Consider the following 71,685-nt stretch of genomic DNA (forward strand, 5'->3'; position numbering starts at 1 on the left):
AAAGTGGTATATAAACAGAGAGTGACTGAGGCTGTGAATTATATATTTATAGGCCAAAAACAAACAAACAAACAAACAAACATCAGCAACACTACTTTTTCTAAATTAAAATGACAGGTGCATGCTGGAAACACACAACGAGGTGACAGGTGCTGAAGCATGATATTTAAGCTATTATGCTTGAATATTCAACAGACCAACACCAAAAAAATCACACACACACACACACACACACACACACACACACACACACACACACACACACACACACACACACACACACACACACACACACTATTATATCTATTGTATCTGTATCTATTTATGCTTAGAAATAGATAAATTATTGCTGATGTGAGCCTGAGGCTATCAACAAGGGTCAATTATAGACATTTTTATATGTCACGTGAGGCAAGACAACCTCTCACTTAACATCTGCAAAACACCTTCCCACACACATCTTTGACACTAATGTTGAAAGGATCAGCAGCTCCGTGCTCCCGGTCACATCACACAAACACTGTGGTCAGGACACCTCAGCAGGCACGCGAGTGAAGGTGCACCATCAAAGTACCTGCTGAACCACTCTGATCCGCTCTGCACAAAGCGCTATAGAGTGGGTAGACTGCTATAGACTGCATGCGCAGCACATCACTGTAATGGATTTTTAAAGAGTTGACCTCTGTATTTGGTGAGGCTTCACTCTTGTGGGGAAGGCTGAGAACAGTCAAGCCTGATGGAGCCTTTTAGATCACAGTGATCTGTCTTCTTTTTGGAGCTGTTTGTTTGGGCTTTACGACAGGTCTCAAGGGCTGCCCAGCGACTTAGTGCTGGTAGAAATACTAAAATACTGCGCTGCCTTATCTGGACAGTAGGTCTTCTCTTGAATATCGAGCTGATGTTTCATAATGAATCCATATCTTAAACTAGTCATCCGAATTTTTGGAACAGCTATTTCTGAATGAGGGCAACTGTCTCGTCACAGTTTCCATGTTAAAGATCGGCACCAGACTCCCAGCACGTACACGGCTGTCCTTGCTACTGTCTGATGCATGTGGCTCACTCGTGTCACTATACTTAAGGACAATTTTTAGCACCAGGCTGTCAGGCTGCTCAATTCGCATATCCATTGCAGATACGGACTCTTACTGCATTGTTTATTGCACTCCTCATGCAACTGCTGCATATGCTTTCATACATAAAATCCCGTTTCATACATGTGCACATTTATATTGCATCCTACCTACATTTAATATTTAGCTTTTTAAAAAAAGCTAAATTGTTTTTTTATTCGATGAGTGCTTTTATTACTGAGCTGTGCTACCTTTCTGGTCCAGCACTTTTCATTGTACTGTTAACTCTGTTTGGAGCTAATAAATCAGAATCTGAAGAGATTTGACTCTGTGCTGCTCGCATGTGAAGTCTCTGAGAATCGTTACTACTGAAAACACACACTCTGTAACCGAGGAGGCGGAGTAATGAGCGGAGCAAGCTGCAGTAGAGGGATTGTAATGATAAAAGACTTTCACCATGACACAGAATCCACATCAAATGTTTTAGACATGTTTTTATCCTCAGTCCACAGATCCATATGTGAAATGTATAATGTGTTAAGCCATATGTAGCCAATGCCAGTGTAAAGTAGGGAAGAGAGAGGAAAAAAGGGTGGCGGGACGGTGGGGGAATAGAGATGAAGAGGGGGTGGATGGTGTGTGTGTATATGTGTGTCCATCCAAGTTAGGAAAAGATTGAAGAGATAAGCAGCCAGATCAAGCTGGCAGGAGAGATAAATGGCTACAAGACAAGTGTATGTGTGTCTATGCGTGTGCAAGTAAGCGTGTCAGGCAGGCACACGAGGGGCTGCCAGAAGTGAGACTTTGATGAAACAGCTGTAGGCAATGGCAGGAGAGCGATGAGACAGTGGGTCACTCATCACTTTGTTCTACCTTGCACCCCAGGGTGTGCATATGTACTTGTGTGTGTGTGTCTTGCACTGGCCTTGCTATCTTCAACTCAAATGAAAATCACCTGGTGCACCTGAAAAATCTCTGGCAAACACATGTATCTCGCCTCTCTCAAAACTCCCTCTGCAGATTTGGTTCCCACTACAAAGTTTGGCATTCCCTTCCACATCAGTCATCTCTTCTCTCTCTCTCTCCTGGTACTCGGGATGCTGCTCTGGTTTTCCATAAGGCCCCCGATTTTGACATCTGGTGGCCTAGATAAGCAGGAAACGCACTGAGCACATCAGCTGATCGGACAGACTAAAGGCCGATTAAAGCCCATAATCTACCTGATATATAATGAGGTGAACCAGTCAGATCACAAAGGCAGGCGCCAACGTAACCACTCAGAAAGGAGGACTACTCAGTGCGGTGCACATCTGTCATGGTCTGAAAAAGGCACCTTAAAAGTGTCATGCACGTTCTGTAGTTGGTGAAAACACTGAAGATTATTCTGTGCAAGTATGCATATAATATATGCATATAATTAACACAGATTTGCAGTAGATGTAGGAGTGTAAGTACGTGTGTGTTGCCTGGCCTATCTAGTGTGTGTGTGTGTGTGTGTGTATTGTTTTTCCCCCACCCCTTTTTGTTCCAGATGCAAAGATGATGTGTATGAGTCATAGCCTTGTGGTGTAGAATATCAGTGATCTGAGTGTCCCTGATGAAGAGCAAATGTGGAGAGACAGACAGACAAGAACCCCACGGAAACAGTCTGTGACAAAGCTGCTTGGTTTCCATGACAACCTTGGTGCGCTAGTGTACCCGGGAACATAATGTTTTTTCTCTAATGAGGCAAACTGGATCATTTTGTCCATTTACCTGTGTACCTAGCAGTCTCTGTTTCCTCCCTGTGCGTTTTATCACTCGTGCACGCCGAGCGGGGCGAAGGCGGGAGAAGGAGGAGGCGAGGTTATGACTGCAGCTCGTGTATTTACTTTGTGCAGTGCTGAGAAGGTAAATTGCTTCTTTGTGCTTCGATGTGAGACTCGCTAGACAAATGTGAAAAAGATTGCCTTCTCTAACTTACTGATTTGCTCTGCAGTGGCAAAGTCAAGGTGACCTCCACACACTCCTCCTGCCACTGCTCTACAAACACACACACACACACACTTGTATGCACAATGGCATGATAGCACCGTATCAACTAATGAAGTGTAACTGTTGGCTACGTCAACAGTCTCCAACTTTATCATCTCGGCGAAAGACATTTTTTTGCAAAACGAGGCAAAGGACAGAGATGAAGGCAAATGTCACATGATCCACAAAATATCAACAAGCAGTAAAAGCAGTTATTATCTAAGTGTGGGCAGCTAATCTATGAATCTCAGAAAGTACCAGTGCTGTGCTGTTAACATTCAGGACAGCCTGTACTGAACTGTGCTGTGAGCACACTATACAGATGGCTTCTTAAGGGAGGTCAAGCACCCTCTCTTACTTTCTATCTCTCACAAAGGACCTTGCCAACACCTCTCTGCACTCGCTTTGCTAAAAATGGTTTGCCTGCACCCTCACTGTCACGCAGGATAGCTTTATACCGGTTTCATATTTGATCAAAATGGAACCAAAATAACCCCACGGTCAAATTTCGAATGTGCGCTATTACTTGTCAAAAAGACAAAAAAGGAATAACTATGCATATGTTACATTGTAATTAAACTATGTTGAAGTAAAGTGCAGATGAGATTAGCGACACAACTGCTTCATTTGTATGGGTGAACTTGGCTAATTTAGTGATGAATTTGTCAATAAATGGAATAAAAAGCACGTCCTTTTTCCTTGAAGCATAGAAAATTAAAGTTTACCCTACTTAACTATTCTGGAAAATAACAATAAAATATCTCATCCTAATCATATTGGAAAAACAGCTCCATATTTTCTTCAGTCCTGTCCACTCTAACAAATGAGACTGGTGAGATCGCAAAGACTGTTGTGGTTTAACACTTCCTAACCCTAACCCCTAATCCTAAGGTGTTAGGGTTAGAAAGGGTTCCTAACCCTTCCTTATTAAATTATTACAATTAATGTGTAGTCTTAATGTGAGTTAATACTACAAATTAATAAGATTGAACCTGCATTGGAAACAAGGGTCTGTTTGGTTGAAAATACAGCGTCTTTGCAGCGGGATTCATACTTTCCCTCATAAAATTCCCTAAACTTTGCAAGTACCTCTTTAGATATGTAATGTGTATGATTTCAAATCTCTTTCAAAGGGGTTCATTTTTGGACAGCTGATGTGCACAGTCAAGGTGTGGAGACTTCTATTTTGGTTACAAACCAAACCGAGATGCTAGACGAATATTTCCAAAAAGGCTAATCCTAAATGTCTGCATGTCCCTGAATGCAACATGGATTCAAGATGGGAAACATTTCACTGGTATGCTTAAATAGCTTCTTAATGGCTTTTGCACTGTAGTGAAATAAATGAAGGCCTAACGCAACAAAGAAGAGCATTAACAGTTTGCACTTTGTAGGAAAGACAGGCAGAACCAGCAGAACAGTCCTTTCTGTTCTCAAAGCTGCTGTCCTGCAGTTCTGCACCGAATCCTGCACGTCTAATAGTGAGGGATGATCTCACCATCATGCCCACGATGAATGCTGGATCACTCAATTATAGAGCAACACAATGAATCATTCTCCTCTCCTCTGACAAGCTCCTCCACACTCAACTCATCTGACACCCTCAAACCACAGAAGATGGCCCCGTTATCTTCATAATGTGGATAAACAGTGACAGTTGTCTCAGACGGAAGGCCATTTTGATGGCAGGAGATCAAATGAGATCTTATTTTGGAAAGAAAGTGACAAATCTGTGTCTGTAGTGAGGATTTAAAGGAAACAGAAAAAAGGTCCTGCTGAGATGTCTCTGCAGAATTCCTACCCAGCCAGGAGGGAATGAAATTAGTGAAGTGGAGCTTTGGTCCTGTGACCACACTCAGCTGACAAAAAGAGATACTATCTGCTAACATTTCAGTTTCTGTGCATGTGTGTCTCTCTCTGTCTCGCTCACACATTCACATACTTGTCCTGTTCCACAGTAAATGTGTCAGTCATGGGTCTTGTTGCTGGAACAGCCTGTCAGATCCCTTCCCTCCCCCCTCGTGCCTCTTTTTCCTCTCTCCTCTCCATTTTTGGACATTTTCAAAAGGATGTAGAGGGATAAAAGGGTTCATACTGAAAGAAAATGGCGGCTCTTAAAGCAAAGCTGTGTTCCTTGGGATTATCGGGATTTCGTGGTGATCCGCAAAGAGTCAAAAGGGAATAGGTCAGCATTCGAAATCTCACTTTAACAGCCTGGGTGTTTGGGAATTTTTCAGTAAATATTCAGTATAAGATACTGTTTCACTTTAATGAAACCATCCTCTCACTAAAGCCTGATTCATGTAGAAAACAACCAAGAGCATGTGGTAAAAGTATACTTATAACAAGAGGTTATGAGGAACTAACAAGCTACAAAGGAAATGATTTTTAAATCAGCCTTGCCACAGTAGTGTACGTCTGCATGCACACTATAGCCGTATGGTTGGGCGTCATCTCACATAGGTTTTCATGTCTGTGGTCTCGCCTGCTTCTGGGAAGCCACCCAAAGAAAATGGACAAATTTAATATAGTGAACAGAGATCTTTCGGAGGTTACCCTGAAATTAATTTGACACTGTATATTTGACGACCGGTTGCATATTTGAAAAACAATCTGCCCCGAGCAGTTGTGTCAACAAGCTGAAACTGAGCAGCAGGGTGCAGCGTTTCTCGAAAAGTATTTGTGGTTTATTTTACTGGGAGAGTCTCCCCTCTTCACTGTTAAAGCATCAGTCTGAAACAACAATGCCTTTCAAAGCTCCTGTCCCGGCAAGTACTGTAGTAGACTCAGCTCAGGGACAGACACAGGTTGTCCGGCACGCAAGGAGGCACAAGTATGCGCAAAGTGGTCATGATGAGTCAGAATGTGGATGCTGAAGGAGTCCAAAACAATATCCGTTTCCCAAGGCCTCACAAACTGTCCCTTTAGCTGGAGAACACAAGGTGTCCTTGTGTTGAGAACATTTTCAGTGTGCAGGATTCAAGTTTTGAAATCTTTATCTACAACATAACCAAGCAGGTTTTGCTGCCCTATCCTAACCTGTAGTGCCTAAATACAAAAGCAGAAACAGAAGAGAAAACAAAGAAAAGCCAAGTAAAAAATAACAAAGTTCCCACATGGACAATCATAGCCTGTGGACTGAAAAACTATCACCCTCACCGCTTTTTAACCCTATTTAACAGTGATTTAGGAAGTCTGACGTGAATCGTCTTCAGGTTACTTCAACAAACTGACAGCAAGCCAAAGATCTGCAAGGGCTGTTATCATTTTGCACAAAGTACACAATTGTTTTAATAATTTTAAATTTTCCACTATCTTTTAACTATATGTCATGTTGACTTTGAAAATCATTGGATGAATACAAGTTCCATAAAAATGTAGGTGATCTACGTCACTCTTAAGTGAAAACTGTTGGCGGGTGGGTTCAGCATTTAACTTCAAATCAAGTTGGAGGACTGTTTTTGAATTTAAAAAATAACTTTAACAAAGAAGAGGAAGGATTTATGGACATGATCTCATCCTTTTCTGGTAGAAAACCGTTAGCTGAACATTTGTGGAACTACGACTGAGGCGTACACACGAGAGACTTGGGATCAGGTTAATTGGGCAAGACTGTTTTCCTCCATTAACTGGCGGATACGATGACTGTTTGAACTGCCGTTCTTTCAGTAAGCCAAGGCCCTTGTTATTTCACAAGTGCTGGACTTTTGCCATGTTGCACAACTCAGAGAATAGGTGAACCCAGAAGAACAGGGTTAACCTGGCTGGGGCTGGAGCAGTACACTGACCGTGGCGTCATGTGAGGAAGTTGAGGATTACTCATTATTTCACTGTCAATGAATCAACAGATTTAATATGGATAAGGTCTTCGGTGGCAAATACTTCAGCCCAGAGCAATAGGAGACTACGACATTGTTTCCTTCCTGAATGTTACATGCCGGATAGCCTGCTGACCCCTGATGAGATGGACTGTGTGTGTTGCAAGGCACACAGAACTGCCAGTGCTTATCCCAACATGTGTTTCCTGTATGGGAATGCTTAGAGTAATGCAGTATGCTTACAGTAAGTGTGCGTGTGTGCATGTGTGAGAGTGCGCACAAGCAAGACAAAAAAGAAGGAAAAGGCAGAGAGAGGGAGAGAGCAAAAGCATATCCAAGGGGATCAAACCGAAACCACAGGATATTTCTGACCTTGAGGGCGAGTGGGTAAAGCTGGGAGGGTGGGGAGAGGAAAGAGGGGAGGAAAAGAAAAAGAGAGGAAAGCTGAAGGAAAGGAACAAAGAGATGGAGGGAGCGAAAGCGGGGAGAGGAGACTTTGCAGGGCAGCTGGAAAACCTCCAGAATCCTCTGCTCAAACCAACCATAAAATTCCAACTGAAGCCTCAAAACCAGTATGAGGACTGACGAGGGTTCCTTCTGCCCACAGTTTGTGTGTTCACATTTGTGTGTGTGTGTCTGTGCCACGCACACATTTACTTGTGTGCGTGCCATATGTGATTAAAGGGTCTGAGCAGAGGAGGCCAGGAGGCAGACGAGTGATGCAATCCATGGAAGCAAAGTAGAAGACACCAGGGCGGCAGGAAGGAAGGGAGGGAAGAGAGGAAGGAGGAATTGTTGCTTCTGGGGATCCAGCTCTCCAGGAATGTGCTGACGGTTGTGGCCCACACAGTCGGGGAGTGTTGCATTCTGGAAAAAATTCTGCGGAGGTGATAGCACCTGTTTTGAGGCGCCGCAGATCGCAAACGGATAATAAAATCGCACATTATAAAAGGGATAGACTGTGTGAGTCATTATTGTTAATTTTCAACGACACAACAAAGCTTTTTTTCTGTGCAAACTGGTCTCTCACACTGCAAGCTGAAGGCCTGATTGCACCCTCACGCAGCAGCGGAGGTCTATTTCGGTACAAGCTACACAATGTCCACAAGCACCCACACAGGCTCTGTGGGTAACGTGATTGGTAAGCCTGGGCAAATAGTCTATTTATGAACATCGTAAGAGTGGGCAGTTGTCCTTGAGCTGGTTTGTCTGCCGTCTGAAGTGCTAAGTGCTGTATACAGTTACAATAGATAGAACATTCACAAGGACAAGTAAGGTGGAGAGTGGGTGAGGAGGGGGGAGCTGAGAGAGTACTGGGAATAGAGATGGTGAGTCAGAGGCCATTTGGAAAGTAATTTCATCTCTGAATGCTGTATATCTTTTCATCAATGAAAGGAAAGTATTTTCCAAACCAGGCAGGCGCAAGAAGAAAAACATCTCTGTTTGGTGAAATGGAGCCTATTTGAATGTGAGAGGACAGGCACGATTCCTTTTGCGCTGTATTTCAGAAACTTAACATGGTTTGTTACAGTACACCGCATTGAGGATCTTGGAACAAGCCTACAACAGCCCACAGCTACGGTTGTTGCTTATTGAGGGATTGGATATGGCTAAACGCTGGCATGGTAATGTGCCCCTAATGATGAGCGGGGTTTAATTTTTTTTCATGTAGTACACTATGTACAAGAGCATACTTACTTGATTAGTTTGTAAATTTTGACAGGTAACTTTTGTAGTACTGCGCTTATCAGACAATTGCAACAGGACTACTGTTATTTTGCTGGCTGATGTTAACTTGTCAAGCATCTGGCAACAAATGCTAAATAGACTTAAATACCTTAACACACATAAACCCCAGAACACGTGCAATACTTAATTGTAATACAATGTAGCAAATGACTGAAGCCACTGTCTGCGCAGTGATGGTGATGTAGTTACTGCAGTCAGCATGTTACAGCATAGGGTTTCAAAAGGGTTATTATGCAGATTAACACAGAATTATAAATCCCCTGTAATGTGTATAGGTAGCTAGCACTAACAGTCTGGCAGTATATTATTCTCCTATTGGCTAAAAATCTACTATTAAACCTACCTAAGTTTGGATGGTATTAAGAGTGGATTCATCGGATGGGCACAATGGATATCTGTGCCAATTTTACTGAAAGCCATCAAACACATTTGAGATACTCATACTATAGACAATGCCATGCCTGGAGCCACGGTACGAGTATGACTAAGGAATGCGCATTGTTTTTGCTATCGTATGAGCCTGTCTGGCCTTCTACATAAACCTTAAGTCTCAGCACTCATGACCAAAAAAACAAAAACAAAAAGTATCACATTTCCTCATTATGGCATGGACAGTCTTCTGCAATTTTTGTGAATCATTGGTCTCATATGTCTTGATGTTACATTGTGGTTTTAGAGGTTCCAGTGATATTCTGGACTAGCTAAATGTGGTCTGGCATCCAGCCAGTCAAAAAAAGGAAAAGAAAAGGGAAAAAGGAGAAGGGTGTTGGGTTGAAGTGTTAGACGAGAGTACCATAGACAGGCCTGGACTGCTGTGTGTATCCTGGCAAAGCAACCTTGGCCTTGACACAACTGCACAAACATGTACAGTATTTGAATCCTGACCAGATTCTTACTTACATAACTACCGGTGGAAGAGTTGCGCTCATTTACTAAAACAAGTGAAACAGCTCTGCAAATTTGCATAAAATCAAGAAAGTGCACAAAGTAGAAACAAGCCATTGACAAAAAAGCATTGGTATCTTAATTAAAGAAGTATGTTTTTAGTTTGCAGAGTTCACTGACTGGAGGGGAAGGGAAAGACACCACAGAATACTGAGTTGGACCGGTTTGTGTTGGTCTGGCATCAGCTTTGTGGTAAATATGGGCAAGCACAAAGAGAATTCTGCGGTTATTCTTGGACCACCACTGTCCGCACTTCCATGTAATGTTCGGCTGTTTACCATCACTGGTTCAATTCATGTGCTGGGATTCTGAGTCAACAAACCCCACTAAAGATCTGCAGAGAGGTCCTGCAAGGACACAAACTGCCTTACCCTTCACAGCATCCAAATTAAAGTGTTTGTACAGTCCAGCACACAAGCCTAGCCCAAACATAACCATCACAATCCAACTCCCTGAATTCTACTGTTGTGTTTTTTCTTTTTTTTTTTTTTACAGTGTGTGCGCACTCTGTAGCCTCAAATTAAATCTGCCTTGGCTCTCACTTTTGCTTTTTCACTCACACAGTGCACATTTTGTCGTGTTGTTTGTGCGCTGTGGAATGTCAGCACTGGTATTTTCAGTCGTGTGGAGGAGTCTGCCCATAGCAGAACAAACACAGCCCAAAAGTCGGCGCAGTGTTTTGTTTGCTGAGCCCATCACCTTTCAGCAGGCTTTTGCACGTCACCTTCTTCTCTGGCAACCTAATGTGGGAATTTAATTTGTTACTGGAAGAACCGCTGGCTACTAGGCATGCCATAGTCTAGCAACATCTGACACCTTGACTGAATAACACAAACTGCACTGGAGTAAAAAGTCAACCAGTATCAGCTGAAAGTAGATCAGATAGTCTTGTTTCTGCAATGACTGTTTGACCTTTTGTTATTTCAGCGATGCAGCATGTGTTCATCCTCTTGATTACAGATGTCAACCACTGATGACATGTAGAAACAGTTCATCTATTTTTCTACCCAGTCTTCATTCTGACAAAGCCTCCTGTCACATCATAAACCACAAATACTGAAGTGCCCTTAGTATTTACCCTTGACTATACCACAAACCAGAATCTGCTTAACTCTTTACTGTGCTACACAGGAACAATGATAGTGCGACTTAGACATAACCACCACGATTGCTTAAGCTATTCTTTTATCATTTTTGTAAAGCGGCCTCTATAAACAGAAAACATTTATATAGGTCTTCTAGGCTGACTGAAACCTTCATTTAGATAAGCCTTAAACAACAAATGTGCTTGCAAGCTCAAAGTGTAAAATGCGGTCTGCATATACCGTATGTCTTCTCATTATTTTCCACAAAGTAATCAGTTTCTCATTAAACTCCACCCATGCTAATACTTTATACAATATTAATATCTATGCAAATACCTTTAATTCCCATCAGCCTGCAGTTGCAGATTATCACAAATGCAGATGTTTTGTGTATTGTAAGGACCTGTTGTATGAAAACGGCGATCTGTAGAATATAGTATATATGGTAGGAAAGCAACCAGAACCAGGTGAACACAGTGTTCCAGGTCAGAGCTAAAGCCTCCACAGCGCTGCACACAGAGAGCAGCATGAGTCACCGGAACAGAGAGATTGCTAGCTTGCAGAATTCATTAAGACAAATGTAATGGATTTCCTCTGGAAGGAAAAAAAAAACCTTGGCAGCTGCAGAACAGCACCCCAGTGAATCCTCAAGTAGGTTTCCATACACCTTTGGAATGGCAGCATTTTGCAACCCTGCAGATGATATATGTTTGGTCTGACTGTAAATGAATTAGCTTAAGTCCTTCAGCATGCTGGCCTGTTTTACCTCGGTACTGGTATTCCCTCTGCAGCACTAAACTATTACACTATATACAGTCCATGATATTATACAGGGAAATTATTTGACATCATAGAAGGCTGCCACGTGATACTAGCGACCAGAAAGCGAGCTACATTATAAATTACAGGCACTCCTGAAAACTGTCCAGCCCTAAAAGACTGCAGACTGTACATAATGCATAAACACAAAGTGCTTTTTAACCCATCACAAGCGGCGTATAGCGCGTTGCTGTCCTACTGTGCCATGCTGCCACCATGTGGGTGCTAGGAGTAATGTTTTCATAAGCATTATCTTCTATCGCGATTAAGAGTTACGGTAACACGGGGACTTGGCTGTCATTGTTCTGTAAGCAGTTTATTTCACACAAAATAAAGGCAGTTGCAGTAACATGAAGACTGCAGCATCCTATTGACTAAGCAAATGGACAGTATTTTGGCGCAAAGGTAAACCGATATAAAGTGCTATCTAGCTAAATTAGCACAACAGTAGTCACGGCTGAACAAACGTTCGAACACCGTCTAGTTTTAGATAAGGTCCTGCGCTTATAGTCAATAACCCGACACAAAACGACCCAGAAACAGCAGCTGTACTCAGCAAATCACGATTTTAAACGCGACTGCAAAATAAAGACTGACCCCAAATCAGTCTAAACGGCACCGGATGTCGGCAAAGTAATGAGACAAGTGCCGTTTTCGTGAGTGACTTGTTCCAGGAAGTGCTCTCCGCCGAGTAGAGCATTTCTGAAGGGCTGCCATTTTACCGAGTTTACGGTAAGAAAACTTGCTTCGTTTCGCTGTGTATATTGCTGGCTGCTACACTGCGTGCAGCGTGTCGTGCTACGATGTTGTGTTACCAAAGAAACACACATTAGTTACATACGAAGTGCTAATTTTTTTGTAGCTAACCTAGCTTGTTTGCCACAGTGCATGTGACGCTGCTGTTAGCATTTGCTGTCAGTGAGTGGTATCGAGACAAAACCACAAACGTGTTACATTTAACCCACTTTAAGTAATTAGATGTAAGTTTTTCTGACATCGGGGTCATTTTAAGGAACTCGCTGAGCATTTACTGCCCTCTAGTTAATTATTAACTGCCATTTCCCTATTATTGTGTTCATCTCATTTCCCAATAGACTAAATGTCACTGCTGTAAAGTTAGCCTCTTCTAACGATGGCTCAAGCTAATGTAGATTTAAGCCGGTATAGTCTTTTCATAGCACATACACAAATGTCAGTACTGAGTAACAAACCCAGCCAATTACAGCTCATGTTTTTCTCAGGCGCCCGAGTGAATGATGGGGAGCAAAGCGGTCCAGCTTACCTCAGGCTCGCATCATGAGCACATTCTGGCTTCTCTGCATGACCTGAGGCTGCAAGGTCAGCTGAGTGACGTCACCGTGCAGGTGGACTATGAGGGAGATGTGGAGGAGTTTCATGCCCACCAGGTGATGCTTGCTGCATCCAGTGGCTACTTCAAGAAAATTCTGCTGTCTCCGGACGCATCTCGTGATAAACTGTCTCTCTCAAATATGCACTCGGAGGATTTCTCTGCATTTCTGGAATTTGTGTACACCGGTAAAGTTGAAGTTGCCAGAGACAGGATAGGTAATGTTCAAGCAGCGGCAGAGTTTTTGGACTGTGATGATCTGCTGAAGGTTTGCGGGGAAGCCATAAGCGCAGAAATAATACAAAAGCCCACAAAGAAAAGCTCAAAAGTTGTGGCTCCAGATGATGTGCATGGTGCTCAAAAAGAAGAAAAGGCAAACGGGAAGAGGCATTGTAGAAGCTTGCTGGTTAAGCGGCAGCTGTCTCCACATAGGCCGGTGACAGAAGTCACTTCAAAAAGATTCAAGGCAAAGAAAACAGTGAGGGATGAAAAAAGGCGGGGAAGAAAGCTACAGGTGAAACCGTCTGGCAGTAAGGTGCAACAGAGAGGCGTTTGTACTAAAATAGTGCCTTTAAACATCAAAAATCAAACTATTGATAAAGATGGAGAGGAGGATGAGAGCAGGACTGAAGATAACGCTGAGTCAGAGAAAGAAAAAGCCAAAGAAGATGAGTGTTTACTGGGAGACCCTGCCTCTGATGGGGATGATTGGGAATGTGAGGACGATGCGCAGAGTAAGGATTCTGGAGACCCGTTGTTTTTACCACCCGGAGAGGAGCAGGAGGAGGAGGATGAGGAGGAACAATCCAAGCAGACTTTAAAACAATCATCCAAGGCCCAGTTCCAGTGCAACAAGTGCCAGCGGACTTTCCACTATGAGAAGAGCTACTTAAAGCATATCAGGTAACATGATAATAATGCTTTAGCTCTAATATAGCTGGAATTATGTACTGCAACGTACAGTATGTGCATTATATCATAATGTACATGGTATATATTTTTAAATAATGCTGCAACTTGTTGGTGTCTTGGTGAGTACGTACCATGGCGTGAAAGCAGATGTGGTTTATCGCTGTGAGACCTGCTCGCAGACCTTTGCAAACCGCAGCAATCTGAAGATCCACGAAAAGCACGTTCACAGTAACGAGAGGCTCTTTGTCTGCGAATCCTGCAACAAGACCTTTAAGCGAAAGAAGGATGTCGTCCGCCATCAAAGACAGGTGAGGACCGGTAGAATTTCTAACAGCCATATTAATGTTATTTTAATAATAAAAAGTATTAAATGTGTAATAATCCAATTTCTGTGAGATTCACATTTTTTATGTGGAGTTTCTGTCGCGGCTGCTTAGGTGCATGAACGCAATCTGCGACACATCTGTCCTGACTGCGGGAAATCACTCAGCTCCAAAACTGCCCTGTTGTTGCACGAGAGGACACACACAGGCACAAAACCCTATGAGTGTACTGACTGCAGGGCCAGATTTACCCAGAACTCTGCCCTCAAGATGCACCGCAGGTACGGAGATGGTTAAATAAAGCCTCGGGGTAGGGGTGGGCCTGCAAAAGCAAGAAATTGACCGAAAGCTTTTAATCTTGGGAGAGTATTAAGGGGGTCATTTGAGTTATTCTCTTTATAGTGAATCCTTTGATATTAGCATCCCGCTACTTAGTCATGAAATGCATCACCTTCAGCATTCCTGGAGAACAGTATGCTAAATTAATAGCTCAGACCAGGCATCTTTATATATAGACTACTTTCACCAGAAACAGCTGGAATATCAGGCTGAAGGTGCTGCCATCAATTGGAGATCAGGCACGAGAGCCTCCTATGTTTACTTTACCGTCAAAGAACAACTGGACTGTTTTTTTTTAATGGCCGTTCTGTGTGTTTGGTGCATCCTACATGTTTATGTAGTGTATGTGTAAGTAGATGATGAGGTTTAAACCTGTGTGTTTACACATGTGTAGGACTCACACAGGAGAGAAGCCATTTGCATGTGATGAGTGTGATGCACGGTTCACTCAGAAGCACATGCTGGCCTACCATAAGAGATCGCACACAGGTAAAACCATAATTGAACATTAATAACTAATCAGATTTGAGCATTGTCATCAAGAGCATGTTTCATCTTGTCATTTCTTTACGTTTCTGTGCTTTGGTCATTTTTGGCATTACAGACCTGTGTGAAGAAAAGAAAAAGAAAGTTTTCACATGACTTTATGCAGTATGTTAAAAACTAAATACACCGCATGATTGAGTAGCTTGTAAACCATCTTTAGCGGCAATAACTTGAAGGAATTGAGCTCTGCGTGACTTTATCTGTCTTTCATTGTGTTGTGGAGGAATTTTGGCCCTCTATTCTTTGCAGTGTTGTTTCAGTTCATTGAAATTTGCTGGCATTTATTTATGCACAGCTCTCGTACACTCCTACCACAGCATTTGCGTCAGGTTGAGGTCTGGACTTGGGGCCATTGCAGCAACTTGATTCTTTTAATTTAAAGTAATTCTGTTGGAGATTTGCTGCTGTGCCTGGGATCGTTATCCTGTCCTGCATGACCCACTTTCAGCCAGCTGTTATCTGTCAGACAGATGGCCTCACATTTGACTCTAGAATACTTTGGCATACAGAGGAGGTCAACTCAATGACTGCAAGTTGTCAAGGTCCTGTGACTGCAAAACATCACTCCTCCACCATCGTGCTGGAAAGTCAGTATTGTTTGTTTGTTTTTTGCCAAATGTGCCACTGTGCATTATGGCCAAATATCTCAATTTGTCACCTGGTCTGTCCAAAGGAAATTGTCCCAAAAGTCTCGTGGTTTGGTAAGATCCAACTTTCCAAACCTAAGTTGTGCTGTCCTGTTCTTTTTTTCCCTCGTAACGCCCAATAAACTTTAGAATTTAACATGCTAACTGAGCACTGTAGAGTCCTGGGTTTTTTGCATTGCATCTGAGCATTGCACGATTTGAGTTTCAGTTCAGTTTGTTTGCAAATCCAGACCAGCAAACTACCAAAACATCTGCTTTTATAGAGGTGCTCACGCTTGCGGGTGATCAGCGAATTAAGTACATTTGATTAGCAGCACCTGGCATTAGCATTAATGGCTGTTTTCTGATTCATGAAGTGTTAGGAGGTTTTTAAAAAATACCCTCATTAAAATATCTTAAAGCAGCTAATCACCTGAGGATGCTTCGTGGGGATGTGTTACAGTTTCTATCCTCTGCGCCTATAGTTTCTCCCTTAAAGCTCATTGGAGATTATTTTTTTGGTCTATCTCCACAAACTATTTCTTAAAGAAAAAGTCCTGAAGTGTGAGCACACTAAAAACAAAACTATCTACACATACAAGACCATAACTTTTTGTTCTCGTGTTAGGAGAGAAGCCATTCATGTGCGAAGCCTGTGGGAAAAGCTTTGCATCTAAAGAATACCTGAGACACCACTCAAACATCCACACAGGCTCCAGACCATATAAGTGTGAAACTTGCGGTAGAGGCTTCGCTCAGAGGAACTCTCTCCACCAGCATTTAAAAATACATACAGGTAAAATGTAGATGTCGTTTTTAATTTAATAGTTATATTACATTGAATTTATAAGTGATTTTTCATTAATCTCTTCCTCACTACTTTTTGATATTTTCTTGTTTCTTTGGTGGTTGTCAGGCGAGCGTCCGTACAGCTGTAAAGACTGTGACAAACAGTTCACTCAGCTCAACGCACTGCAGAGGCATCAGCGTATTCACACAGGAGAGAAGCCCTACATGTGCGGCCTCTGCAAACGCACATTTACAGACAAGTCCACCCTACGCAGGCACACTACGGTGAGCAATACTTCTCTTAGAAAAAGTAGTTTCACCTACACGGGTACAGAGGTTGTTTAACTTGTATTGTGGCAGGAGCTGAAGTTCCCGTATTTAGAAAAAAAGACACATAAGCTGATGATTTTTGGATTTTTTTGTACAGTGATTGTAGATCTTAAAAAACAGAAAAAAGAAAGAAACCTGCACTGACTGCTGCAGAAATAACATCGGATTCTTTGACCTTCAGATTCATGACTCAGATGCTCCGTGGAAGACATACCTGGTGGTGCTGGAGGGAAACGTGGAGGAAAAGAAGCCCAGATCTCCCACTAAGATAAAGACAGAAGAAGCAGGACCAGGAGAGCATAAGAGCACGCCTAGGAAAAGTGCTACAACTGCTGCTGGCGATGCTCCTGATGCTGCTGGTAAAACCCACACCGACTCCATTGTGATTCCATCTGAGCCAGTCAGTGTTCCTGCTGAGTGGCTGACCAGTCACGGAGCCATCGCTCTGGTCAGCCACAGCACTATCGGCGGGATCACCGTTATCCACACGGATGTCACACCAGGGACTCAGATCCAGCCCATCGTAGCCACTGACAATACAGGGACCAGTGTCATTTCTTTAGATGGGTCAGCCATCCCTGTTCCCTTCCCTTTACCAGTGTCCATGGCTCACTCTGTCCCCTTGTCCTCTGAAGCGCCCTCTACTTCTCTGTCTGTACCCACTCTCTCAGTTCCTGTTTCTGAGGGGTTTTTAGCATCAGTCTCACAGATCCCTGGAGTTTTGACATCATCTGTGTTGGAAGCTGCAGCTTCGCAAACTATTTTGGCTCCAGTTTCAGACTCTAAAGCCGCTTCAGATACTGAACCTCTGGATTCCAAACTTCAGACTGTGGTTATTGGTGAGAATGATTGTGGGAGAAAACAGCCAGTATCCAAAGTGAAGAACAAGAAAGGACTAAACTAAGACCTCAAAATAAGATGTGTGTAGGGGGTGAATGTAAATAGCTTATTTTACTGGCTTTGGGGAGTTTTTAGCTGTCTCAAATCAAATCATGCTACCTTATGTGTATTCTTTGGGTTTTTCACGATTATAATTATCTGAGTTCTGGTGTTTCAGGAATAGCGTTAGCACTTTTTGTTTGGCATTTCAATATCACACTGTTACAGAGGTGAAGCTAAAGTTTAATCTGACACAAATCCCAGTGAATACAAATAAACTGAAGATTGTAATCAATTACACATGTTCAAAAACATGGTTTAGAATATTTTACAACACTTTTGTATTAATTACAGAGAAACGCTCTGCATATAAAATACTGCTGAGCTGTTCTGGACATTTTCAGAAATCCTTTGCAGCTGTGAAACAGCAGCAACAAACTTTTGATCATTTAATTTAATCTGTGAACAAAATTGCTTAAATCCTTCAAAATCCTGGCACTTGTCTCTGTTTGAAATTGTCCCTCAGCCTCCTAGTACGCACAGCTAAGGCATCAATTTAAAAAAATATGTCACCTTCTTGTTATCGTATTCACAAAATATTCAGAAAACCTAACCTCTGACCTTGAGGTCACTGAGAATAAAACCAGTCTGAGATTTTATTAGATACACTTTTGTGTTATTTTGAAAATCCTACGTTGCCTTGATCTCGAGTTATCGCATTCACAAAGTTCGGTGTCCACTTGCCTGCCTGACGACATCAGCCTTTTACAACAGAGGGGTAAAAAACAATTTAACAGAAAACCTTGGATAAGAAAAACTACAGTTTAAGCTTTTTTTAAATAGAAAACAAAATGCTATCATTTACATGTAAAACTTTGTCATGATGACACACACGACAGATGAGGCCAGAGTACAAATAGTATTCAAGATAAGCTAACCTGCTTGAGGTAACACCAAAGGCAACAACAGTATGGGATATAATGCCTTTATTAATTTCCATTTGCACAAGCATACTGATCAAATCCACAGCCCACTGTTATCCCACCTGGAAGAAGCTGGGTACACGGGGCAACTGACCCTTTAGTAAACACTTTGGTCTGGCTAACAATAGTGAAAGTGCACAACACTGAACTATACACAATGACATGCTTAGCGACTGGCCATTTGCAAGGTTTACAGTGCAGTAGTAAACCTTCAATGATACGTTTACAGCACATTATGAGTGACTAATGATGCTCATCAGCACAGGATTACAGCCCTGGGTATAAGAAGTAAGGAGATCTGTGTCGGTGCTTTTCATTCAACAGTACAAACTCTAAATCGCAGCTTCAAACATTCAAAGTATCATTAAGTTGACAAATCCTAACGTAATCATAAACAGCAGTAATAAAATTACCTATAAATGTATAACAGTCTACACTTAGTGCATATCATTACCCTCCCTGTGGTGATAAAATGGAAGCTAAATAAGAGTTTGTGGATGTAATAAATGAATTTTGTTTTAAGATCTTTCTGTTTCCATCTCAACAACACAAGCTAAGATAATGGTACATTCTTTAAATTCATACAAAGCATGAGAAACATTACATAATCTGTTTAAATATACAATAAACTAGATTTAAAAAAAGAGAGAAAGAAGCTGCACCTGACTAGTAAACAATAACTGTACAAAACATGCAATATTTCTTATCAGTACTAACTTCAAAACAATATACACTGCTCTGAAATCCCCCAGGACAGATTTCAAGAGAAAAATGTATGCAGCAATCCTCTAGACAGAGGTGAGGGCGAGAGGATTTACATTCTGGCCAGATTCAGACACGCTGAAACAAAGACAGTGCTCTGAAAGAACAGCAAGTGAGCAGTGAAATATTGAAAAATCATCAGTGAACACTCCTCTCCGGACGCTATATACAGTGAGGGGAGTGTAAGGGTGTGTGTTGGTTTGTGTGTTTGAAAGCATGCGTGATAAACTTTCCCTCCGTGCTGCGTTTCTACCCCGAGGTGTCTTTCATTTCAGATCCCCTTCATCGCCCTGGATGGTCTTTTTGATGCGCAGCAGGAGGGTTGTGTGCCACTGGTCCAGACGTGAGATTGAGTCAAACTCCTTTACCTGCATCAGGCAGACAAGGGCACACACAATTAGGGCTGCCACAAACGATTATTTTGATAGTCGACTAGTCACCGATTATTTTTGCGATTAGTCGACTAATCAGATCATGCATTCACTGGACGTAAAACGTACAGCTTATTGCACCAGCAGCATCTGCTCTTATATAACTATCATTAGCTTACAGCTTTAAGTGTTTAAGGTATGCGCTAACTAAAAATAAAGACAAGATGATAGTTTATTAAATTTTAATGAAATTTGCAGATTGTTTCAGTGAAGTTTAATAAACTCCTTGTTATCTAAAATATAACGGGACACCGGAGTATATTCTCAAGCATCTCACACTTCTGATAATCAGCTGTCTGCTTGATGTTTATTCAGCTGTGTAAAAACTATAACTTTAATCTCAGCCAGACCGATTTACTCAGGAACAAATAAAATACTAAAAAAAGCCAAACAATAACATGTTTAAGTTATCTAGGTGACTTATATATGTTTAACCTGAGTAGTGAAAGAGGCGGTGGGTCTGAAAACGATTTGCCGGGAGTCCGGTGTTCTCACGGGCTCTAGTGAGCCTTGCCCCCGGCTAGCTATCGAGCTAGTGGGTAACAGACGTCTCCGAAAACGTCGGAGCGCTTTTGAAAATATGTGGTGTCTTGATGAACCTGGCAGATATTTGAGGTTTATACAGTAACATTCTCGCCTGAAAATACGTTAAACGTTTATTTTGTGACCCAGAAAGAATAATAAGAGTAATATTAAAACTAACTAGCTGCCGCCATTGTTGGAAACTGAGCTGGGCTGCGCTATGAATTCTGGGACAGAGCTACTTCTTCTTCGGGGTTTAACGGCAGCTGGCATCCTTGTACATGCAGTGCTGCCATCTTCTGTTTCAGTCCGTTATTACACTCTTAAATCCTACTACTTATTCCTGCGTCTTTTGGGATCTTACAAAGCTTCAAACGACGCGTCGACTATTAAATCAGTCGTCGACGATTTTGATAGCTTTGCATTACCAGCACTCTATCAAAAGTGGTGCATTTTCACAGACAAGATCCTTTTTAGATGGTCCTTTATGTAAAAGGCTGTAACCATAGTGCCTACCTATTGGTTTGTGGATGCCTGTTTTGAAGCCTTGACTGACCATATTTGTACAACTACAAGAGCGCCAGGTTATCATTTAACTTTAACAAGCTTAGAGTTACGTAGTTAATTCAGTTAAATTCAATTTAATTTATTTATATAACACCAAAACACAACAACTGTCGCCTCAAGGCGCTTTATATTCTAAGGTGAAGACTAGGGATGGACCGATCCAATATTACACATCGGTCCGATACTGACCTAAATTACTGGATCGGCTATCGGAGAGAAATAAAAAATGTAATCCGATCCATTAACTATCACAAAAGCACCTCACAAAACTTGCGACATGGCGTAACCCAGCTCATGACCATAGCACGTCAGAGCTGTATGCGTCATTTGGAGCATTTGGAGCCTCGCTACCAAACCGGCATTTCATCTCCAAGAAAACTATCCCAGAGAAGTAAAGCAAGTGTGTAAGTTCATCTCTAAATGTTTTAAAGCATTCCCACGTTAAGCTTAACAACCGATATATGGAGCGACTGCCTCTTCTTCTCCCCCCCCTCCCTCTCCTGTTGCTACTTCAATCATGAAACTGATCAATGATCAGCCGATCGGCTTTTCTGTCGCGAGTCCCGTCTCTCTTGTTTATCGCCCACTTTGCTCCAGAAAAAGGAAACCAGCGGATAAACAACAGCAGCACGTTTAAGCTTGATAAGCTGTCGTTAGAATGTATTTAATATTACTTTCTACACCAGGATCCTTTTCTACGTAGCTGACGGCTGGTAACTGTGTAGGGGCGCGTCTAGCAAAGTTTTGCCAGGGGGGCAGGTAGGGCATTAACAGGGAAAATTCTGTTGAAGAAAAATGTTGAATCTTTTTAATTATTGTAGAAAAATAATTGATTTCTGTGCATTTGTTTCACACATACATTAAATTAAAGTTGATTACATCGATTAAGCATCATGAGGCGGAGGGTGGGGGGTGGTTCCCCATATTTTTTTGTTGGCAATCCCATTAGTTCGGTTGTTTAATATTTAAAATACACTATATCGGATTCATATCGGTATCGGCAGATATCCAAATTTATGATATCGGTATCGGACATTAAAAAGTGGTATCGTTCCATCTCTAGTAAAGACCCTACAATAAAACAGAGAAACCCCCAACAACCAAATGACCCCACTTGAGCAAGCACGTGGCGACAGCGGGAAGGAAAAACTCCCTTTAAACAGGAAGAAGTTAGCAAACTATAACCACAGAATGTATGGATATGCTACACAAACACAGCTACATGCTAAGTAGCGCTTAGTAACTAACTACTAGGATATCGCTTACATAAACTGCACAACAAACTGTACATTGGTCAGACAGCTGCATGGTTGAAAAGTCAGCTCAGTGAGTTGAAGCCTGAAGACTTATGGCCTAGTTGGAACCCAGGTCACATAAAGCGAAGCAGCCCTTATAATGTAATATATAAGCCTTAATATTAATTTACAGGGAAGGTTAAAAAAGATTCCTCTATACAGTTGTAAAAAGCGTTAAAATTAACCCAGGGACCAAAACAATTTTTATACCAGGCTGTAATTATGGTTATTCCTCCAGTACAGTCATGCGTTTTAATATGGTAGTCCGTGGGGACCGACTCATTTTTGGAACCAACCTCAAGAGTCTATTTCAGGATTGGCTTAATTTTTCAGCCCCAAAGGTTTACACTTGGTTTATTCAAACTTCTGGCACGAGGACGCTTTTCGCTCTGTGACTCTGAGTTAATTTTAAACTGTCTTTTATGAGTTTAGCTGTTATGATTACCGGGCTGCACTATACACTACACTTTGCAACACATTCACATACAAAGTCCATGGAGAATTGCCGAGTTCCAGCCTTCAGCTTCCTTGAATAAAAATGTAACTAAACTACAAGTTGAAACAGTCACAAGCTGACGCCTACACTCTCCAAACGCCTTATTAAAAAAGAAGAAGAAGAGAGTTTTCAGTGTATACAAGACTTACTGCCTCTGTGAAAGCATCGCTGTTCTGCTCCTCGTGAGCCTCAAGGAGTTTCTGTTAAAACAAAGAGATGTAGGTCACTCATAGAAACTGAATAGATTAAGGGAAGAAAGTAAGCCGCCATCCAGCTACCTTCAACAACTTGCATTCTCTGGAGTCGGAAAAAGCCGGGAACATCTCCTCATACTTCTCAACAGCGATCTACGGAGAGGCAAAGTTAAAATTCTTCCAGACTTCATCATCCCAGATCCTGAGAGTCACTCACGAAGGTGTAAACTCACCTTAGCGTTGAGCTCGTCAACGATGAAATGACAAAGAGCGGCTTTGAAGAAATACTCCTTGGCGCTGTATTTCAGCAGCGGGTTGTCCATCGTGTTGGCTCCAACCTGGATATAAATCCATATCATTCAACATTTATCAGAAATGTCAAAACTGAGTTACGAGCCTCATGCACAAATACAAAGCAGAGCACTGTAGACACACCTGCTCGTAGATCTCGATAGCCTTCTGGTACTGCTCCAACTGAGCGCAGTAAGCTCCCACTTTCAGCAGACACTTGTTGGCGGAACTAAGGACAGTGTGTAAACAGCACACAGTGAATCTAATGCAACCTGTATAACCATGAGGGCTGTTTGAAACCAGTGTTGCACAGTTTTCAAAAAGCGCTATGCTAAATTAGTTTCGAATGCTGATTTATTAATAACGAGCGCGTCCATGAAGTGAAGCCAATGCCACAGTTTTGTGCAGTTCAGCCCACCTGGATAAGATTTGTTATTGGTTAGAGATTATTTAACAGCTGCTGATATTTTTAAACTAATACTGTTCCTGCTTTAATGACTATCCTCTTTCTACTTGTGTAATGGATTGGACTATTGAACAAAGACTTCAGTAAACAGCTATGTGAGTGATCAATGCTTAACGCCAGTCAGCCACAACATTACAATCACAGACCGATGGAGGTGAATAACACTTGATCTTGTTTTGCTTGAATGTTCATGCAAAAAACAAGTATCTTAACAATCTTACAGCACCAGCTGGCAATGTCAGCTAAAGGGGAAGATAAAACTGCAGTTCCTCTAGTTCTCTATTTTTTAGTATGTTGCTTTGCACTTATCAGAAGATATCTGTCTGTGTGTTGCACCTGCACAATGTTTAAATGGAGCTTGCTAACAAAGCTTGCTAGGACTAGCTGGTAACTTAGCACACCACCCTTTTTGTCCATAAAACTAACATAGCAGCGGCAAAAATGTAACAAACCCATAACCGATGGTCGAAGTCTCACAGCTATGTCTTATATAGAGTCGATGCTGCAATACCTTCTGCAGCAACCAACATCCCTTTAGTGGCTCACGATAAAACAACTGACCCATCTTCTAAACCAGCGGTGTGACACATGAAGCCCACGAGCCAGAATTGGTCTTGCAAAGACTCAAAAACTGGACATCTTTGGAAAATGTGAAGGAGGGCATAGATTTTAAACTTTTATCTGTACTTTCATAAATTTTACAGTGTTTCCTAATAATAAAGACCTCCCCCATACCCATTCATACTATAGTAATAAAGTAACAGATAAGCAATTAAAAGACAAAAAGTTTCCTTTTTTATAAGTTGAAAGAAAAGAAAAACACAAATAAATAAAATATATCTTTTTCTATTATTTTATACATTCATTTCTCACAATTAAAGCTCAAAGAGTCATGCTGACTGATTTCTTTCAATTACTACAGACACACTTCCTTATTGTGAAGAAAAACTGGGACATATTAGAGAGATTGCACTTCTTTTTCTTGCATTAAGATATTTCAAGGATTAAATGTGCAGTTAATGTACATACGATGTAAGATGAGTTTGAAATCCCTGTTCTAAACTCAGCTAGTTCTCAATCCAGCTGGACATCAATCCAGGAAGGATTTAACCCTCAACCTGTCAGCATCCCAGCACCAGACACTAGAGAACATCTCCAGAAGCCTGTGTCCATGCCCTGATGGGTTAGAGCTGTGCTGAAGTTGTGAGGTTACTTATTTAATATTGGGCTGGTGGTTTAATGTTGTGGCCGACTATTGTAGACCTTTACAGCTTCGATGAGGATGCACACATATATCTGAAACCTGAAATTACTTTTTGCTTTAATTTCTGAACTCAGAGCTGAAAAAAGAAAAGAAAAAACGACTGACAAAATCCAATATTTTACACTAGTAAAGGGAACAGTACCTGTTCGATTCTTCTCCTTTGTAGTAGTCTGCTGCTTGTTCATAATGTGCAATCGCCTTTACAGAAGACAAAGCAACAAAAAGCCCTTATATTTATATTTTCAATGTCCCTTGAAGAAAATTTGCACCATAATTAGTTTTAACAGTAGTTGGTAGTATAATCTGATTACATGACACCATTACCTTTTCAATATCAACTAGTTCAGACTCGTAGATCTCTGCAATACTGATGTGGTGTTTGGCTGCGATGGTAAATCTTCCCTGAAGGACAAAGAAAGGGGGAAAAAAATCATTACACACTGGATCTATCCAGACAGATGCCTCTCAAGTCAATGAAAGGTTCCACTCTGAGTGCTGAGAGGGGAGGTTAAGTAGCAGCCTGTGGAGCTCCACCTACAAGACATTTAAAAATCACCCTCTTTAAAGGAACATGAAGAAAAACAACAAGAAAAAGGCAAATTGGAGAACAACATTCAATAAACACAACATGGGCAGTGGATATGTTGATACTGGCAGAGGTAGTCTGCTACAGCACAGATGTGTATGAGGGCCTTCGGTTATCCAGGTGATGGGACTTCTAGTACAGTCTTGGAAAAAATAAAATTACAAGTCACAATCAGACACTATAAAAATCTTACCATGTCTGTGTATATATCGATGGCAGCATTTAAACACTTGATTGCCTCTTTTAGCAGCATTAAGGGAAGAGGAGGGAACAGTTAGACATCATGTAAGCTTTCTCACACTTTCTCTTGCACAGCATCGTGTTTCACATCGGTATACACGGGATGTTCTTTCAGCGGGGTGAAATGGAGTGAGTCATACAATTATCTAACACGCTTTTCATAAAAGAGATTTCTTACCTCTTACTTATAAAGGTAAAATATAAAAATACTGGTAAGCACACCTGTGGTATCAGTTTTAAAATCCTATGTAACCTTGTTCTCGGGTTATCACATTCACAAGATTTTCAGAAAACTTGATCTCTGAACTTGACCTCGAGCTCAAGGTCACCGGGATTCAAACTTGTCCAGGGTTTTTAGGAGATGCAGCTATGGTATGAATTTGAAGCTCAAGGTGACGACAGTACCCCACATCAACAAAGAGAGTGACATCAGTCACAGGTAAATACCATGCAGCTCAAAGAAACAATCTTACACAACACGGTGAACAAGCTGCTTAACATGCCAACATCAAAGTCACAGCAGACTGACAGTGAAACCTATGGAAGCTTTTGTTTCCACTACTGACAGAAGAAATTGCAGGCTATTTTCTCAAACCTTTGAGTTAGTAAGATTAAATTTCAAGTTAGCGCTGCCAATCAAGAAGCTCAGTGAATGACACCTTTTCCTTGTTACCTGGAAACAGATGGCAGATGGTACAGACACATGCACACGCAAAATTGGACAGTGATAGCATCATTGAGCTACCAGTGTACATTAAACATGAACATATTGCAGTTGTGCTGAAAACAATGCCAGGCGATTCAGCTAGCAACACAAAAACTTCATTTGGCTTTCATGTAGCACCTTCACAGAGCTTCCTTAATGACAGCGCCAACTTAAATATTTAAGTTATTTTCTCAAAAATTTGACTTCTAACTCAAACGTTTGTGATACGTAACCTGAAATTATTTATTTTTTTGTGGAACGAAGCTTCCATAGAAACCTTGTAGCCTAAAGCTCAGTCTAATGCATGATCAATAATCCATTCAAGAAAAAGATGATTTTGCTCATGTGAATGCAGCATTCTCAGTGAGAGAAATAGTTTGTCACCCACTAAAAAAGCCATTGGGATGAGTGATTACTGAAAACGCTGCATCCAGATTAACAGAATCTGCTTTCTTGGCTCCACAATCAACACTTCATTCATTTATACAGTTGGAATATAAAGAGAATTACATGTGATTAGCAGCCTGGTCTTACCATTAGGGTCAGACTTCTTGTAAGCATTTCCAGCATCGATGAAACTGGTGGCACAGTCGTGTTTGTTCTGCAGCTGCATATGGAGACGTGCAGCCTTGCAAAATGCATTTCCAGCACCTGGAGACGAGGGAGATGCCAAACTGTTACACACACACACACACACACTGCACACTTTGGATTTAGCTGACACTCTTAATTATGCGCATAACTTGAACCCAATTTAAGTGTGGCACTTTCACAAACTTTGCAGTTACAGTGCCAGAAAAAACAAAAAAACAAAAACTTGTTCAAGAGAGCAGCAAAAGTGAGTGGAAATTTTTAAGGTGTGGATGTCATAAGCAATAATCAGTTCATCGCACCGCTCCAGTTCTTGGCCATCTTGAACATGTTGGCTGCTCTGCAGTACATCTCACATGCCTCTTCCACTTTGTGATGTCCCCTAAAAAATATATTCATATGATGAGAAAAACAAGAACACAGTTTTGAATTTAGTGCAAATGTTCATTGCATTTAGTTTATGAAAAGGACGATCATGCTGAGCTATATGCAAAGACACATTATTGTTAGATTTTCCACTAAGATGCAATGGTTGGCTTGGCTAAATAAATCTTCTACACAGGCACTATAGAGCTCAATTCCTTTTGACAGCCAGCAGACCCCTGGGAGCTCCCTGTAGTCGTAATCATACTCTGGCCATTCAATCATGGCAGAAGATTACATCATTGCCTGGCCGGCAACAGAATTAGCAATATGAAGCCTGGCAATGGTTATCCTGGATAAGAACTGCAGAGTAGTAACATCGGGGGCTCACCTGTGCAGAGGTTCAGAGAAAAAAAACCCCACTGAGTCACACTAGGCTATCGTCGAAGGCTTTTTGCATTAAGAGTCTAAACAAACAATATTTTTATTCATTATCGGATAGAATATACACACGTTTGCAAGATTTAAATAAGGTAATGCTGATCTCTTCTGGGGTCACTGACAGTGGCAAAAGATTTGGATAGAGCTTCTGTAATGACGACCATTGGGAAAGCAAGACGCATGAATACAGGTACAGATATAAAAGAGGAACGTTTATTTGGTTAGAACTGGTCAGATAAACCAGAGGGTGTGAGTTAGGAGCTTCCTAATCAAAATACACTTCACCCCTCCTCCAAGCGTCCTCCATAGTTTATGTATAGCATGAATCTAATGACAGCATCTGCCATTGCTATAGTTATGGGGATTAACGAGGGTGTTGGTCACAGCTGAAGGCAACCATTAACTGTAGTTAATGCAATAAATTCACTCCTCTGCGGATTACATCAGGATTAGATGATGTGCTGCTGCTGGTGATTTAACTCTGATTACGTTGTTTTCTATTTTTTTTAAGCCCTTTTTATTTTGGGGGGTATTTAATTAAGAAACATGATCCAGGACTTGCCATTAAACTGATTTAATAGAAATAAACAGTTCAATGACATTAATGAACTTACCAGTACACTGTATGTGTAAGCTGACATAACAGGCAGTATTAAACAAAGGAAAGACTTACAGCTATAGTAAATAAAGAAGATATTTAAGCTTGCTAAAACAGTCTGCTGCGTAGCCTCAAGGCCAGCGCTAAGTCTGGCAGGAGGTCGTGATCTGCTGGCTTGTTTACAAACCTAAAAACAGCTAAGTTAGCTAACTGCCTCGCAGGGACGATTGCGCTGCATGTCATCTTCCTCTACGTTAACAATCAGCTAAACTTCTATAACATTTAGCCTGTTCACATACGGACACCTCAGCTAGCTAACTGAAAGCAAGTGTGAATGGAAACAGGCCAACTTTGACGCTGACACTAAACGCTTGCTAGCTGTTGTTCTTTGGTGCAGTGCTGTCTTACCCTCCAAACATCCCTCCCAAAAAAGAACCAGACGACTTGACTTTTTTGTCAGCGTCGGCCATAAGCTGAATAGCTTCCTTCTCTTTTCCAGAGTTGTCCATTTCTTGTCTGTAGTTGGGGGAGGAAAAAAAAGCTAACAGTTAAGCAGAAAACACCCGCAGAGGATTCAAGTGTGTACAGTAAGGATTACAGTCGATGGGGTTTATTTAGCGTAGGCGTGCACAGCTAGTGGCTTAGGTGAGTGCCGTGGCATCACGGGAGTTAGAGTGCTTTACGCCCCAAACTCAGCAAGAGCCAAGGCAAAAAAGAACTACAACTCCCAGCCAGATATGAGCAAATTTTCTTATGTCCGTGTTACGTAATATCTTGTGCCAAATTACAAAATAAATGTTCAACATTCGGCTTATTTTTTTCTTAATTCGTGTTTTCTGCAGCATTTAATTAAAAAAAAATAGTTTAATAATAAATAAAATATTTTTGTCTGAATTTAGAAACACAACAATTAGTGTCCTTTGTGTTTCTGTACAGCAGAGGGCGCAAAAGCAGTGCAACTGACTAATTATACTGTAAACATTTTGACTTTCCTAATTATTCATTTTGCTAAATGAAGCTCAAACAACTTTTTGTTGCTGTTGTTCTTGTGAAAATTGAAGGAATTATGAACAGAGAAAAGTACACCAGCCTTTGATTGGCCGGGGCTTCAGTTTCCAGCATGAAATTCCAAACTCACTACCAATGCAGTAAAATATCTGGATAGAAAAACACATACTGGACCTTAACATTACTGAAGCAGTGTGGGATCATTTTGACAGAGATCATCCAAAGAAGCCTGGGGAAATATTCCTGCAGACTACTTAAAGAAATGACCAGAAAGCTTCCCTAAGAGATCTGATGAAGAATAAAGGTGGTCAAACCAAATACAGACTTTCAACTTTGTTGGAACTCTGCAAACTCCTTTGCCTTATGTACTCTATTTTCAAGGATATTTGTACATTTTCATAAATTGCTGGCCCCATTTCCTGTTTCCTTAGCAAAATATAAAGAAACTAGGCTCTATCAAGGCTTAAGCACAGTGTTGTAGGCTATATATGTGGATCAAAGTCTGCATACAGCAGCAACTTGTATGTCAAGCAAGAGTGGGAAAACAGCTGGTGCCCTCATATTTCAAATGCTTACAAGAGCAGAAGTCAGTGTGGTAAGCACTGTTTGCTGTCCCTATATTATCTGGATATGTCTGACTCTCATTAAGTATAAAATTTGTATATTAGATATATTATTAGTTAAATTGTTAATATTTTGTCTTTATATTTTATATTACAGAAAAACACTTTAAGCTGTAATCTGATGTAAGGGAATTTCTATTTCTAGAGCCTGAAAAATGCTGACATACCACAGACATACAGCATATCATCTGCAAAGTGTTTTGTCCCGGGTATGATGAAAAAGAAGTCCCTTTTATTCCTGAAAGATTATGGTGTCATTGCATAGTTTGTCCAGCAGAGTGCGCTCCAGCTCTGTTGTTTACAATTCTGCACCATTTGCAACATAATGATGATATGGAAGGACTTTAAGGACATGGGTGGTGTCCTTAAAGCACAAGAGAATAGAAACAACTTTACTGTTTGTCACAAAGCAGCGGAGAGAAAAGTCATCTGTGACACCGCTCTAAATAGAAACAAGTAACACAAACATAAAAAATGATAAAGGGCATCAGAGTTAAACATCAGTCTGTAATAATACAAGGATATAACATCATTAAAAAAAACTTTTATTTAAAATATTTACAGCTGAGGGATAAATGATCCTCTGTTGACCTTTCTCTTAGCCAAGGGGACTCGATTATGCCAGCCTGATGGTAACAGCACTGATGGAGATGGTGCAAGGGGGTTCTGTGTGGTCACAATGGCTTTCCTAGTAAGTGACCCAATACCACTCACTCAGACAGTGGTGTTTGAACAGAACCTGTTATCTCACCAGCCTGTTTGGTAATCAGAGAGAGTGTTGTGTATAACAGTGAGGCTGTACCAGGATGAAATCAGAGTCAGTGACAGGCTTTAAACCAGCCTTGCTGAGTATCCGCAGTATTTATGGTCCTCGTTGAGTCTTTTTGCGCAGAGAGGTCTGGAGAGTCCAGGCTACGTTGGTGGAAAACTGACAAACAGTGAATGTATCAGTATGTCTTGAACTTAACTCCATATAAAGAGCAACTCCCTGGAAATGGCATTTGTCATGACCTCATAAGAGTCTGTTTACTTTAACCTTTTAATGTATTGCACTAAGAACAGCTCTCTTATCTGCATTTAATGTTTGTTTTACTAGTCTGGTTGCATCTGTAACAAGCAACCTGGTAATCGAAACTCTAATCTAAAAAGCAGAAGCAATAAAGACATTACTACATGAGTCAATTTAAGTTTTTGCGTCAAGAAAAATTTCATGCATTTTGCAATTGTTTACATGGTTTACCAATATTCTAAAAGGCACTCGTACTATAATCATAATTTTAAACCAGTTTCTAATAACACAATATGGCTTAAATGAGAAAATACATTAAAAGCCATGTGTACAGTCAAGATATAGATAGATAAGATATGGCAACAGTGAAGCTGCTACAAAACACAGTTACTGATTAATTTTGATATTGAACAGTTCAGGCCACTGGTTTGTTGACTTTTATGATTCACCTTCTACAGTAGAAACTTTCAAGGGAAAACCAGTGAAGGGTAATTACACACTGGCTACACTTGGCTGAACTCTTCAACTACAGATTTCAGCTTTGTAACAGTGACTCAGTCATATTGCAGTGCAGCTTTGGTACAAGGAAAATGCAGAGCCATTAAAATCAAAAGATCAAATGGAAATTCTTAGTTAGACTGTGACTATTCTGAAAATGTGAAACGTTAAGTTTCTTGGAAAAACAAAAGTCAAAGAAACCATCGTATTCATCTGTTGTTTTTTTTAAATTTATACTGAACTGGTAGTTATATTACATCTTAGACACTTTTTATTCTTTCAGTTGTTCAGTTGTACAGATACACAGACAATACATGCAGCAATCATCAGTCTTTGTGGTTAAAAATTGTGCGATAACACAGATTTACACACTTCTAAAAAGGGTAATGTCCACCAGAAATGAGCCTGCCACCCAAAAACCATCATTGGTGTTGTGAATTCCAATAATATATACACAGTATGGAAGTGTATGCATTTCAACTCAAGTCTATTCTAATCAATGGTGATTGAGGTATTGGTAATGTTCAAATAAAAAGGCAAACATAAGCATTTTCCCCCTTTAAGGCTGTGGTATAAATGTGCACTGCAAATAAATACAGTTTCCCATTTAACCTCAAATCAAGTACAAAGGAGGAAAAAAGTAATCAAAAAAAACCAGTACATCCAGTGTGCTGTATCCAAGTTAAAATAATGGCTACTTATTACCAAGTCAATAAACAGGAGTTTGAAGGCATCATAAAGAGGATCAGAGTGGTATGGTAACCTCTAAACATCATCAAATTGGAACATTTTTGTGCGCAGTGAACAGGTGGTATGCAAAATAAACCCAGCAACTGACTAATTTGTGAGAAAAAAAATTCAAAATTATTACTTATTGATATTTAGGATCAATAAATCATGGCTACACGCACATAAGAACATACCCCTGAACCACATCACATGCATTTTGCATTCGATAGAACAGATGTAACATTGGCTTCATAAATATCCACTCATGAACAATTTGTCAGCTTAATCTCGTTTCCAGCATGATGAAAACCTCTGTGCAGACTGCTCTTATACAAACAGGCCTGTCAGAGAAAAACGAAAAGCATTTGTGGCTGCTTTCACCTTTTGGCTAAACATACACGTGTTCAACAGAAAGTAAATAATAAAACTTCACTGAAGCTAAACGACAGTCTGCAAAAACCTGCTAATGACTGGAGTGGAGTGAAGGTGGCCTGAGTGGTTTTAGTGATATAAAGCTTCTAGAGTCACCCATTTCTACCATGGTCCTCTTGAGTTTGTCTGTGTAGCAACAGTACAGAGAAAGGTAGAGCTTTAGGGATATTTATGAGGAGCTGAGACCGGAGTCTGACTCGATGTTTCCACCACGGTCCTTTGAAGCAATACATGGTGCCAGGGAGCAGGGAATGGAGTAGCAGGAACAAGATGAGCTCTTTAGGGTCTCCTCTGTAATAACCTCCTGCAGGGAGTGTTGTTCCTCTATCTGGAAGATGTTTGGCTGTTCTATTGAGTCCTCACCAATACTAGTTGTGGGGGGAAAAAAAAGAAAAAGAAAAGACATGCTAGCAGTTAGATCAGTGACAGTATTGAGTACACGAGCATGCTGGTACGATGGCACCAACACAATCAATGGCACAGAACAATCCACAGACAAAAGTACTAACAAACCTTTAGTTTATCTATTCCTCACATAAGTTCAATAACAATCTCCACCAAGCAACAGAAAATACTTCTGTTCTGCTCTTAAACCATCAAGAAGAGTCATAATTTTACAGAAATTCACATTCATTATTTCCATGCACCCACATTAATACAATCAGCAAGATTTGTTGCATTCATTTGGGTCAGGGAAATGATTGCACTGGTGACCATTCTGTGAGCGAGAAGCTGCCTTTTTCTGCAAACATTTTAGATCCCATCCATTCTTTGAAGACCCCAGTTTTTGTTTTTGAACCTGCTGGGTATGTTACATACCAGTGGCTTATAAGGTATTCTTTCCAATATGAAGTAGATGTTGTTGTGAATGGGCAATACATGCATTAAAAACTGGATGGCTCACTTTCTGAACCAAAGCAGATTAGGTCAAGTACGAACAAAAGCATCTATGATCCCTTTTGTAGGACACAATCATTATCGACATGTCTGTGTAAGTATGTGCACTCAAAGGAAGTCAGATATGAGACTCCAATAACAATGAAAACATCACATATTGAGCGATGTAAGTCTAACATCCTTTCATGAAAGACGCTGTTAAATAGGTTCACAAAATAAAGACAAAGGGTTCAGTGCAATCAGCCCTTTTGTACTTAGAGGCAGATCATCCACAAGCCCCATAAGTGCAAAAACAAAAACAACAAACAAACAAAAGAACATATTTGTGAAGAATAATGTTATTATACCCGTCAAAGTACCTTTGTGAGCTATTTAAAACTACACAGTGAGTATGCATGCTTTAATAGGTGGCTTAGTGTTAAGCAACATTCATATTTTAGTACTACGTGAATAAGATTAAAACTAGGTGTTAAAGTAGTTCATACACAAGCCAACGCCTCCAGAGGTGCCGTCTCATGCACCAAACAAACCATTTGCTCTTGCTGCCTTCTTTGTTTCAAAGTTCAACATCACTGTGTACAGTTTAAAATGAAGCATGTAATAAGGAGGCCTTTCAAAGCATACCCAAACAATACAGGCATTATTAAAAAGGAAGTGAAGCCGCTTTCAGCTAACGAAACTAGGAAATGATGAACATGGCAGTTGACCAATCAAAACAACTTTGATTATTACAATTACATTTTAGAAAAATGCAAAGCATTAACTAGACTACTGCTACCTGAACATTAAGTGGAATATGGAAGGAAAAGATGATAAGTCAACCGTCTTGCATCATTGTCGAGAACATCCTTTTGTTCTTTCAGCTTTTAATGAGTGAGATTCATTCAAGCTTTATTTTTAAAGGGGCAAAAACAAGCCAAGGAGTGTTCAGAGGGAAAATAAACAAAAACACAGCCAGAAACCAGAGAGACGTTACGGGAATCTGGAGAACTTGAGTCTAAATATGGAACCAAGCTTTCAGAAATTCTGTAAGAAAGAAGCACAGTTATAACAACAACAACTACCTGGAGAGGTCAACTGGTTTGTGATGGGTTAAAACAGGTGTTAAAACACAAACTAGAGTGTGCGCGGCTGTTGTCTTTTCTGCAGGGGTCTGCAGAAATCTGGGGGAAAGTGCTAACGGGAATATAGAGTCACTGTCATTGTACAGTCAGACATGGAACTGAAACTGATAACAAACAGGCTCTGCTGACCACGCAGCTTTGCGAAAGACCAGAGAAAACCCTGTCACCCTGCCTACAGCTCCAGCCAAGCTTTATGTAACAGCACTGGCACATTGTGTGCATTCATTTTACACTCACAAATTAGTCAATGAATACTCAAAGCTTTTGTGTCAACAGCTACGCCAGTACCAAATAATTAAAATGTGTCCCGGCACTGAATTATGGGACTCTGTAAACCTGAAAAAGAAGCCGGAAAACAGCTCAGTATTGTACTCCGTAATAAGAAAAGGACCTTGGAATGCAATAATCCCTGATAAACCTGAAAGGCCTCTGAAATACCCTACAGTCTCAGCCAGAGCAGAAACACAATAGAGTGTGGAGTACAAAGTGATATTTAACAAGCAGGTGTTTCAGATACTTTGTGTATACTTTACTATATTATCAGTGTTGGTTTCTTTACTGTAGAAGTTAGTAGCTCATTTAGTGAGTTACAATTCTCTGTACCAAAGCACAGATAGCATATTTGTAGAGTGGATAAAATAATGATTTTGTTCCTTTCTAGGTGATGATTAAAAGGAGCTTCCACTTTCAGGTGATCTTCACATTAACCAACTAGTATCAATTAAACATTGTACTAGATGTAAATTGTACTGCCACTGCCATCTTGAAGCTATACTGCCTAGACTGCGACAATGTTAATGATATTAGTAGGTGGCAGGTGTAGATAACATACACAGCATGTACCAAAACAGCTCTAAATGCAAACTCAGACTCTGCAATACAAGTCACGTGTGTATATCTGTGTGAACATACAGATATATAACATATCTGTTAATCATTTATGTGCAGAGCACTGCCAAATGAGTCAGCCCCGAAACAACACAACAGTAACATAATGTTCCTGAAACTTAATAAAACGCAAAGCAAAATGCTCGGAAAGGAATTCACTGGTCTCCTGTTAGAGGACAATTGGACCGAGGAAACACTGTGACTCGGCTGACATGTAAAGCAAGCCTAACGATGTGAATCCTATAAGTCTGACAAGTAACATAATCACAAGCTCCAAGAGAACATAATGACAACAAAGTGAGGAGCCCACAGGCCTGGAAATTCACACAACACCAAGTGTGATTACCAACAGTTAAAAATAACTAATTTGGTTTTATCGGGTTTCAGAAACTCTGCTTGGAAAACTCACAAAAAAGAAAGAAAAACAAAAACACCCAAACACAAGATCTTGTTTCTGTCACTTGTACTTTTGTCCAGTAAGATTACACTTGTGTAGTTTCTCGTCTCAAATTACATAACCGAGTAGTGCAAATATAGCAGTGTGCAATAATTAACTTCAATACAGGCCAACTAAAGAGGAGACAAGTCCTTTCTTGTTGCTCCTTACCTTGAACCTTGAAATAGTCTATGCAACAACAAATTAACGTGGCAGCCACAGATAAGCAAGGTTAACTCAGCCTACCTGTCATAGATGAGCCCGTCGATTCCCTGCTCTCTCAGCTTCCTTCTGGTTTCGTGATCATTGTTGTCATCCCCCCAGCTGAATACCACTAAGCCTTTAGACTGGGCATCCCCAATGTAGCTAAGGTACTTTAACAGCTCTTCTGTGTGGGCGCTGATTCCCTGGAAAACGACAGTCATATATAGATTAGATTAAATGCGGTCCATCCTAAAAAAATAAATAAATAAATACCTTCTTACATAAAGTGGTGAGGATGAATCACTAAAGTACTCTCAGCCCTTCGGACTGAAACATTCAAGATGACTGACTATACACAACATATTCAGTAGCACTTATAAAAAGAACATTACACTGAAAAACCTGAAGACTAATCATTGTAGTAAAGCACGCAGTTGTATCTCACCAGAATATTTTCACTCTGGGCGAAGCTCATGGCAATTTTAGTGGACTGGCACCGGATGTCCATCATCTCAGGATACTTGTCTGAAATTCCCTGAGTGAGAAAGAGGATGGGGTACTTGTTCTGCTTATGACGCACCCTGAAGGACAAGCACAAACAGATATCACAAACTGCTGGAAAGCACCTATTAATAACTAAATGCTGGAAGGGCAACATCTGTTCATGAGTTCAATCTAGTAAGAGAATAGGAGCATAGAATAGGAGAATCAAGCAGCTAAACATCCAGAGCCATGCTTTACTATGAGACTGAACTACCTAAAGGTGCCCTAACAAAGAGATTTTTCAGCAACAACTTATTTAAAGCAACTCTTGTAAAAATACAGTCTGAGGAATTAAAAAAAAAAAAAAAAAAAAAAAAGGTTCTTTCTACTGAATATACACTTTATCCATCCACATATAAGTGTTTAGCATTTGTGAATACCACACAGTTTATCTCAAGAGTGTTAGCATGTGCCCCTTTTAATCCTTTTGCACTCACATGGTGCAGATGTCCGGGTCAAAACAGGAGAACACGATGCGTCTTTTTCCACCTTTCTGCAGAACATCTGTCAGGACAATGTCCAAAAAGGTGTTCATGTTGAAGTAAGATGATAAGTTTCCGTCCCATGACCCGTCCTGTCAATACAAAGCATCGCCAACAATGTCAGGTTACTTTGACAATGACAGTCTTGAACTTTTGACTTTACTTCTGAATATTAACCTTCATCTGGCAGATCCACTTGAGCTCGATATTGAAGCCGACGTTTTCAGGAACAGCTTGGAAGATCTGTAGAGAGGTACAGAGCAAAATCCTTTATTACACTGGGACATAAAAATCAGACTAAGAGGAAGAGAAGAAGACGGTTCAATCAAATTATGTCATTTACCTGTGAGAGCGAGGGGAATGGCTGATGCTCATCAATTTCATCTTCATCATCCAGCAAATCTGAGCAAACGAAAACAGATTACTCTACATTGTACGAGTTATCCTCAACATATCTTTACAAGATGATGTGTACAAAACAAGCTTGGATAAACAGTGTCATCTACAGTGTACAAAACAACAAATCATTGCTTAAATAAAATAACTTATCTTAAACACCTCATGCAACAAAACAAAATCTCTATAAACATGACAATATAATTTCATAACCAAGCCATTTTACTCTTTGAAGCATGATTAGCATGATCATGTGAGTATTGAAAGAATAAATAAATGAATAAATAAATAAATGCACACCTTTGTGATCGTTTACTTTCATTGCAGTGACATGAGCCAGCTGTGAAAAAACAAACAAACAAAAAAAACATATAAACAAACCAAAAATACATAAACTAATTAAAAACAACCCCACCCCAAAAACTTTTTTCATTAACATCCTTCACCAAGTTTCACAGTTTTAAAGAAACTGATCAGAGTGTAAAATGTAATCAATTCCACCAAAATTCGAGCTGGTAGATTTTTTTTCCTGCAGTCTTGCTAAATGATTGTTAGGTAACAATCTGACCTCTGCATCAGTGCAGGGGACCATGATGTTTCTTGTATGATCAATAAAGCAATCAATAGGACTTTTTTTTTTTTTTTTTTTTTTTTTAAACTCGCTCTTTCCCCCCATTACCGTTTTAGGCAAACAGGTGGGTAAATGTAATGTTGGTTCAAATGTGATACTATGAATATCTATACACATCAGAAAAAAAAAAAAGGAGCTTTTCACTATGATCTACTCCACTGAGCATTTGATTTTATTCTGGTGTTGACAACAGAAGCAGAGGAAAGGCATCCATCCATCATCTGTAAGAAGTTTTGCAGACTTTCTTTTGTTCTACAGCTGTTATAACTGTTAGGAAAGGTATGGTTTGGAGACCTTTTACCTTTCTGTGCAGAGGTATAGCTCAGGAATTATAGGTCAAGCTGTCTGATTGATGACATTCCTAAGCTGACACACTCATGACAGACAGATTTAACTTGAACAGCATTATTACCTTCAAAAGCTGCAGCTGGTCATATGTCAGGTCTTTGACTGGCACCTCAATGAGTTCTAGGTTCTTGTCATTTTTCTGTTGAGTGTGAGACTAAATATTAGCACGACATGGGACTCATGCTCATTTTAGAAAAACTGATCATGCAGTGCTACTATGAATTTCTCTCATTAGCTCTGAGGAGCCAATTACAATCATAGTTTACCTTCTTAGTGGATATGCAGCAAGTCAGGTCATGGTATACAATAGGAACAGCATCCTTGGAGAGGTGAACATCGAACTCTACAAAGGCTACGCCCTGTCAATACAGAAAGAAAACAACTTTAGTAGATGCAATAGCAGGGCAGTAGTACTGACTCATGCAATAATCTTCTTGGTGACTTACATGCTTAGCAGCACTTTTAAATGAGGCTATTGTGTTTTCTCGGATTCTGTGGTGCCTGTTAAACACAAAATATCCACAAGATCACATAAAATATTCCATGATGGATGTCAATGGTTATATCATCATGTCAAAATGTGTGATGAACCATATCTTGAAAACAATCTGAATATTATCTGAAGACAAACACAAAGCAGCAAATGTTTAATTTTAAGTTGGGTAGTAGGCAAAGATCATCACTCACTTGGCTGCATGGGTGCTGCCTGCTCCCCTGTGACCCACATCCAAAGTACCTCTCTTTTTCCAGTACTTGGTGTATGAAGAGCTCATGTCACACTGCAGTCCCTGGATGGGTCGGATTACCAGGTAATCCACTAAAATGAATTAATAAGTTAACATCTTTGTACATTCACAGTATGCATAAATTCTGGCAAACATGTAAAAGGAAGCTCAAGCTGGTCATGAATTTATGTAGATTTTGTATCTCATTTTGTCATAAATAAATATTTGAGGGAAAAAAAAAAAAAAAAAAAAAAAAAAAAAAAAAGGAAAACTTACCTCTTACTTTTCCAATGGTCTGCCTGGAATTTCGTCCCATTATGGGAAGAGTGACTACTCCAATATCATTGCCACTCTCCAAAAATGAAGAAGAGAGGAGGCAGGCAGTGCCCACATGTCCTGGATGCATGTCCCCCTGAACTACATGCTCACTCAGATCCTCCTGTTAACAAAGACACTGGATTACTACAACACAACTCAATTTACCTAAATAAATACCAGCTGTGCTGATTTCCCTTCCTTTCACCATCAATTACCAGATGTACAGAATTATTAGAGACAGTGATCCCAGGAGGATTACCTCAAAGAACTCAAATGTGAGCTCAAGGTTATCTGGGTCCATGGTGTGAATACTGTACTCAGTCCACTGGCAAGGCTCCAGAGCATAGCCACACTCAGGCTGCGAGTGGCGTGACTTATAGCCATTGGCACTAATCATACTGATTTCCAGAGTGGTGGTCATCTTGTGCCAAGATGAAGGACTGAGCTCGTTTTCTTCCTCATCGTCTTCCTCTTCCTCAACGCCCTCTAATGTCAACTTGATCCTGCATAAACAGGTACAACAGTTCAGATAAAACCACATTAAACACATACTGTAAAGACATTTTGCATCAAATGATAAAGCTTATAATTTCGGCTGTTATTTATAGATACTTATGCAGGACTTCTTGAACTCAGGTGAAAGATCGATCCGGTAACGACTGCACATTAACGATCTGTGCCCTGATGCTTTCTCTAGCTGGTTTTAAATTTAGCCTCTGTGTAATCAATACCTGAAGCGAGACTTCTTGAATTTTTTCTTAGTGATGGACACTGGAGCCTTCTTAGACTGGTGCAGACGTAAGCGAATTTCTGTCTGACATGTCAGCCACCCAGAGTCAACACAGTTTATCCCATCTGCAGAAAGAGAAGACACAGACAGGAAGCATGTGATCAGACTTCACATCCACTCTGTGTCTCATGAATGCTGACCACAGAACTGGTGATGGCTATAATATTTGAAGAAAGGAACTATAATGTAATTAAAAATCTATGCCACACAACAAAGTGCAGTTATTGCACTTTGTTATTGTGTGCTTTTTGGGCATTTTTAATTCCAACTTACTGTGAACTCCAAACTGTCCATCATCAATATTCTGGTGTGTTGCTGCAGTAAAGGAGAAGAGAATTAAAAATGGGACAAAGGGATCTCATGGAGACAAAAGTTGAAGTCAAATCAAACCAGAGCATTCGAGAATTTTCCAAACTGATCTGGAATAAATATAGTATTTTTAATCTTATTTTAACTTGTCACTTAGAATAAACAAGTTTTGGCCTACATTGGTTTGCTCTGAATTTGACTTGTCTCAACATCAGAAGAATTGACTTAGCAATCAAATCAATTTTCCCCAGAACAATATTTAACTACAACACTTAGTATGAGCAAAGCATTGATATTACTTTAGTGCAATGCTTATGAAGCAGAAATCAAAGAAAGCAGTACTTCTAAAAAATTCCTACTGCAGTAGGAAATGCTTTTTTAAAGGACTACAATAGCACACAAAAATAAGAATAGGTGATAAGGTGCGGTCAAAGAAGGAAATCAGTGGGGTGTGTAAGCAGCATTTCAAGCTCATTTTGAATGAGCTTTTTTTTAACAACACAAAAGCTTGTTAACAAAAAGAGCTTTACAATAACAGATCATAATATCGGCTGCACTGCAGTGTCTCCTCCTTGGATCAGGATTATTGTACATCTTTTTCGCCAAATATCTCCCCAAAAGCATACGCACAGCATCAAAAAGGCAAAAAGCTCCACGCAGACAAGGTTTAAAGAGGAAACACTGCAGCCAGGTGGAAATGGCAATTCAGGCGTGAGTGTTATCCAAAACAACAAAACCCTCAGTAGGATAAGCCTGAACAGACTCTACACTGGTGTTTACAGGTAACTGTTAGAATAGAGAATGGGGGGTTTAAAGGGGGGTTGAGTATGACACACTTAATCAATCCCAACCCAACCACACCTTGAACAGTTTTCTGTTGGTCTATACCTGTGGGGCTCATCGTGCGGGGGCGATGATGGGTCTCCCACATATTGACTATCACTTGACAGGGATCACCTGCACTCTGCAATTCCAATGTTTGGTACAATGTTAGGGTTTTCAAATCAGACACATTAACCTACTTTTCAGTCTGGTCTCAAAGCTGTCTTTGGACCAGACTGTGAGAAAGGAATTAGAGTCAGCATAGTCACCGATCCCCAGAAAGGGCAGTCAGCCACCATGGATTGAAATCTGAAAAGTGGATTTGTTAGTGATGTGAAAAAAAAAAAAAAAAAGGAAACATTTCTTTGTTTATGTTATCTTCTTTTAACTAAGTAACAGTCACAACAGCAACAACATGTATATACCAATACATTTTTAGAGGGAAAACCGCCCTAGAAGACTCAATGGCTGTCGATTCACCACCTAGTTAAAGACATCTTGTCATTTATTTAAAATCTTTTTTTTTTCCTGTTAGGACTTTTTAAACACAATAATATTAGTAACTTGAGTTGAAGTGTGATAAAACAAAAACAAAGAAACAAAAAAAAAAACAACAACAAAAAAAAAAACAAAACCCCAAAAACCCCAACATACTTCATAAAATGGGAGCTGTTCTTAAATTAAACCAGTAAGGCATCAAGTGTGAGCTTGCAGAGATTTCTCTGTAATCTACATAGCATCTTGTCGAAAACACAGTACAAACACATTATGAAATCAGGTTAAATCATCCTCACACAAAGAGCGCTCCACCTGCTTTAGAAAGAGCATAAAAACACACTATGTTTAGGCTAAACAAAGTCAACAAAAACTGTAGCAAAGCATACACAGTGGGTGTTTTTTCCTTCCAAGGAATTTTGATCTCTGCTCTCTCAGTTTGTTTTCTATGCCTATTTTCACACACGAGGCTTAGAGGCGCAATGAAGGCCCACTGCTAGATTAGAGGAGGCCACCTGGGCAGTTTGTCTGTGGCTGGCCAACACTGACAGATGTTTCTGAGAATGTAAACACAGAGGTACAGGCAGTCACACAGCATTTGTGTAGATACCATCTTGAACCAGGGCAACTGATATGCTTTCTAATATTTATTCTCACAAATTGGTATAAACTGTTGAGGTTTACAATGACTTTTGCTATATGGAAGAACTTCAGGGATTTTTTTTCATTTTTTTCCTGGTGATGAGCTGAAAATGACATCAATAGAAAAAAATACTAAGGCTCAAAGAATCACACACACACCACAATGACCCACAAACCTTGTTTCAAAACAAACAATAGCGAATCTAGTCTATTCAGTGGATCTTTTATGACTACGGGGGAATGAATCTTTCACATGGGGGACAATAAAATAATGAAAAGCAGCTCACCTTGGACTCTAGAAAGAAGCCTTTGAAATAGCGGTACTGGGCAACAACACCTTTAGGCACAGTGACTGTTGTAGTCCACATGCATCTACGGAAAAGAAAACCCACACAGCTTACTTTTTTATTCTGACAAGGTAATTATAAATGACACTTGGCCACAAACTGTAAGGGGGGGAGCAACCTGTATATAAGTATTTACAATATACACAAAAAAGTTTAACTTACTCATCACCACCAACAGGATGAAGAGTCACAGCTTTTTGGTGGCTCCAGCTTCCCAAGGCTTCACAGCTACCAACAACAGCAAATACCTCACCTATGGAAAATCCAAACAAGCCATGAACCCGATGAAACCTTATGAGAAAAAAAATGAATGGGGCATGGCTACAAACTGAAACAAAGTCATCAGCCTTCTGATACAAGTATCGTGGAGAAAATAGGTTAAAGGTCACACCAAGTTTATCAGATATACCTGGGGATGTCTCTCCCCTGATTGCCAAAGTCACCTCACAGGTCTCCATTGTTTACACGGGAACAAACAGAAATAGGTGGCGCAAACAAGCTGTAAGATAATAACCATGAATTAGTTTGTGCAATTCTAAACTACAGATACAACTCATACAATTTAAGCTAGAAAACATGAGGAGCACAGGACTGTTCAAAGTGAGGCCACAGTCTGCTAAAAACTTGCGACATTATCAAAATTACATTATCTAAGAAGTAATAGTAATGTAATTTATCTCATTGCAACAGTTAGCGCGTTAACTCAAGGTAAAATGCACATTAAACTAGCTTATGTGTTAACAGAAATTGTGTCACAAAAACATCGTTAAAAATCCGAAAAGTAGAAAAATACAAACAGAAGCGACTAAACTTCTAAGTCTTGGCAGCTCTGTATCGGCTCCTGACACCCACGTGTAATGAGAGCCCGCGGAAAACACACTTCGCCTATCCAGCTGACAGCTGTCGGCCCAAGCGAAAGCTAATCTGAACAGCCGATCCAACAACACCCATCTCTGTTCAGAGAAACAAGCACCAGATAGACAGGAAGCTTTACCTCAAGAGAAAACAAAACACTCACTGAAAATATAACCCTGTTCTGACAGAAACCTTGCAAAACCCCTAAAGACATAACTAAGTGTTGATTTACTAAGAATTAACTCACTGACATGAAAGCTTCACCATTGTTTAGCTGATTTAGCAAACATCCGGAAGCGCGTGCGTTAAATGACCAGAAGTCACATACGACTTCCGGGATATATTTTTAAAAGTAAAACTACAGACCGAACGTCAACGAAATTATATCCAGAAGAATTTTGGTAAAGTTCTCCTGGATATATACATATCCATTTCTTTAGATTACACAAAATTAAGATACACGGTTTTTTTAATATATGCTACTAAAACCTGTTGTGTACTTTTTCCATCTCATTGTCTAATATGATGGCTTTACCTGTGTTGAGGTTGTGAGATAGCTAAAAGAACCAGAACGAAATTTATGATCCATGATCATTGTGTTTTCATTTTTTTTTATATGTTTGGTGTACCGCTGGATTAACATTTTCACCTTTTTTTTATTATAATGAAAAAATGCATTTTTTAAGACACCGTTTTGTAAAACAGTGACAAATGTAAAGAAACTTTAAGACTATTGTATTGGGACACAGAATGTAGAGAAAATGACATTCAAAACTAATCAGCAATGTTTTCAATATTAGCATTTGCATCGACAACATTTGGACATTGTATTAAAAATTCACTTTTATTTTCATTTCATTTTCTCTTCTTGTATTTGGCTTCCGGTGACTACTTGGGGAAGCCGGTTCATACCGCCCTGCACCGGATCTGAGGCGCGTCAACTATGCCGCATTCGCGTACTTTTCAGAAACACGGCAATTATATGAGGTATACCGGCAGAAAAACCTAGACCCCCGTCCACGTCGACTGCAGTAAAATATATTTCTGATAAATGTCTCAAATGAAATCGCTTTTCTCACGAGGTCTTTTTTTAAAAAAAAACTGTTTACAATCAAATGTACTCAGAAATAATATAAGCTTATAAAAATACACTGAAGAAAATCTTAAGCGTAGGAGCTTCTGAGAAGTCCACAATGCCACATCAACTGACTTTCTTAAGTTTGCTGCAATGCACCGGCAAACTAAAATATGTACAACAATGACAACTCATAGAAAAAAAGTGTTGAGAAGTATCAACATACCATCAGCTGAAATCGATAAACCTGAGCATTTTCTTTGAAAATATGAGTTGTTTTTTAGACGAGGACGAAGTGCGCCGATATTAAATAGGAGGAGACGTTTGGGACAATTACGTCATGAATCCGCCTTCTTGGCTATTGAGAAAACAGATGTCCCACAAGTTGGCAATGATTTCCAAAACACACACAGAGAGAAACAAATAGTCGTGTCTTTGGCAAGTCCTTTTCTACGAAAGCGTGAATTGCATAACTGAAATGCAAATATGTGATAGCATATTTGCATTTCTCGACGTCCTTGGGTCAAGAGCAGATGATCATTTTTCACTGTTTGGGCAGTCTGGGACAGGGAGGGATCAGATGATGTGGCCTTTTAAACTCACTTACCCTCTCAGACTTATGCACTGGAGAGTGTAACCTTACTTTAAACACTGCATGGGCATTATAATTAAAACGCAAACTTTTATAAAAACAAATTGTAGAAAGCAGTTAATTATATTTCTGAAACGCCCATCCACTACTGTACTAAATGGACATATTGGTGTGATGCATTTTAAAGCAGGGTTGTCTTCACTGAGACTGGATGAACATTAGAAGTCTTACTACATGGTCAGACACTAATAGCCTATTACTGAAATAACTATAAATACGATCCGATGCAGATGAGCCAAAAACATTTTTTGTTATTTTACTGTAGAGTATGTGGAAACGGGTGTAACTACTGCAGTGTGTCAAGGGTTAAATGATAAATGCGAAGTAGGTTTGTACAACTGTGAAAATGTTTCACTATTGTTATTTTCAGCACCCAGATCCAAACAAAGTTTTTATAATATAAGGAAGGAAGATCTGGTTTCCAAATTAGGATGTATGAGACGTATTTGTAAATCATGTCATCGAACAATTAACTACGAGACTTAATAATCAATGCCAAAATTTAGCCTGAAGCACCCTCTCGTGTTCAAATTAAGGTAACACACCATGCAACAGTAAGACAACGCTGCAGTCTCAATCAGATCAGAAAATATATTGTCAGAACGAAAAGCGTCCTTATAAGTGCGATCCTGACATTCAGTCAGAGATAAAGGTGTATGTAAAGCACTTATGTACAACAAAAACAAAGCAGTTTATATACTTAAGCCATTTGTGTTTAAAAGCAGACACTAAATAAACATGAACCTTTTAGAGGGGCTAACTGGGATTGTATGGATCCACTATCTATATCAAAAAGAGGTTTTTGAGCAGCTCACGAAGACCCGATGAAAGAGTAAAGGAAACAGAAATCATAATGAGTATAAAGTGACTGCAGCATAATGAATATTTCAGGGTATTTCTCACCATTCAACAGTCTGCTTGTTACAAATCACCATATACTTCCTGGTGCTGTATGCTTATTCATTTACATGTGTTTTGTTTTGTAAGCAGGCATTAACAGAAGTCTTCAGGCCAAAGACTGGAGCTCAGTCACTAGGAATTATTAAGGACGCCAAATCAACAGAAAAATCAGTGTTTTCATTTTATAATCTTGCAATATTTCTGCTTCATTTCTGTGTTTCAAAATAACGTAAAACCCAAATTTAAAAAACAAACAAACATAGGAAATATGTCACATGTTTAAACTATGTCATGAAAAACGTTAGCTCATTTTTTTAAAAGGTTTGGATGGGTAAGTAAGTGGTACTACAAAGAATCCGCTTTGGGAACATTTTGTAACTCAGTTAACTCGTAACAGGTCAGTAACATGATTGGGAGTAAAAAGTTTCTCAGAAGTAAAAATGGGCAGAGGTTCACCAGTCTGCAGAAAACTGTCTACAAAGTGTAGAAATCATTTCAGAATAATGTTCCTAAATATAAAGTTGTGAAAATTTGAATCAAAAACAGAGTCAAGTCATTAATATCAAAGCATGGGCTCAGAAACACTTCCAGAAATCACTGTCTTGGAACGCAGTTCATCGTGGCATGCACAGTCGCAGGTTAAAGCTCTATTGTGTGAAGAAGAAGCCATACTATGTGAACATGATTCAGAAATGCTGCTCTCTTCACTGGCTCAAAGATGATTTAAAATGGACTGAGACAAAGTGGAAGAATTTTCTGTGGTCATAAAAAAAAACAGAGTTTTTAATTTATTTTGTAAACTACCTAAAACCTGTCGGACACCTACACCTGCAGTTCCCCACCTCTGATCTAGATGAAGTCCTTTTCAGGGAAGGCTCTGCATATTTCAGCAAGACAATGCTAAACTGTGTACTATCTTGTCCTAGGTCATTCTCTTAGGATCTTAAAGCAAGTTAGGGGTGCTTTGTGCCTTCCAGACCTATCCATTTTTACTCCCATAACTGAAAACCTTTCTTTTTCACCCAGCTCGATGGACCCTGTGTTTAAGCTTTGGTCAGAATTAGGTCTTCACACTATTAAGGACCTCTATATTGACAATTGTTTTGCTTCATTTACTCAGTTGCAATCAAAATTTATGCTCCCCTCTGCTCATTTATTTAGATACTTACAAATGAAGAATTTTGTTAAACACTCCTTCGCCCATCTGGATAAGGCCCCTGCTCATAGTGACTTTTATGATTATTTGATTAAAAATCCCACTTCCAAACATCAAATAAGCCAGTTTACTACACTTTTTACACTTGCACCTACAAACCACATCAAGGATGCTTGGATTAAGGACTTGGAAGTAGACATATCGGATGCTTTGTGGGCCCATGGCTTGAAGAAGATTAAAGAACGCTCTGTTAATGCCAGACTACAACTTATACAGTTCAAGGTCCTTCATCGTTTGCATTTTTCTAAAACAAAGCTGGGCAGCATTTTTCCATCTATTTTGTCTTAGTGTGACAGATGCAAAGCAATGGAAGGAACCCTTGGTCACCTTTTCTGGTCTTGCCCTACACTCGGGAGTTTCTGGGCAGAGATATTTAATATATATAACTGTATTTATGACATAAAATTAAAGCCGTCCTGAAGTCCTCTTCAGAAAGCCTTAATGTTTGGCATGATTGGAGCTAAAAGACTTATTCTTAGAGCCTGGAAATCACCATCTCCTCCATTGTTTAGGTTTTGGCTACGTGAGATGATTGCATGTTTGTATATTGAAGAGGTTCGTTATCGTCTGGCTGACACTCATTTTAAGTTTGTCGAAATCTGGGGCCCTTTTCTCAATCATATTAACGGGGATTCAACATAAATTTTAACCTCTTTGACTGCATTTTGTGTTTGTGTGAAACTGCACTTCTGCGGGACCCTGATTCCTTCTTGGACTTGTTCCCCGCATCTTCTGGACGTGGTGAACTCTCTGTTGTCCTGTCTAACCTCACACAGAAGATCATCTTCTTTGGACACTGGTATTTCTTTTCAACTTTTGATTTGTACTGGCTAACCGGTGTATTTTTTCTTTTCTTTCCTGTTTTTTTTTTGTTTGTTTGTTTTTCTTTTTCTTCTGTGCTTGAATGTTATTATTTTTGAATCTTATGTCCTTTGTCTGGTGTGATTTTATGTAACTTCGAACTTACAATCTTATAAATAAACATTAAAAAAAAACCCTATTTATTTGTATTTTTCGTTTTTTCCAATATTTGTATATTTGATATTTTAATTGAGACTGTTCATAATGCCTCAGAACTATGCACCTCATCCCCCCTTTTCTTTTTCCACATGTCTGCACTGGATAGGAGCTGCTCTGAATCTCATTATACATGTATATAGTGACAATAAAAGGTATTCTATTCTATTCTATTCTATTCTACCTGTCACCAGCTGAATCCACATCGACAAACAAAAAATATGACAAATAAGACCCAGGACTGTTGAGCAGCTAGAATCCTCTATCAGACATAAACAGGACAACAGTCCTCTCCAGCAGCTCGTCTCCTCCGTCCCCACATGTTTACTGTTGTTAAAAGAGGAGATGTTGCTACACAGGTAAACATGGCCATGTCCCAACTTTTTAGCGATGTGTTGCTGCCATCAAGATTACATTTACACAATTGAAACATATTACGTTTTCTGTGCTTTACTCTGAATTAAATGTGTTTGTGTGTGATCTGAAAACAATCACATTCAGTTTGTTTGTTTGTTTTAAATTGACACTTTACACAGCATCCCGACTTGTTTTGTGGCATTGGGTTTGTAATTCTGAGACTTTAGTTTATGAAGATTAATATGATCAATGTGTCTGTGAAAGGAAGGAACATACAATTTTAACTTTGTTGTTTAAAATTTTATTATTTAAAAGCTGTCAGAATTTATTTGAAGGTAAACCAGTGTCATCATTTCTTCCACCAGTTAGTACGAGGAAACACATCAAATTTATAGTCCCATTATTCCAGGCATAATCCTGGCAGTACACAGCAGTATAACTGGCTGCCTTACAAGTAACCCTGTTAGCTTTTGCTACAACAACACATGTAGTTTCTGTATGAAATAAAACACTACATGTCACAAACAGATTTTCTTTACTCGACCTTAGACGAGGTTCCTTCCTCACCGTTCTTCAGTGTGAAGACAATCACTATTTCTGAGCGCTGATGTACAAGATATGCTCGACACCCAGCTCAGGAAATGAGCAGGCTGTTTCCCAAAGCGTACGACAAGAGTCGAAGGCTTAACCTGATCTTTATTATAGGAATAAATCACACTTTGTCAGGTGAGAGTGTTTCCTCTTAGTGAGTAAAAGTGTTCCCAATGTGCACATAAACATGTAAAAATGTTAAGTTTAAATGAAACAAATAAATACAAAACAGTTATGGAAACACAACATTTTATGAATGTCTTTGCTCTTATTTTCTTGACAATTCAGAGCATTTAATACTCTCTGATGATGACCTTCAGGGCATAATTATGTTTCATTTACACACATAATTATGTATAATTATGTTGGGCTTGAATCTTATAAACAGAAAAATAGCAGTTACCATGGAATTACAGCCCATAAATGAGGTCAGCTTACATATACTTCACATACCTTCACTGGATGCTTATTATTTACCACGTTTCAATGAATGAATGAACCAGCATCGTGTTTTGCCCGCAGTGTGGCTCTATCTACCGGTGATAAATGCACAGTCATTTTCTATTTCTCATGGATTCTCTTTGAGCCTCACGCTGCTCCACTGAAACTCCATTTGCAGTGATAGTTGTGTCAGAAAATATAAACTTGGCATTTGAGATCTGATCTTTCAAGAGCTTACAATAGATCTCATAAAGCAGGGCATGTCACGGGACGCTGATGATTGAAAAAGAAAATAAAGGCGATTCCTCAGGGTTGAAGTCCCGTCAGTGAGTGGGAATTGCTAAGTTATAATCTTTTATGGCACTGATATGCAGATCCCTGCTACAATTTGACACAAAACTTTGACTTACTGAGGAGGAACGCCACTTTCCAGAACACTGTGCAAAATTTAATATTCTGCAATATGTTCCCACCGAGGTACATCCAGTCAAAGAAAATGTGAGATTTCTAAAGTGCAAATTACGCTCAGTGCCTCGTTCTAGCACGCCATCCTGAAATAACATTAGGGTGTGCAACCAACCAATGACTTGTGGTCAAAATAGGCCCCGGGGAACACTGATGGCTCCACAGATCGCAGCATTGCACCATATCCCACCTGTCTGTCAAAGTTGCTTAGACAAAGGAAATGAATACAGAGGGAGAAAGATATGACAGCATGGAAGGCAGGGAGATTGGAGAGATGTGTTATCTGTGTTTGTTTTCGCTAAAGGAAACACAATAACAGCTCAGGGGGCTGCTGCTGTGGGTTTTTAAGCAGCTGCCTGAATCAATGAGGAGATGGTGCTGTGTGATAATAAATTTATCCACGGGCTAAATTTAATTTCCTTCGAAAGAGAAGAAAGAAAAGCACATTATTCCAGTTTTCTGTTTGTGTTTGTGTGACCAGCACCAAGTTATTGGAAGATCTGGGAGTAATGGTGGCACACAGTAACACTCTGATCGCGCTGAAGTCCTCCTTTAATTGGTGTTGACAGAATCCGAGTCTTAGATATTTTTATTCCTTTTCGGTGCAGACAGGCTCAAACTGTCAAAATCTACTTTGCACATCAAAAATAAAACGACTGCAGGTTTGACAGAGATAATCCCACTGTCTTGTTCTTGTTTTTTTTTTAAGATGGACAGATCTCTATTTGCAATCAAGATCAAGCAAAGAGAGAGAGTTACCTTAAATGCATATATACCTGATATTTACAGCTAACCAGTACATGGTTCAATTTAAAAGATATCCATCAGTCAGTGATGCACGGTCTAAACACCAGAGTCTTTTCTGTGACACGTCTTGGTAAGAAACAAGCAGTTTGATTCAAACTAATAAGCAAACTTAAGGTCGTTCAGATCCGTGTGCTGTACTCACTCCCCGAGCTCTGTGACAGATGGTTGTCCTCCGACTGAGATCTGTGACCCTTGTGTGGGCAGAAAGGGATGTAACGAGCCCAAGATTGAGATTGGAGGTGAGAAGTTATGCCAAACGGAAGATCATACACCTCATCAGTTTCCAAACTGCTGCTAGAGTCTTGAAGATACACGTTTTCCCAGGCTAAGAGGCCACGTTCACGTTTAGTCCCTGAATGGTATGAAGAAGGCTGTTAGTTGAATATGCCGCACCTTTCTTTATATGTACACATATACAGTGTAAAACAAGCTCAGTCACTGTTGATATGTCAGCTAACTGCTCCTAGATGTGTATGACTTTAAGCCGGGGTGACATACTGCATATAGTGTGTTTGAAGAAGATACATTTGACTCCATTATTTCCCAAAGCCACAACACATTGATCTGCATGTTTGAGTTGGTACAGATTTTATGCTGGATGCCCTTCTTAATACAACCTCCCCATTTATCCAGGCTTGAGACCAGCACTGGGATTATTTGTGACCTCCTCAGGCTGGGAGAACACCAGGGAGCCACACTCCAATGTATATACTATTAGCTGTCGGTAAATTTGTTAATTTCTGCTGTGAGGTTGGCCATTTAACATGAGTGCCTATGAGGATTGACTCCCTTTTAAAGGGACTGCGGTCTTTTGCATTTCTTGGTTAGCTTTATTTATTAGTAATTCTACCATTTTGAATTACCACCACACAGGAAGTCTGTCATTTTTAATTGATTTTGGTGATTTTTGTATTATTCAGTCATTGTACTTTTTCAAACTCCTCCTAGGGTTGTAATTGTATCAATTTCATATTTGGTTTGTCTAAACAACAGAGCTGGGAAATGTTATATTGCAAACTTTTTGAGTCTTTGTTGAAGGCGGTATCTGTGGCACTGTGGTGAATTTCGAACACTTGCCATGGAATTTTAATTTTCTGTCATTCACTTATAGATTATTCAATCTGGCCCAGACTTCTTTCTGATATTTCCATATAAACGAAGATATTTTTATAGAAATATTTAATGGTAGTCATAGTGCTCCCTTGTGGCAACGAGAAATGCCATGAGTTTTGTCCATAACATTTTGAAATTATGGCAATCATGAGATAGAGGTCTCAGAAACTCATGTAGCAAATATGATACAAATGGCATTTGCCTATAAGGTTAAGCAGTTAGTGGTACTACAATTTGAAAACTGAGTTTTCATCAAAGGATGTGACATTGGTGCCATGTTGAATACTGATTTTTGGCAATGAAACAGGAAATTGCTGTATATCTCAAGTATACATTGTCTGGTCAGCCCCAGACTTCACATGCTTGATAGGAGTCAGAGTCTGGAGACTCTGGAGGTCACACTTATGGCAACAGGAAATCAACAGTAGGTGATAATCATCATCCCACGTACATGACACTTTTATTGGTGGTTCCATGCATGATATACAGCAGTGTGTCTTATAATTAGTGGTTATTCTCCATCACCACCTAGTGGGCGTGGTGGGTGGGTGGAGGTGTGGGTTCAGTAGCCAATTTAAGCAACAACCAATTAGTATCCCAGGCTTAAAACATCCGCATAACCACATAAAACTCCTCATCTAAAGCACGCCTGAGCTGTAGCATGGCTCGACAGCAGCACCCCTGAGCATGCACTGAGACGTACTGATTGCAGCTTTAATTGTATTTATTACCTGCATTTACCAAGAAGTCCCATTGAGATACCTCTGTTTTACAAGTGAGACCTGCCCAAGGTAGCTGCAATAAAATCTACTATTTTTTCAGTCCCCTGATCCCATCTCTTCACAGGTCACAGTAGAAAAAGTAGAGCTATTACTATAAATTCAAGCATACATGCATGCCAAGGAGGCAACATCACAAAAGCAGGGCCATACGACTAGTATACTTCAATGATATGCTGGTATAAATATGTATCTTAAATACATCTGTGCCATTTGTTATAAAAACTCTGTATTATTCAAGAGAAGCCATCCATTACAGCTTACCAGGAATTGTGTTATCTAAGAAGAAGCCAAGGAACCCTCCTACAAACATATGAGTAGTCAACAATATTTGCAACACTTGATCCACCTCCTTGACACCTGAGAGAAAAAAGTATCACAAAAGATTTTGGATGATTTGCTTTTTATTTAAAAGTAAAAACTGTTTATAGTGATATTTTCAATGGTGATTTTACCCGTGTCAAGAAAAGTGAGATTCTTCATGATCCAATTTGGAATAACAAGTGCAGAAAACATGGAGAAACCAAATATAAAGATATTCCGAGAAGAATTCATATCTGTGGACTGCCATGTAAGATGTGTCAGCAAAACACAGATAATAGCAAAAATGTAAATAATTTTAAAAAAGGATTTAGCACGGTTGTTTACCTGCAGATTAGAAATTCCAGCAGCTCCTATGACTCCAAACATGATCATGAACATCCCTCCAATCACAGGTGTAGGGATGGTTGTGAAGATTGCTCCAATTTTTCCCAGGATCCCCATCAAAATCATGACAAATCCACTCAGAAGAATCACTGTTCGACTGCCCACCTGTTGCCAAATGAAACGTCATGCGGTTCATATGTTTTGCCCAGGTAATCAGGACCCACAGCCTCACTCATAAATTAGGTTTGCAGTCTTGATCCTTGTGTTGAAAGATAATAAAGCTCCGGAGTGGAACATTTTATGCAATTCATATTCACAGTATCTTACTCTGGTGATGCCGAGGGCTGCCACATTCTCGCTAAATGAAGTAGTGCCATTGCCCGTGCCAAACGCCCCTGCCAACAGAGACCCGACTCCCTCGACACCGATGCCACGATTGATGGCGTGCTTGGGGGGAGGCGGTGCTCCTGACAGCCTAGCACATGCATGGTAGTCACCCACAGACTCTGCCATGGAGCATATTACTCCAGCAATAATGCCAACCACACCTGCCAGGCTAACGGTTGGCAACCCCCATTTACCTGAATAGGTAGGTCAACAGTTAGGCTTGTCACTGCTGAATACGTCTTTTGGCATTGTTTTAATTCCCTGTGAACTCACCAGGATAGGTAAATGTGAACCAAGAAGCCTCACTCACGACATTTCCCTTCACATCTGTGCGAGCCAGGTAGCCGTATTCATCTGGATCAGATGGCAGGACATCATAGATGGTGAGGAGGTAGCAGACTAACCATGAGACTGCAATGCCCAGGAGAATCTAATCAACATCTAACGTTAGTATTAGAGCCAGTATGTTTTTGCTACATCAAATATGAAGTCGAATTTTAAGAGAACATACTGGCATTATCTGAAAGAGAAAGAACTTTGAGACGTGCAGTTTCTTGATCTTGTCGTATGCAGGAACAGGGATTGGTATGCGGCGGAGGTATTGAGAGAAAAGGATGATCAGCACTGTGGTCCTGTGCATAGAAAAGAATAAGCAAAAGGTGATGATGTGCAAACAAAAACTCAGAAAACATCAACACAAACTGCTGACTTTAACTAATTTAATTGCATGTAAAATTCCCATGTCATTTTGTTACCTAAGTACAAGTTGTTACATTTTATGGAATATAGTTGAATGATTATTATTTGATTGTTTGATACCAAACACATTTTCCTTAAAGATTTTTGTATTTTATTAAATAAATCTTTGATTTTTAAAAAATATTTCAGTGCATTTTACTCAAAATTATTACTTCATATTAATTGTGTCATTGGAAACCCATATGGAAAAGATATATATAAATCTTATAAAGTTTGTATCTGTCTTGTGTGAAACTTGTATGAAAAGCATACAAGAGTGAAAACAGATATAAGATCCCTTGAAAAATTATATAAATGAAACTTGTATGTTTTGAAAACTTACTAAAACAATATATGAAAGTGACCACTTTCATGAGTAAATCATATAAGCCAGATATGATTCACTATATGAAGTAGGCCACATCTGATGCAAGTCTTTTATAAGTTTTTTCTATATCTTTTCCATATGGGAAGATACTGGTGATACCGCTGTAGACACCATGTTTAAATCACTAGCTTTTGGCTGCATACTAAACCACGACAAGGCACAATTTACATCCTGATGTAAGTCTAGACTGTGACCTCCTGGGATGAAAATCTTCAACCCCATACTGATGCTTCAGAGTGGTTACATACATAGCAGAAATGCCCCAGTGGCTGCCTGCCTTCACTCCAGCTGAGTCGTACAGCGACAGGCCTATGAGTGACACGGTTGGAGCAATGGTTAAGGGGCCAATGAAGCGCATGAGGAAGCCGATGAGGCCAGAGAAACCAACCAAGACCTGGAGGAGAGAGGCCACCATAATAGAGCCCTGCAGCTGTGGACAGGAACATAGTGTTCAAGAACATCAGTATCAATGTCACCGTGCTTTCTTTGGCTGAGTGATAGACTTAAACAATGAGTACAACTTGTTACTTCCTGGAGTGCAAACCACATGTGTTCACTGAATAAATCATGAGCTCTGCAGAAGTGCTGTTATGTTTTTGTTAGCGTGCTTTTAAGCGAAGATTTGGATGCGCAGAATTTGCGTTGGCTCACTGTTCTCATGCGGGTCTGCCACACTTCTATGAAGACAGGTGAGGAGGTATTGACCAGGCTGGCATTCTTGGTCCAAGCTGGGCATTCCCAGTCTGGCATGGACAACAAGGCCATGGCTGGGGTCACCAAGGCAAATGTACCTCCCTGTAGGATGGGAAGCCTAGAAGTGTGACATAAACAGTAATAACTTTCAGATAAACAGACAATCAGTTAGACCCATAGTTAGCACATGGTACTCTAACAAAAGAAGACAGTAGGCCGTTAAGCACAAGCTAGCAGATTCAATTTTCTTTTTAGTAAGCTTGTTTGTTTTTTTTAGCCTAAATTATGCAATACTGTGCACAAAAAAGTCATTGTACGTCTTGCTAACAGCCCATAGCTTTGTGCCCTATAGTACTGACATGGTTGCATGTCCAGAAAGACAAAATTAATAATATTTAGCATAATAGCAAGCTAACATTTACTAAGATGCTAAGATTTACTACAAGCACCAATTGATGCCTGTTTTTTTTTCTTTTTGTTGTCATTTAATAATCTTTCTAATTCAGCTACCTTTCAAACTTAACATGTATTCGTGTCATAAGTACATTTTTTTTTTATTAATTCCTGTCATAAAAATGTGATTGGGCTTTAGTAAAAGAAACAAAGTATCTATGCAGTGTTGGGCAAGTTACTTTGAAAAAGTAATTAATTATAGTTAGTAGTTACTTCTTCAAAAAAGTAACTGGGTTAGTAACTGAGTTACAATATTCTAAAAGTAATTAATTACTTGAAAAGTAACTATTGCGTTACTTTAAAAAAACGTTTAACCCTCTGGGGTCCAGGGTATAATTGGCCATTTTTAACTACTTTTGATTTTCCCTCCACATTTTACCTTTAAAAACTATTTACTTTGCCTTGTTTGGTATCATCCTTTTCAGCACAACCTCATGTGTCTGAATTTACAGTCATGTTTTCATTTTGACAGACTGTATTAACACAATTGATCTAAAATCAGACAAAAAACATAAAATCAGAGTAGAAAAAGTTCTATTTTTTACTGTAACAACCACAAACATGTTTAATGAATCATATTTCATAACTTTAAATGTAAATATAAATTGTCGATTTTAAAATCATATGCACAAGTTTTGCAAACAACAAAGTTATTTGCATCCATTTACCTTATTTTACCTTTTTTAAAATAACCATTTCAAACTATTTACAGAACAATCAGCTGTTCTGCATTCAATAAGATGCCACACAGATTATTTGTGCCACTCCAAAAAAATAATTTCTGTCTACTATAAAGGAGAACATCACAGCCTGATACCTGCAGGTCTGACAGCAGCAGGTGTATCACTCCTGTTTCTACCTGGAGACAGCAGTCACCTCATTGTTCTGACACACAACACAAAACTATCCACAACACTACACACTAAGTACACAAGACAACACATTAACTTCACACTCCAAACACGCTAAACGTCACAAATCTCTCACATCTCAAAACTCGCTCTCTCTCTTTTTCTGCTGTCTTTCTTTCGCTCTCTCTCTCCGTCACTCCTAAAACTTCCCCTGTTTTTTTGTTTTGTTTTTTTTGCTCATAAGCAGAGAGGTCTCTCTGCGCTGTCCTTAGACAGTAAACGTGACGAAACTATTGAGGAAAAAACGCCGCGTATATATTGTTTATCATGACTCTGGTTTTACGTGGCCTATCAACACAATTTAAAAACTGGTATATATCACCTTGTTGCTTTGTCATCTTGAAGTGGTCATGTGATTGGCTTACCACGACTACTTTATTCTTCCTCAGTCAAACAGCAGCACTCATGCGATTGTTTCGCCCCCTTAGCTCCAGGTGTTGTGTTAGACAGTGACCGTGATTACCGTCCGCGGGAGCGCGCGCAGCTGCTTAAAGCTGTAGCGATTACTTACGTAAACAGATACTTACGTGCAACTGATATAAGATGCGGTAAGCTGAACACAGCTTCAACCGTCTGTTTGTTGAAAAATAGTAACGGACCGCATTTTCTTGTTAGTAACTGCAACGGCGTTGTAACGATAGGAATAGTAATTAGTTAGATTGCTCGTTACTGAAAAAAGTAACGCCGTTAGTAACGCCGTTATTCCCATCACTGTATCTATGTAAGTATTAGAATTTTACTGAATTTTTGAACATGGTCTTGCTCATCCACGGCAGCAACATCTTGTGCAGACAGAGTTGTATTAACTATTAAGTCAATATCAGACCATCCCTAAAGGATACAAAGCAGCAATAACCCAGCAGCAGCACTATTACCTGACACCGAAGATGACCTGCAGAATCGTGCACAGGCCAGAGACGAAGAAAATGTTGTTAATGAGCTGACTCTGGGTCAGGCTGTCATGCTGCAGACATAGGCCCTCTGAGAGGATGAGAGGGATGGAGATTATCCCACCAAATGCTGTCAGGTAATGCTGTAGAAGAGACAAACAGTGATGATGATGACAAAACGATGGCAGTGATTACCCTGTTACCAACATTAGTGAAACAGAGAGAGCAGAAGGCCTATAAGGTATCCGTGTTGCTTACGGTATGGGGTCATTTTCTGTATTTGTACACAAACAAAAAGGGGTTGCTTTTAGACTCCTTAACTGCTGTTGTGATGTTTACAGTTGGATCTCTGTCCACCACTACACTTTCAAAAGTAAGTGGACAACCTAATGTAATAAGAAATACAAGGATTGTGTTTAATACTTGAAAATCACTTGCAGTTACTGACTGCCTGAAGTCTAGAACCCATGGACATCATCAAAAGCAAAAATGTTCTCCCCTGAGACACTTTGCCACAGAAAAATATTGAATTTCTTTACCTTTTATGTCATTATTTGTTTACTCTGTGAAGTACTCGCCAATCAGTTTGGGAGTATTTGGTTGAATCTGAGCAGAGAGTACAGCCCTGTACACTTTACAATGCATCCTCCTGTTTCTATGAGCAGTCACATCATCAGTAAACACTAGTGACCACTAGCAGCCACTCATGCACGTGCCTTAACATCAGTTCCACCATACTTCACAGATGATGTGATATGAGCTGTTCCTCTCGTTCTTCATATGTTTTCCAGAACTGTTCAGTCTCTGTTAGATGTTTAAGTCTAATCTGTCTGCACCTTTTTGCATTTACATTCATGAAGAAGTCTCACAGAGTCTCACCTACCTCCTTGAGAGTGTTCTTAAAGTTCTTTTTCTTAGCCATGGAAAAAAGTCTGGTATCGTGCACTTTAGTTGTCACCTGTGGTCTTTCAGGAATTTTGATGTTGCTGAGTTGACCTGTGCATTGATTCCTTTTAAGATTGTTATGACCACTCCTACTGTTTTTGCTTTCTCTGGTTTATTTTGAATTTTCATCCCAATTATAGAATTTTTTATTTGCAGAAACATGTCTTCGGATCTCATTTGAGAGATCCAAATCTAAATTCAGCCCTTAAACTGCTTGCTAAGTGGCTGTCCAGTTACTTTTGACCCTCTGAAAATAGGGGGCTTTGTCATTGTTCAAAAACTTTTGAATCTGATTATAGATGACTGATAAATGGATGAAAAAGACAACAATACACTAATCACATCAAAGATTAAACACACCTGAATGGCCAAGAAAATGCACAGGTACCAAGGTGGAACATCAGTCACACAATAGGTCGGTTTATTTCTGTCTCCATCTGTTTCAGACGTTTTACACGCCTTTCCTTTGAGGTGATCATTAACTTGCTCATCCATCTGTAATATCATAGGAAAAAAATCAATTAAAAAAATCAATACAAAAAAATCAGTATGCCAAAATAAAAGGAGATGAAAAATCATTATCTCAGGACTAGTTCACTTCCAGTTTATATAAAAACAGGGAACAAAAATTTTACTGAGGACATACAGTGCTTTAAGAAATTTGTTATTATAATTGTTGTTTCTGTAACGGTTAATCCACCAGCATGTGCAAGCTCTATAACTGAAATAATAGTTTTGATTGTAAAATACAATTATAGTTATCCATGAATTTTGAAATTTACACTTTTATAAAAACAAAACAAAACAATAAAACAGTAATGGATGCTAAATGTACAAAAAAAATTAAATTATTTTAGTTTTCAAACAAAGTTTTTTGACAGATGCTAAAATGTGTGAATTCTCGTTTTTATGACAGGTGGTCCAATAAATTTTTTTAAGCACTGTACTAGTGTAATGACCTGCTTTCAGCTGCTTTTTATGACTTGTAAATATTCATTATTTAACGCTGAATCATTGAATAATTTGAGGTTTTATGTGCACGTTCAGGCAGAGAGTAGATGCAATGGAATGCAGACACAGACATTATAAAGCATTTTATTTCTTTATTGGACTCGTATGTTTAAAAGAAAATACCATATTGTGTATTGTGTGTGCTCTAAACTGCAGCAACCACTAGTAGGTTGCAAAACTTTCAAAACTTTCTCACCCTTTACTCCCACTGGATCACTTAGGACAGAGTTAAGCGCAGCTCTTATTGTTTAACACAATGTGCAGTTAAAGGCAATCTGAACGTTTCCAGGTACCTATTGATGCTGACCTTATTTAGAAAGAATGCTCAAAGAAGCAAACAATGGTATCTTTTACAAAAACACGTTATTGTACTCACATCAAACGCAAGATTGTCGAGTCCACTGCTGTCCATCCCAGAAGCCATTGAAATTTCAAAATGAAGTAGATTTTCTAACAAGAGATGAACCAAACTGTATGTACAACAATGTACTAACAAGCAGTTGTTACTTGTTAAGGAGCCAAAGGTGGACAGGACGTTGTAAAGGTGTCTTACTGGCAGTGTCTGCCTTTCAGAGTATCACATTTATAGCTAGTACTGTTATGGTCATCCCAGGACTAAGTTCAGCTCTGGGCACCCGTGTTAATTATTTTTTAACCATGTGGACTTCCTAGCGCTAAAGGTAAGTTAGGAGAACAAGGTAAATAAATGACACTGACTATTGCATTTGTTCATATATTATCCAGTTTCTGTGAGTTAAAAATTATGCACTTTTGCTTTCAAGGTCTGGTGTGACCCCCCCCCCCCCCCCCCCCTTTTTGCTCCTGGACATCAGCTAATGGGGATTTTTACCCAATCGTCTAATTTGGATTGAATTTTCCAAAAGAATAAAACACTGATTCATTGAGCCTCATTCTTCTTATTCTATCTGTGGTAGAACAGCCAGTGTGCTTAAGGTCACTGTTTTTCTTTATGCACCACATTCGTCTTCAAAGAATTCAGAATTTCTTGCTCTATCAATGATTACAACCTATCCCAGCTCGATGTAGGAAAACAGACACACTATTATGCTCCCTCTACCGTGCTTTACCCTGGGATAGAAGATGCTGCAGTGCCAGTGTTTTCATTTTCCATCTCCTCACTGCAAAAAGGTCCTCGGGTCAAATCCACTGGGCGATTGTGGAATTTGCATGGTCTCCGCTTGTCTGCATGGTTTTACACCTGGCACTCTGGCTTACATACCAAGCATGTTATGTTAATTGGTTAATTGTCTGTCTCTCTGTGTTGGTCCTGCGACTTGTCCAGGATGTCCCTTAGCACTTGCCCTATGACAGTGAGGATGTTGTGACACTGAATTGGATAAATGGAAAAAAAATAAGTGAATGGATTTTATTTACATAGATAATCTTTAATTGCATTCATGGCTCGTGTTCAAATATGATGATTTAATGCAAAAAGCATAAAAATTAAAAAGGTTGACTTCCAGGCACCTAACTTACTCTAAATAATCGTAAAGTCCAGTAAAAGCTTTGATAAGTTGACAGAAAGCAATTTATATTTTGTAGATTATATATCAGCAATAGTGATAAAATGTTGCATGATTATAGATGGTGCATGATTGGGGATATACTTCCCAGCAAGGAGAAAGAGATGTGAGAGAAATGTGGCCATGCAGAACTGTATGTTCTGCTGTATTCTTGCTGTATGTCAGCAAGAATGCCGGAAAACTAATAAACTAAAAATCCTGAAACTTGGTGGAGAGGTGGTGTGATGGTTCAGAGATGAAAGCGTCCAAATACATAACACCAGAGGCAGATAAAAAGATTGAAAACACTGAGTCTAGGCTTGGGGTCTCATGCCTTAAGCAAAATATACAAGGGAAAAGGTAAGAGGCAAGGTCCAAAAATCCCAAAGCACACATGAAACTTTTAAGAGACAAAGTATGAATTAAAGGAAAGGATATTCTAAAGTCATACACAAGGAAATCTACAAGAGAACATGAGGAAATAAATGTATAAATATAAATGTAAATGGGAGGTTCAGCAGTGAGTACGAGCATAAAATAAATCTGGCAAATGTGAATATGAGTGGGTGCATGAACTCACCAATCATTTTTTATTTCCTTCTGATATCTGTACCTGAACTGAGGTGACGCAAAAATTTCCCCGTTGTGGGATCAATAAAGTCTTTTCTTATCTTATCTTCTTAACAATAAAACCACTTGTGGGTGGTAGCAATCCTTTGCAGGTTTTAGGGTGGGGCCTAATCATTGCTGTAAGTGGGTGTGTTTGTTTGACAGTAATATTCAATTCAATTCAATTTTATTTATATAGCGCCAAATGACAACAAAAGTCGCCTCAAGGCACTTCATAATGTTTAGCTATGCGATATCAAAGTAGCATCGACCCGAATACCAGCACCCGATGTAATGTTTCCCAGAGCAATATTAACAAGATGACACTGTTCCCATCACCTCTCTGAGGGTTTAATGCTGAGATCAGAGTACACCGAGGTAAATGATTGTCCGATTAAACTCATGACGAAGAAAACTCATGCTTTAACGTCACTGGCTGCGATACGGCAAATTATTAACACCCTGCAACATTTTCATATGCAGTGCCTCTTTATCATTTTGTATCATTACCAGACAGATTAATTTTTTATATTCTGAGATTAGAAAAACATTTCAGTCAATTTGTATGGATAGAGCAAGTAAAATATGATCTCTTTGATCATTAAAACACTGAAGTATTTTCTGTAATGTGTTTTGTTGCAAGTATTTACAGTGGGGGAAATTTAATCCCCTGCTGAATTTTTAAGTTTGTTCGCTTGTGATGGTGCTTTCATTTTAATGGATGCAGACAGAATATAAACCAAAAATCCAGAGAAAAAACATTACAGAAAAAGTTATGAATTGATTTGCAGAATTTGCTAGAACTCTGGCTGCCACACATTGGTTGTATGCCCATTAAAATCAGTCATCCAGTCATTTACAGATACTCCTAATCTCCGTACACAGAATCAGTTTCTTCCATTCCAACCTGTCCACTACAATGTGCAAGACCAAAGAGCTATCAATTATTTGGCCATGGAAGAAATATCAAATGACCATCACTTGCTCTTGGTCTGAAGATCTTGCTTAATGGGGGTGAGGATGAACATGAGAAAGATGGAGGATCAGCCCAAAACTTATTAACGATGTGAAGGCAGTTTGGATCAGAGTCACCAAGAAAACCTTTGTTAACTAACTACATTGCAATGAACTGAAATATTGCTGGTCTTTGTGCTCAAGAAGACACGAATGTACACCTGTTTTATGAATGATTCAGAGAAGGCTTGGGAGCCGGTGCTGCTTTCAGATGAAACCAAAATCGAGCTCTTTAGTATCGACTTGACCCGCTGTGCTTGGAAGAAGAGAAATGCTGAGAATGACCTAAAGAACATCTCTCCACAGTAAAGCAGGGAGGTGGAAACATTATTCCTTTGCCTGTTTTTCTCCTGTGGGTACAGGACGCCTTCACTGCATTGAGCAGTCATGTAAAAATAAAATGGTAAATGGACTGCATTTGTATAGTGCTTTACTCAGTCCCTAAGGACCCCAAAGCGCTTTACACTACATTCAGTCATTCACCCATTCACACACACATTCACACACTGGCAATGGCAAGCTACATTGTAGCCACAGCTGCCCTGGGGCGCACTGACAGAGGCCAAGATGTAACATAACATCTTGGATGAGAACCTCCTTCTCTCATCCAGAACACTGAAGACGGGTTGTGGACTAGTCTTCCAGCATCACAGTGACCCAAAGCATGTAACAAAGGCAACAAAGAAGTGACTAAAGAAGAAGCACATTAGACTCTTGGAGTGGCTTAGCCAGCCTCCAGACCTCCATCCTAGAAAATCTGTGGACTGAGTTGAAGCTTCAAATACCAAGGATTTAGGGTGTTTCGGTAAAGAGTAAATTATTTCCCCCACTGTAGTTACAACAAAACACTTGCAACAAGATGATGACCAGACACACATCATCCTGTGCTTTATGACGTTTCCCTGTTTAAAACGTGACAGCTGCAGTGATGCATCTACGTTACGTTCAGTCATCGGTTAGCAGTGATGTGACTGAGACTCGTGTTCACATTCATGCATGCAAATCTGCTCTCAGACTCATGATGGCATGTTCTGAAAGGAAAAGGCTGGATGCAGAAATGTAAACACATGGCATAGAAACAGCAAAGGAAATGCAGCTAGTGGACTTCAGGGCACACACAACAAATGCTTCATGTCATATTTATTGATGCACCAACTACACACTCTCAATGAGCCCGAGGGAGCACATAAACAATGTGCGTTCTCTTTGAAACCCTCTGCAGCAGTGTATGTCACCACGGCTGCATTGTATATAATCAGGCTCATTTTCATTGTATCTTTTTTCTTTTTAATTTCATAACTTGCCAAAAATACTTTTGGACAACATCTAAACAACTTAGACTATAAAGTAAACATGTGAAACAGGTGAAAATGATTTTTCAATGTCCACGTTTATGGTGAGTAGGGAAGACGGCTAAATCAGATGACAGCTATCATAAAGTTGACTTTATTGTTTTAATCCCCTGCTATCATTTTCATGCACTATTTCGTGATAGTGAGCAGTGAGTCATTCATGTCTTCCTCAGACGGGCCGGTAGACACTGACCGAGGACGTGCGAGTTATACGTCAAACATGCTGCGTTTCTACCTGAATAAAATCAGATAATCAGATTAATGGCTGCCTTTCTCATACATCGTACAGCTTGAAATCGCAGACCTTTTCAGAGTAAACAAGTGACAGGATCACTCTGTTCAAAAGTGAGTTTAGGGAAAGAAAAGGAAAAATACAGCAAATTACCAAACTACCAGTGTGAGTGCCCTTGCTATGAGGCAGACTTAACGATTAAAAAAAAACATTTTAAACACAGACCTTGTAGTGAAAAATAATTGGGGTTTTATATATGCAAGCATATTTACAGTTTTTGTTTATTAAATAACATAAATAACAATAAAACGCATACATAACACAGAATTATTGGTGTAAGTGTACAGTCACAAGCCAGCTTATTTTCATAATACCTTCTGAAAGGCTCTTTCTCAGCAAGTGATGCACTTTCATGAGAAATTTTAAAGTAAGTTTTCCTTATTCAAAAGATGAAAAAGAGAGCAACCCTCTTTACCTATTCTCCTTGTCTGTGGTTAACTTATCCAATAAACTCAATGCATCTGGGCATGTAGACATGGTCAGAGGGACACACTGAAGTTTAAACTGAGCATCGTAATCGGGAACAAAGGCGATTTATGTGACTTTGTACGTGGCATGGTTGACTTTGATGGGCTGGTTGGAGTATTTTAGAAATTACTGGTCTACTGGGATTTTCAGCACAGAGAATGATCCGTAAAATATAGAAAATACCCAGTAAGTGTTAGTTCTCTGTGTGAAAATGCCTCTTTGATGCCAGAATTACAGGAGAATAACCAGATTGCTTTGAGCTGATAAGAAGGCAGCAGTAACTCAAATAACCACTCATTACAACACATCAGCAGAAAGCCATGCCGGGTACTACTCCTGCCAGCTAAGATAGGGGCTGAGGCTCCAGTTTGCACAGGCTCGCCAAAACGGGACACCAGAAGGTTGGAAAAATGTTGCCTGTTTGGATGAATCTCAGTTTCTGCTGTGACATTTGGATGGCAGGGTCAGAAAATGGTGTAAACACCATGAAAGCATGGATCCATCCTGCCTTGTATCAGTGTATCAGTGGTTCAGACTCCTGCTGTTGAAATGGTGTGGGAAATATTTTCTTGGCACACTTTGGGTTCCTTAGTACCAACTGAGCATCGTGTAAAATCCACAGCCTATTTGAGTATTATTGCTGACCATGCCCATCCCTTTATGATCGCAGTGTGCCTATCTTTTGATGGTTGGTTCTAGCAGGATAACACACCATTTTATGAGGCTCAGATCATCCCAAACTGCTTTCTTGAACATGACAATCAGTTCGCTGTATATTCAAATGACCCACAGTCACCAGATCTCAATCCGATAGAGCACCACTGGGATGCAGTGGAACAGGATGTTTTCATCATCCGACAACAGCCGACAAATCTACATAAACTGTGCGATGCTGTCATGTCAACATGGACCAAAATCTCTGAGGAATGTTTCCAGCACCTTGTTGAGTCTGTGCACGAATAATTAAAGCAAAGACGATCTCTGATTACTCTCTTTTCCACAGTTGGTCGTTTTTGTAAGAGAACACTACTAGAAATTCATCAGCAACTAAACAGAATAACAAAGAGGCAGTATCACATGTGTGCTTTGAATATTTAGTGATCAGCTTACACAACAAACATTATGTGCTGTTTGCTCCCACATCAAATATGCAGCAGATCTCCAGATGAAGTGTGTTCAGTGTTAATAGGTCAGAGATGGCAAATAATAATCGCAAGATGATTTTGTTTTGATTTGCACACATAGATAAAATAGACAGATAGTAAGTATTATTTATTGTTTTATTGTCCCGCAGAGCACTTGGTGTAATGCAATCTCCTATTTGAATCTAGCACAAAGGTTACCTTTCAAACCAAAAGGCCTCACCGTGAATGCAATCAAGAAGTTACCCCTAGGCTCTGTCTGAGGCCAGTATAACACACTGAAGCTTTACACTTATTGACAAGCTTTAAACCTTTGAACCTGAGGCAGAATTTAAATAAAATAATCCAATTTCTTATTCACCGCTGTCTCGGTTCTGACTCAGACCACTCAATGTTGTCACTCCTGTGAAGAATGCAAAACATTAGTGTCATTCAAGTAAAGGGTTGAAGGTCACAGCAGTAAAGATGCTTTAGGGGAGAATCAGCCAATTTTAATATCACTTCAGTCGAGATTTTAAAGCTGTGAACCGCTTTTCCCTAACATGTTTTTATACTCAAAAGTTACTGCTTTACTGCACAGAAAAGGATTGCATAACTTAGTTATTGACATGTTTTACAACCTCTGCAGTGAGCTTAAGGAGATAAAGCCTTCCCTGTAGGTATTTTGTAAGCAGTTCTCAGGTGCTTAATCTGCGTTACAGTCATAATCATGCAAAATGCAATATAATACTCCCCAGTCTGGACACTGTGTCCAAAACAAAACAAAACCACTGTGTAACCATTGTGTAAATTGTAGTTCTCCAGTACACTGTGTCTTATCTGCCTTTCCTCAGCTGCAAGTAGTAGGGACAAAAATCAATGACATGGAAAAGCTAGTTTGTATTTTGTGTTTTTATTTTAAAAAGTCTCTCAAAGTCAAAAAGACACAAGTATTCCTGTGCAGGGACTGTAGTAAAGCTATAAAATGTGATTTTTTTCATGTATTGCCAAGCTAACACCATTCCCATTTTCTTTTATTTAAAAAAAAAAGAAAAAAAAAAGAAGTGTTTTCAGCTTTTATTTGCTTCTCCTATGAAGAACAAACGGACTTAGACTGTGAAGCTGTCGTCCCTCATGTGCCATATTGACGTGGTATTATTAGACAACAAAGGCAGAAACTACAGCAAGCCATCAAGAAAAAGCAGCGACGAGAGAAAACGAGGGGGAAATAATGGAAAAACTTGAGTGCTCTTTTAAATGTCTCTTAGGAAGAAAATGTGGTCTGATAAAATGTATGTAGGAGCAACACATGCATCTATGCTAGTCTGCCTCAGCGTCAGCTTGGACTTACGCTTTAATCACTATTTTGATGGAACATTTGTCTGTGTATCTTCATCACAGTTATTGATTTGATTTATGTGATAGCCACATTAACATAAAAAAATCAATACTCATTATTTAAACCCAGGAGAGGAGAACATAAGCAGCAGGACCACATTAAATGTTCATTCACTGCGGAGGTTGAGTCCAAAAGGTTGGTAAATCTGCTGAGATGTGTAGCAGTCAACATTTGTTATGTTTTAGGGGTAAAAAAAAATATATGGCGAGTAATAGTGGACATAAATTGTCTGAGCAGAGTGATGCTAAAGTGTTTTTGACAAATTTCACAGAAGCTAAAACTAGATTATGCAGTTTCTGGGGAAGTGGCAGAGGGGTTGTTACTACTGTTGTTTGTTATTTCAAAATTGAATCGATCATCTGAAAGACCTCAGGAAATATAGCAGTCATCTGAATGCTTAATCAGCATTGACATTAATGAAAAATTTAGCGAACAAAAACATATATTGGGATTGTTTACTTTTCAACACTCTCGCCAAATACATGTCTCTATTAGAGACTGCCGAAAAACAACACTAGATAATTTAAAATAAAATTAATACAAGAATCAAGGACAAATATTCAACATTGTTGCACAGTAATTAAAACTAGAGAGAGGTCAAACTCTTTTATGCCATCCTTTTCTTTCAGTATAAACTGACTGGATTGAATATTATACTCATCAGTTGAACTGGACTTTGCATGGATCTTGGCTTGATCTGGTTAGTTTATTGGCCTTTTTTCCTGCTACAATTGCAGCACCATAAGTTCTCAATAGAGTTCTTTTTATTTTACTGCCAGCCTTGAGTGCCATGCTGTCAGCAGCAGGGTCCACATAAAAACTTTCATTAGCTCTTGCAACCGACTCGACAGTCTGCTCAAGCCTTCCTTGTACAGTTTGAGATATTTTGCTCTCTTAGCTGAGTGTAGCGATGATGCTATCTCCTCAATAACTATACTTCATTAGCAGCTGGTCCTGTGCTACCATAATAAGTACTCTTAATGTTATTCAGCAGGAAACGCACAAGCATTTTGGATGAATACGTTTTCACTGGAGGTGGGTTATGCAGTCAAAATGATGATATGGATGTATAACAGTGCTATAATGCAAACACACAGTGACCTCACCGTGTAGTGTAAAGGCTCAGTGACCTTTATTCTTGAAAACCCTGAAAATCCCACATTCACTTTATTCATATTTATTCTCGTTTAAGTAGCACTTGGTATTCTTTTCTCCTTGAAGACTTCGTTAGAATCTTCACCTTTACTAAAATAAAATAAAAAATCCTAAAACCATCTGCATTATTAAAAAAAGACTCATGGGTGGTGTCAGAAGAGCTCAGTTACAGTACCCAGCTCTACACGTCTGCAGCTCACAGTCAGACAAACACTGAAAGAGTGCCTTCAGGTTCAGTGGGGCATTCAGCCCCATTTATTCTCTGTCGTTGGCCTCAGGTTATCTCTGTGATATTCAATTAAGGAGCTGAATTCTGTTATGAAAATGTTGCTGAAGCTGAACAATATGTGAGGTACATCCAGTAAAGTATTATCATATTATATTATAAAATTAAGCCTTCACCTGCATGGCTGCTAATTAGGATAATCTAGATCCTGAATTAAACAATTAATCAGAGCTAAATCCTCTTTATAGGCCATTTTATCCTTGCAAAAGCCTTTTGGACCCCATTGAGTGCTGTATTGAGAAAGCACCATGATACCACAATGAAGGTGCTAATAGCATTACAGATCTGGATAAAGGGAGATATGGCACAGCCTGATGAGTGCATAAACAACCAAGCTGTTCTGTAATGACACCTTCATGGGTCATTTGGAGCTTCATTTTCATTCTTTACAGCTTATTCGTTTCTATCGTCTTTACCCAATGGTCTGCTTGGTCTTGTTTGTTGAATATCTAGCAACAGAAACACCAGGAGCCACAAGTGGTCCAGACTATTTTTCCCATCACAGTGTGGATCCTGCTCTGAAACCTAAACTGTGATGAGGATAATTAGCACAAACAATGTTATAGCTGAAGAAATGGCATTTGAGCGATGCCACATATAAAGTCAAAGGAGGTGGAGGGGCTCTCCATCTTTCACCAACCCCCATAAAATATAGAAGAATACAGTTTTCTTTCATGATTAATTGATTAAGCTTAGAGTTAGAAACACACCGTTTTTAGTTTTTGTTTCACCAGTTTGGTTGATTAATATTAGCTTAGTAGAAAACACAATGACCCACTTTTCTGGTTGATTCAAGGCCTTTTTTCACTCTTGGTTTAGGTAGTTTGTTTTGGCAGTGTGTTTTGATAAATAAGAAATTGGGAGAGAGGTTTAGTATTGTGAGACTGTATTGTTAGTATTTATGATTTAAAAAGAAATTAACTTGCATTTAAAATGCTTACAGTTCTTTTAAACAATTGACTTAGGTGCTCTAACATAATTTGGGGGCTTGCCTGGGATTTGGAACCAGAACCTACTACAAATCCAGTTCTTGCTGATGGATGTGGCATATTTTTTGCATCAGGCATTACCAAAGTTTTAACAGTTCACCCTGAGAGAGGCATGAAAGGTGACATTAAATGCTTCATGTATAAAGGCTAATTTACACCACTGAGCCCTGCTCTCAGAAATGGACATAGATGTAAAACTGTCTGTGAAGCTGGATTTAAGAAACAAGTGCTTAAAGCTTTAAAAACATTTTTAGCGCCATCTTCTGTCAGTACAACAGTCAATCTTAATAATCCCCACCTACCCACCCACACACACAATGCTGTAATTACTGAATAAACAAAACAAAACACACAATTTCCAGAGTCCTCTAAAATGCTTCGGGGCCTCATACAGCAGCAGACTAGTTATATTCCTTTTGGAACAAAGAGAAACTATTTAAGTTCAGTTGTGCTGTGATAGGTGTTAAAAATGGATGGGTGCTAATTAGTGAGAACCTTTAGTCTTTAGTACATCAGACTGTGCCTATATACTAATAAGAAGCTACTCCTTCACAACAAAATATTAGAAAACAATGGTGCATTGACCATAGAATATTACCAAAAGCACGTGTATTTGACCAAAAGTGACTGTACACAGACTCCCCTATTGTTCTTGGACTATCATCAAAGTCACACAGTAGGTTTGAGCCAAACACAAAGCTTGTCCCCACCAAAGATCAAAGCGCGGTCGAGGCTTTCATGCGGCCCACTGCATTGTGTTCATCATGAGCCACTTTGCCTTTTGTTCATTCATGTAAATGGAGATGATGAAAGAGGTGGTGTTGCTGCAGACGAGCCAATCTGAGTCGTGCTCTGAGAGACCAGCAGAGCACTCTGGCTTCTCCTCTGAAATCCCCTGTAAGCTCCTACAGTATATCTTCGTGGCTCACTGAAATATTAATCGGGCCTGGAGCAAAAGCGGCAAAGCCACAAAAATCACATATACAGAACCACATGTGAATGAGCACACATTTACGGGCACACACACACACATTGTTCAGGGCACAGGACTTGTATAAT

The 71,685-nt window shown here is 39.6% G+C and overlaps 4 protein-coding genes across 12 annotated transcripts; 1 reads left to right on the plus strand and 3 right to left on the minus strand.

The window, feature by feature from the left end:
* Positions 1–7,370: 7,370 nt before the first annotated feature.
* gzf1 (GDNF-inducible zinc finger protein 1) lies at positions 7,371–17,892 on the plus strand. Its single transcript, XM_084952605.1, has 8 exons — positions 7,371–12,234; positions 12,744–13,753; positions 13,887–14,070; positions 14,200–14,366; positions 14,819–14,913; positions 16,225–16,392; positions 16,513–16,670; positions 16,897–17,892. Exons 2-8 carry the CDS (start codon positions 12,756–12,758, stop codon positions 17,617–17,619), a joined length of 2,493 nt encoding a protein of 830 aa, XP_084808731.1. The 5' UTR covers positions 7,371–12,234; positions 12,744–12,755; the 3' UTR covers positions 17,620–17,892.
* A 673-nt stretch (positions 17,893–18,565) lies between these two features.
* Positions 18,566–29,037, minus strand: napbb (N-ethylmaleimide-sensitive factor attachment protein, beta b). The gene is made up of 11 exons (XM_084952606.1): positions 28,799–29,037; positions 27,291–27,370; positions 26,932–27,048; positions 25,645–25,691; positions 25,190–25,267; positions 25,008–25,063; positions 23,280–23,364; positions 23,078–23,182; positions 22,929–22,997; positions 22,800–22,850; positions 18,566–19,707 (listed from the first exon to the last, which is right to left on the minus strand). Exons 1-11 carry the CDS (start codon positions 28,897–28,899, stop codon positions 19,606–19,608), a joined length of 891 nt encoding a protein of 296 aa, XP_084808732.1. The 5' UTR covers positions 28,900–29,037; the 3' UTR covers positions 18,566–19,605.
* Positions 29,038–30,545: 1,508 nt separating this feature from the next.
* Positions 30,546–45,346, minus strand: gpcpd1 (glycerophosphocholine phosphodiesterase 1). 9 transcript variants are annotated; one of them, XM_084953220.1, is made up of 21 exons: positions 44,193–44,270; positions 43,939–44,039; positions 43,496–43,585; positions 43,249–43,339; positions 43,027–43,111; positions 41,669–41,744; positions 40,745–40,786; positions 40,413–40,536; positions 39,941–40,184; positions 39,640–39,802; positions 39,326–39,455; positions 39,085–39,139; positions 38,905–38,997; positions 38,703–38,777; positions 37,960–37,999; positions 37,607–37,665; positions 37,441–37,506; positions 37,219–37,355; positions 36,684–36,819; positions 36,281–36,441; positions 30,546–33,057 (listed from the first exon to the last, which is right to left on the minus strand). In XM_084953220.1, exons 3-21 carry the CDS (start codon positions 43,542–43,544, stop codon positions 32,859–32,861), a joined length of 2,025 nt encoding a protein of 674 aa, XP_084809346.1. In that variant the 5' UTR covers positions 43,545–43,585; positions 43,939–44,039; positions 44,193–44,270; the 3' UTR covers positions 30,546–32,858. The 9 variants fall into 9 exon arrangements, with proteins under 9 accessions (XP_084809346.1, XP_084809345.1, XP_084809348.1 ...); XM_084953219.1 differs by having other exon boundaries at positions 44,189–44,253; XM_084953222.1 differs by lacking the exons at positions 43,939–44,039; positions 44,193–44,270 and adding an exon at positions 45,243–45,346.
* A 4,112-nt stretch (positions 45,347–49,458) lies between these two features.
* LOC146371444 (solute carrier family 23 member 1-like) lies at positions 49,459–59,999 on the minus strand. The gene is made up of 11 exons (XM_084953957.1): positions 59,768–59,999; positions 58,448–58,605; positions 56,167–56,326; positions 55,764–55,945; positions 54,901–55,021; positions 54,663–54,819; positions 54,330–54,583; positions 54,003–54,167; positions 53,810–53,918; positions 53,619–53,714; positions 49,459–51,814 (listed from the first exon to the last, which is right to left on the minus strand). The coding sequence occupies exons 1-11, from the start codon at positions 59,984–59,986 to the stop codon at positions 51,582–51,584; spliced, it is 1,854 nt and encodes a 617-aa protein (XP_084810083.1). The 5' UTR covers positions 59,987–59,999; the 3' UTR covers positions 49,459–51,581.
* Positions 60,000–71,685: the final 11,686 nt, after the last annotated feature.

Source organism: Perissodus microlepis, chromosome 15, assembly GCF_051167445.1.
Source record: "Perissodus microlepis isolate ML-2025 ecotype Zambia chromosome 15, ASM5116744v1, whole genome shotgun sequence".
NCBI classification, from domain to species: domain Eukaryota; kingdom Metazoa; phylum Chordata; class Actinopteri; order Cichliformes; family Cichlidae; genus Perissodus; species Perissodus microlepis.

Bases quoted from the DNA above. Each gene is read 5' to 3' on its own strand.
- gzf1 (XM_084952605.1), top strand. From the start codon at position 12,756: ATGATGGGGAGCAAAGCGGTCCAGCTTACCTCAGGCTCGCATCATGAG. The intron at 14,071-14,199 runs GTGAGGACCGGT...GCGGCTGCTTAG, and splicing joins TCGTCCGCCATCAAAGACAG to GTGCATGAACGCAATCTGCG. The intron at 14,367-14,818 runs GTACGGAGATGG...ACACATGTGTAG, and splicing joins GCCCTCAAGATGCACCGCAG to GACTCACACAGGAGAGAAGC.
- napbb (XM_084952606.1), bottom strand. From the start codon at position 28,899: ATGGACAACTCTGGAAAAGAGAAGGAAGCTATTCAGCTTATGGCCGAC. The intron at 22,998-23,077 runs GTGAGTTTACAC...GCCTCTCCGTAG, and splicing joins TTGACGAGCTCAACGCTAAG to ATCGCTGTTGAGAAGTATGA. The intron at 22,851-22,928 runs GTAGCTGGATGG...TTGTTTTAACAG, and splicing joins GAGAATGCAAGTTGTTGAAG to AAACTCCTTGAGGCTCACGA.
- gpcpd1 (XM_084953222.1), bottom strand. From the start codon at position 43,544: ATGGAGACCTGTGAGGTGACTTTGGCAATCAGGGGAGAGACATCCCCA. The intron at 40,537-40,744 runs GTAAGTTGGAAT...CTCTTTCTGCAG, and splicing joins TGGACAGTTTGGAGTTCACA to ATGGGATAAACTGTGTTGAC. The intron at 37,507-37,606 runs GTAAATGACATA...ACCTCTCTACAG, and splicing joins CATTCCCCTCGCTCTCACAG to ATCTTCCAAGCTGTTCCTGA.
- LOC146371444 (XM_084953957.1), bottom strand. From the start codon at position 59,986: ATGATTTTTCATCTCCTTTTATTTTGGCATACTGATTTTTTTGTATTG. The intron at 58,606-59,767 runs GTGTGTTTAATC...TCTCTTCTACAG, and splicing joins GCATTTTCTTGGCCATTCAG to CATTACCTGACAGCATTTGG. The intron at 54,820-54,900 runs GTATGTTCTCTT...GATGTTGATTAG, and splicing joins TTCTCTTTCAGATAATGCCA to ATTCTCCTGGGCATTGCAGT.